A 71,269-nucleotide genomic window follows, 5' to 3' on the forward strand; every position below is an offset into this window, starting at 1 on the left:
TGAGTTGTCAGGGACCAATAGTCCCACCCATGATTAACCAGAGAGGATCACTTTCAAGGGCAGTGATAACAAAAACAGATTCCAATAAATGAACTTCAGCCTAGGAAGGAAAAAGAGACAGGGTTAATTTTACTTCTGTTTATTATTATCATTTTATGATACAGTTCCACAGGCCCTGGGATTTTCCTTACCCCCTCCCCAATTTCCTCTCCCCTCACTGAGTTCCCCTATATTATTACTATAGTATAGTTCTTCATAACAGTCATATGTCCTCACATCTGGATATGATAGTCTCCATTACACAGTTACTATACATCTCATTAAATGAAAAGCCACAATGCAAAATCAACAACAGGAAGAAAAATAGAAATTTATAATGCCATGAAGTTAAACTACATGTTGCTAGATATGATAGTCTCCATTATATAGTTACTATACATCTGCTTAAATGAAAAGCCACAAAAACAAAATCAACAATAGGAAGAAAATAAGAAACTTGCAATGCCATGAAGTTAAATAACATGCTATTGAATGACTAATGCATAGCTGAAGAAATGAAAATCAAGAACCTTCTTGAAGAAAATGATGCTTCTGTATGATCTATCAGCCATTGAAGAATTTAATCAAAAGAAAGTGTTTTGAAGAGATGAAACTAATAAAAAAAATCAAAATCCATGAGATACAGTTTCTGCTGATCTTTGTTGATTAAATATGTCTCCTATAGGCAACAAATAGATGTGTTTTGTTTTTTAGTCCAGTCTACCAATCTATGACACTTCATTGATGAGTTTAAGCCATTTACATTCATGGTTAATATGGATGGGTGGTCATTTGGTTCTGTCATTTTAGCAATGGGTTCGTCATTGATTTCATCTTCTGTTGTTTTCCTGGGATGTTCTTCACATTTGCCTTTGGTTTTGGTGGGCGCTATTCCTTTTCTCTGTCTAGAGAACATCTTTAAGTATCATTTGTAGGATAGGTTTGGAAGAGGCATATTGTTTTAACTTTTCTTTACTGTGGAAGAATTTTATTTCATTTTCAAAGACAAAGGATAGTTTTGCTGGGTATGTTATCCTGGGCCGACAATTTTTTGCTTTTAGAATCTGGAATATGTCACTTTGTTCTCTTCTGACCTGTAGAGTTTCCTGTGAGAGATCTCCTGTGAGTTTAATTGGAATTCTTTTATGTCAGTGATTTTTTCATGTGCACATTTAAGGATCTTTTCCTTATGTTCGATTGAAAAGGGCTTGATTATCATGTGTCTTGGTGAAGATCGCTTTTGTTCAAGACTGTTGGGAGTTCTGTGTCCCTCCTGGATCTTGTTTCCCAATTCTTTCTCCATATTAGAAAAATCCTCCTTTATTAATTCATTAAATACACTTTTAATCCCATGTTCTCTCTCTGTATCTTCTGCAACTCCCATATCTCTTATATTTGGCCTTTTAATAATGCCTTTCAATTCTTGAATACTTTTTTTGGATTGATCCAGCTCTGCTTCCAGCTTTTTGTTTGTTTCCCCCAGTAACAGGAAATAATTTCTAATTGTGAGATTCTTTCTTCTGCCTCCTTCATTCTATTTTGGAGATTCTCCACTGTAGTTTTAATTTGCTCCACTGTATTCTTCATTTCTGGCATATCAGCTTTCATTTGATTCATTTCCAGTGTGACATATTCCCCAAATTCCTTGAATTCCTGCTTTATGTGCTTCTCTTCGTTGATAAGAAGCTTTATAACAAGTGTTTTGAATTCTGTTTCCCCCATTTTCTTGATGTCTTCCACAGTTAACTCTGAGCTTAGCAAACGGTTTTGCTCCCTTTACAGGGGAGTACTCAGTAATATTAATTGTGCCTGTATTCTTTTGCTCTTGATCATTGTACTTCTGATTATCATATTCTTCTCCTTGGGGCAGATTTCTAAGCTGTGTCACCCACATGTCTCCAATGCGAGTTTACTAATTGCAGTTGGTACATGGCTCTTTGCTTGCAGTCAGTTGTGCCACTCTCCCCAGCGAGTTCCAGGTCTGGGTTCTTATGTTGGACGTCCACCATGGTCTCCATAGCCCAAACTCCTGGACCACCAGTCTCCACCTTCTGTGATATTGTGCTGAGGCTGTACCATTGTCTATACAACATTTCTTCCACTTCTGGTTGGAGTAGGTCCCCAGATTAGGGAGACACCAGGTGTCCTATATAGCTATATAGGCTGGTGGTGGTGCTGATCTTTCCAGAACCTGTTGGCCATTAAGTCTAAGGGCCACACAGGCCTATTTTCACCCATACAATCCCATAGTTGGCATTATTTTCCTGTGGGATCAGTGCAATGCAATGAGCTTGGTGAGCTCTCACCAAACTTATTGCATGCACAACTCACTGTTGTCTCCTGCAGTCTTAAATTCTTTGCCACACTGTAAGAAACGGCCCCTGATGTGCCACTACTGGAGTTCTTAATCTGCTGGCTGTCAGGTCTGAGGGCTACCCAGACCTGTCCTGGGTAGAACCTGTAGGATGCCACGTTGTTACAGTTCACTGAGCCAAAATAAATTCACCCCCAGCTCTGTGCATGCACAGTCCTGCCCCAAAGCCCATGCCTCCTTAAACAAAATGGCGCCTAATTCAGCTCTAGGAGGCAGACTGGGTTTTAAAATCTATTCCCACACCGCCCATCTGGGATCTGCTGCTCTGTCTCTGCTCCTGGTCAAATCAAACAGATGAGCAGGATGAGCAATTCTTTGTCTGGGTTCATCTCCAGAACTCTCAGTAGATGTCCCCTCTAACCCTGTTGTTGGTGGAGTTCCAGATGCGGGTGGAGGTCAGATCACCATTTACTGAATGCCGTTGAGGTATCAGTCACTGCAACACCACGCTGTTGGTTTTGCTGTTTTCCTGTGTCTGTCAGTCTCCAGGTACCCCTCTGCTGTTGTTCTGTCCTCTCCTGTTTCCTGGAATGTTCCCTCTCTGCTTCACATTGGTTAATATTTCTTTGTCTGTTTAAATGTGTCCTTATCCTATTCCACCATCTTGATTCTCCCCCTTAGCTTATTTTTTTAAGAGGTATTTGTTTAGTTGAAAGAGTTACAGGGAGAAAGTGAGAGTGATACCTCCCATCCAAAGAATCGCCCTTCAGAGACCACAAAGGATGGGCTCGGGTTGAACAAGGCAAACATAAATCATCTCTAGTTCACCCTTGTGGGTGGCAGTGCCTAAACACTCCAGCTATCTCCCACTGCCATTCTCAGATCATTAGCAGGAGCTGGATAGGAAATGCAGCAAGAGGAGCACAGATCCTATTAAGGATACTGTTTATTTTAAGGCTTTATTTACTTAGAGACAGTGTGAGAAGAAGACATATAACCATCATCCGCTGCTTCATCTCTCCAATGACCACAAGTGCTTGGGTTGGGCCAAGCTCAAGCCAGAAGCTGAGGACACGATCCTGTCCTCTAAATGTGAATGCCGCAGGTTCTGCCACTTAGACCATTTTTCATTGCTTTTCCAGGCCATCAGCAGGAAGCCGGATTGGAAATGGAGCAGCCAGGACTCAAACTAACATTCATATCAGATGCAGGTGCATCAGGCCACACTCCTTTATTCCTTACCCTATGATGATGATGAACCCTGGAGTTCCAACACTAAACTTAACTGCCACAAAAGCAACTGGAAAGACACATGTCACAGAGCCTGTAGAGTGAGAGCATGCACTATTGATTTTTGATCAAATGAAAAAGGTAGCATTTCACAATAGCCGTTGGATGTTAAGAAGACAGATTTAGATTTATATCTTTGTGCTGTCTGCCTTGCATGAACTATGCAGAACTACGGAACTTCCTGACACTGCTCAAGTTTGGTTTTCTCATCTGTGAGATGGGGAATCACATCATCAGAACTTTTAGCAATGTTGTTGGAACTAAGCAAGAAGAGAAAACTGAAGATCAGAGAATGGTTGATGGAGCACACTTACTTAAACTCAATATACATGGGATTTTCAACAAGCTTATGGAGTGTGTGCAATGGCACAGCATACTGAGCTTCAGCTGCGATTCTAGCATCTACAAATGGGTGCCAGTTCATGTCCCACCTGCTCCACTTCTAATTGAGCTCCCTGCTCATCAGCCTAAGAAGGTAGCCGATGTCCCTAGTGCCTGGGGACCAGACATTCATGGGAGGCAACACAGTAGAGTTTGTGAGTCCTGACTTTGATCTGTTATTTATTTAAAAAAGAGAGAGAGAGAGATTCATTTGTAATGTGTTGAAAGGTAGACAGAGAGGAATATTCTCATTTTACTGATTGATGCCTCCAATGGGTGATGCAGCTGGTGTGCGCGAGGATGAAGCAAGGTACCAGGAACTTTAGCCTCACCTCCCATGCGGGTGTCAGGGTTCATGCACTTACATCACCCCCTACTGCATTCTCAGGGAGCTGGGTCAGAAGTGGAGTGATTGTGATCACAGGATGCCGACATTGCAGGTGGCAGCATCATCCACCGCATCACAAAGTCTGCCACATAAACTTTTAATATTCAAATTTCAATCATTTTTGCAGTTTCACTTTGATCTTACATCTGACAATGCTCGTTTTCTTTTGTACATCTATCACTTGTTATGAATGAATAGTAATTAATCTACATTATTTTTCCATAATTGCAAATTCTTTACTGGACTCTTTTTCTGGGCATATTGTTTCATTAGAAGAGGTTTCCTAAGGTGCTTTGCATCTAAAATATCTACTTATATCATCCTTCAGAGACCTTCAGCAAAGAAATATTTCGCTAGACATAATGAGCCTCTTCATTAATTGCACACTTAAGTAGAAATATTTCTTGAAACATCACCATTGAGACATCTTAAGCACAGCTACATTTTCTAAAATATGTGGCATTGGTGGACAGAATGTTTGCCTTTGAGGAATCTCGGCAAATTGAATGCTCTATAGGATTTGGAGTTTAAGTAAAAAATTCCCCACTGAAAACTGACCCACTATCCAAATTATCTGTTTTCATATGAGCAAAAAGCAAGGCAGACTACATTACACAGCATCTGTCTATCCTGTTATGCAGGCGCAAGGTGTGAAATCAGATTATGAAGAGTTACGCTTTCATCTTCCAACTTCCTGCTTCCCCTTCAGCTGAAGTGAGTCGAGCCTCATTTACTTACCTCGATGGTAAACGTGTACATTTGCTCTTGTTTCCAGAATGCTCCCCTGCATTGCACCTGGAAATCCTTCTCTGCTAAGTCCAGGATATGTCCATGGCTCTGCACCTATAGTAATAATCACTTCTGTTGATGGATTCTACGTGTTCTGCTCTTTCTTAATCTACTTCCTCTATTCACTTACATGTATAGATGGAATATTCCAACTTGTTTTTTTTTCCAATTTCCCTTACCACTCAGATCACTTGAAGTAGAACTAACAGATAAAATCATAGTTAAAAATTAAATCATGATATAACTGACTTACAGCCAATATTTGGAGAGAAGCTATTGGTTATCAATGAATGGTAAACTAAATATGGATTACTATTTTATTTACTTTATTTTAAATTCTTTTAAGCTAGACCAATTTACTAAACATCATCCATATCAATCTGTAATTACTTTTTCTTTCAGCATGATTTTATCACCTCAACTTATATACAGCCCGGTTCTCTAATTCCAGCTAACCCCATGTCTGTAGACTCTAGGTCTCCCACACATGTATGATGCTCCTGTTTGTCCTCTTCATCTGGCCGACTTTACTGCTACTGCCATGACCTTTCCACTGGGTCTCCTTAATATCATTCTTAATTTTAATGTCTATATCTTAGTATTTGCATAGGAAAAAACAAGAGCAATGAAACCCAGCACAAAAGAACATAGTGCCATTGTTAAATACTTACTTTTCTACTTTATTGAGCACTCATATAAAATAATATCTTTTATATTTTTATGTTTTGTCTTTCCTCTACTTTACCATGAAAATATTCACACTCAATTTTCTTGTGTGGAAATAGATACATTTTCAGAAGAAAATATAATGCCTAAGTAAGGGGCTTTCTCAGAACTCAGAAACATCTCAACTTTGAAGTTTTGCTTTCTTAAGGCTTGTCTGTCTGGAAAGGTGCATGTTTTGTGTTTCACCATCTTTAGGGTTCCTGATAAAACCATGCCTTAGACATTTGACCGTCAAACTCTGTTCGATTCTTCTTGCTGCCTGTTTAATGGCATCCCTAGAGTCTGTGAAAAGTTTCCAAAAAGGCAAAGGCAGCTTTTCCCAACCACAAAAGATTGAACTGTAGCATCTCCCCAGGCAATGCTTCCTTACCACTCAGAATTGTCCATTCTTTTCAATGGAAGAAAAGAGAATGCTAACAGAATCGTGAGTGATACAGTGTAAGATACCTGCATGCATCAGGAAATGAACCCATTTCCTCTCAGGCAGGATCAGACCCACTCAGAGTGTGCCTGGTGTGCAACATCTTAGCTGACCTTAGCACCACCATGTCCCTTGAGTGGACACTGCATGCAGAAGGCATCGTTCGTATGTTCCTAAGAGAAAACTATGTGAAGGCACTTCTTGTTTTGCTCTATTACTCCTCTTAGTGCTAAGCTTGAGTTTCGTTTCCTTCCCCTTATTGTCCAGTTCATTTATTTGAAAGATAGATTTGATAGGGAGGGAGATGCTGAGTGATGGAGATAGAGAGGGTAGAGATGGAGATGGAAATAGAAGTGGAGAGGATGGAGAAGTTGTGGGAGAAAGAGAAACAGAGAGGGATAAGTGAGAGAGAAAAAGGGAGGGATGGAGAGAAAGAGAAAGAAAAGGAAAGGCCTTCCATTTGCTAGTACACCCCCAATGCCTACAAGAGCGACTCTCCCTAGTCGCCCACATGATTGGGGTGGGGTCTAAGCATGTGGCCTGTCTTCTGTAGGTCTTCCAAGGTGCATTAAAGCAAGCTGCATCAGAAGCAGAGTAGCCAATCTGAACTAGCACTGCATAGTGAATGCTGGCACACACGTGATGGCTTAACCAGCAGCTCCAAAATCCGTGCCTCTGTATCTTCCTTTCCATTCATATGTTTGCTCTTACCTGAGTAGAAAACACAAAAGTATACATTTTTGCTTGCAAATTTGTTGCCAATTAATTCCAGATTGCATTTTGTTTTCAATGAGTGCTATACTGTGACTATGTATTTTTAAAAAAATATTGATTTATTTTTGTCAGAAAGTCAGATATACAGAGAGAAGGAGAGACAGAGAGGAAGGTCTTTCATCTGTTGATTCACTTCCCATGTGACCGCAAAGACCAGAGCCAAGCTGATTCAAAGCCAGAAGCTCAGAGCCTCTTCTGGGTCTCCCACATGGGTGCAGGGTTGCAAGGTTTTGGGCCATCCCTGTCTGCTTTCCCAGGCCACAAGCAGGGAGCTGGGTGGGAAGTGGGGCAGTCAGGATTAGAACCAGTGCTCATGTGGGATCCCAGTGCAGAGAACCTTAGCTGCTAGGGTACTGCCACTGGGCCCAATGAATATGTATCTTAAAATGCATATGTAAGGACTTGGTGCAATCACTCAGTGACTAAATCCTCACCTTGAGTGTGCCAGGGTACCATATGGGTGCCAGTTCATTTCCTAGCTGCTGCACTTCCCATCCAGCTCCCTGTTTGTAGCCTGGGAAAGCAGTAGAGGAAGGACCAAAGCCTTGGGACCATGCACCCATGTGGGAGACCCAGAACAAGTTTCTGACTTTGGATCAGCTTTTTTTGTGGTTATTGCAGTCACTTGGGGAGTGAACTGGTGTGTGGAAAATGTTTCTCTTTATCCCTCCTTCTCTCTGTAAATCTGTGTTTCCAAGAAAAGTAAATAAATCACCTGAAAAAATTGCATGGTTAAGTCTTTGGAGCTATTTCAACGTCATTTATTTCTCTTCTAAGTTTGCTCATAACATTTAAACTTTATTCTTTTTATTGGACTTTAACTTATCTTTAGATATTTGCACACATAATATCAACTATAAATGAGTTTCCATTAGTGAACACAATTATTTATTAAATCAGTTATCCCAAATAGTTAATTTCTTGAGTGGTTTGCTTATGAAAGCCTAGGCAGTTCTGTAACTGTTTGTCATGCCACTGTATGATAGAAAAATTGTAAACAGATAAGTTAAAAAGCCATCTGCTTACTTTCTAGATATCCTGGAATGTTGAAAGCAGCTAGCATTCTAGCTTCTCTGGGATTCTACTCAGCAGATGGTCTTAGAAGACAATAATGAACGATCGATCACTCACGTAGTGAACATCAGTTTAGGAAATGCATCCATGTAGCTTCCACAGTAGTACCTATGGAACGTACTAATAAGCCTGCCATGATTGACAGCATCAAGGAAGTAAAAGAATCTAAGGTGGCTGGCAGTGAGAAGTACGAGGGAGTAGCATGTGAAAAGACTGTTTAGAATGAAACCATTTATGGGTACCTTCCCTTCAAATATGTACATGCTGCAGGAGTATGTGCTGTATGAACTGCAGCCAAACATCTCAATCATCACTTCAGGATGGCAGGTGTTCATCAATCCTTTTATTTGTTTATTTTTTCCAAATACACTGGTTCTTACTGACAGTGGCATGGAGGAAGTGATCATGACATTTGGAATAAAGTTCTGTGTGAGCTCCTCTGCTTGGGCTTCCCTGCCTTGGACTTTATTTGGTTAAGTGTACAATACTCAAACAAGAAATGCTAACTAACATAGGGCCCCTGATTGTTGCTCCCTTGAGAAGGAAACACAACGTCATTTGATTGAATGCAAAACTTATCCAGAGGAAAGACATCAATTTGACTTTAGGCAATATGGACTTACACTTCTAAGAAATGATTCAGCTAGTTTATTCAAAAGATGGAATGACACGTAGATGGAAATGTGTGATCTTTTATTGCATTTCTCAATAGCATTTGGCCAGGACAAAGCTAGGAGGAGGGAAATCAATACAGTATTCTTACGTGGATGGCAAGAACTCTAGTCCTTGCCCTAGAACCAACATCCTTCCAGGTTGTGTGTTAGCATGAATGTAAAGCACAGAGCAGAGCCAGGCCCTTTCCCAGGCATCTTACTCCACACACAGGCAACCTAAGCAGCGTTTAATAGCTGAGCGTTTAATGGCTACTCTGGGCTTCCTGTTTTCTGGCTTCAAACCCCACAGATTGAAGCTTGATCAAATTGACTATGATCAAATACTCTTACTCTGTCTATGTCTGTAACAAAGGCTTCTACAGACCATTGTCAAATGAGTTTGCAACACAATTACAAACTCTTAATAATTCTTCACCTATTCTTACAAGATTCTGAGGGTGACACACACCTTTGTCACATTTTGAATATTCTACCAAAACATGGAAATAATCCATTTATTCAACTCGACTCACATTAGCCCTGAAGGGACACTTGAGTCACAAAGAGAGGTGGAATTCTGCATGAAATGGTCAGAAATTTGCGCAACTGCAATTATCAGTGACTCAGTGACCTGCTGTTAACCCGTACATAATTTTAGCAAACATTTTGCCACTATTTTGCTTTTATATTGTTCTAATGTTTCTTTTTGATTCATAATATTTTAGATGTCTTTTAAATCTTTAAATGTCAACATTAATGAGATTAGTAGAGCTTCTGAACTTGATGTGAAACCTTTGTCTAGTTTGGCTTTTCTTACCCATATTTTGGAGGTCTTACCAGAGAAGTAGTTACCTAATATGTTCTCTCTACGTTTTTTTTCTAGTATTTTCATTGTCTCATATCTTAAATTTAGGTCTTTGACCCATTTTGTGCTTCTTCTGTGCATGGTGAGAGGAGGAAGAAATATAATTTTCTTTTACATATATGCATTCATTTCTGCCTGCAGCATTTATTCATGACATTATTCCTTATCCATTGTCTGATCTAGACATAGATGATAAAAATCAGTTTGTTATATGCATATACTTTGGTTTTCATTCTCTTTATATTTTCCCATTGAGTCATCTGAACATTTTTATGTCAATGCCATGCTGTTTTAACTAATATAGCTTTGTACTATACTTTTAGTTCAGCTATTGTGATGTCTCCAGCTTGGCATATTTTGCTGTAGATCACTTTGGTCATTCTGTATATTTTGTGACTCCAGGTGAAGTTTAGAAGATTTTTTTCTCATTCTGCATATATTGTCATTGATAATTTCGTAATCACTGCACAGAGATTGCTTTGGTCACCATAATCATCCAATCCGTGAGCAAAGGATATTTTCTCATTGTGTGTGTGTTAGTGTGTTTGATGATTCCTTCCATTACTGTGCTATAATGTTCCTTCTAAAATCTTTTCCTTTTTTTTGTTAAAGCATATGCAAATATTTGAATTTTTGTTGCTATTGTATACAGAATTTCCTTTTTATTATTAATTTAGTATGCTTTCTTTTATTCGAACAACAGAGTTACACAGGGAAAGGGAGGCATACAGTGAGATTTTCCATCTGCTGGTTCATTCTCTGAATGGCTTCAACAGCCAGCGTTAATCAAAGTGGAAGCTGGGATCACAGATCTCCATCACAGTCTCTACTGTGGGTGACAGGAGTCCGATCACCTGGGCCACGCTCTCTTCCTTCCCCAGACACACAGAACAGACAGCTGCCGTGGGGGGTGCTGGCATTGCACACAGTAACATAATCACTGGTCTTGATCTCCGTTTTGACAAATTCACTATTAGTCTACAAAAGAAAAGCTGCCTAACTGTACCTTTGTTCCACAACCTGCAACTTTAATGAATTGATGTGTCACTTGCAGCAGCCTCCTATTCGTGTGCTTAGGTTGTTTGGTGTACAGTATGTCACCTGCAAACACAGGTGCTTTGGCTTCCTGCTTTCTAAATTGGGTGCCCACAGTCTGTTTCTCGTCCATTACTATCCTTGCTAAAGCTTCCAATAGTATATTAAATAAGACCAGTGGAAGTGCATTGTGCATTTTTAAGCCTTGGAGATGGATTTTCCTCATTCTACAGGTTTTCTTTACAAATTCTTTGTTTTTCATGATAATCCATAACATACTGATCACATTTCATATTTATTCTCTATTTAAACAAACATGTTTACTTTCACAGCATCTTATGTTATATATATATATATATATATCTTTAGTTTGGTTGTGTGCAGAACTTCATCATATCATCCTGCTTCCGTATGGATTACTTCACCACATGGTCTGAGATTTCTGCGTGTGAGTACATAGCATTAAAGTCATACTTGTCAATATGACTTCCAAGAAACTCCCTGCATGCCACCTTTCCCCTCACCCCCTACATTAAAGCATTTCTGGTGGTTGGATGTGCTGTACCCTTAGAATATAGGCCCTTGGAAATCATTGATCTGAGTCCGGTTTTTTGATTAAAATTTCTGTTTGTGATTAGCAAATTTAAGCGTGTGAAGTTATTTTATCTGCTAGCCATTTTTGCTTTCCAAGGGAGATTTCTTGAAACACCCATTTCCTAACAAAGGGAAAATTTTCATATGGTTTCCCTATAGCAGTGAACTCTCCAATGCAAAATTTACCTCAGTCCTAAATCATTAGATTATATAATAATATGCATATGTATATATATATATATAATGATTTTCAGTTCATTCTGTCTGCTCTATAATCATTCCAGAAGCTGTTTGTGCCAGCTCTAGCCCTTTGACTCAGTTTTGCTAATGTTTTTATTCCCTTTGAATGCAGAAACAAATTAAATTTTTAAAAAAGAATTATGCATTTTTATTGGAAAGGGAAATACACAGAGAGGAGAGACAAAGAGGAAGATCTTCCGTCTGACGATTCACTCCCCAAGTGAGCAGCTGAAACGGCCGAGCTGCGCTGATCTGGAACCAGGAGCCAGGAGCGTCTTCCAGTTTGCCCACACAGGTGCAGCATCCCAAGGCTTTGGGCCGTCCTCGATTGCTTTCCCAGGCCACAAGCAGGGAATTGGATGGGAATTGGGGTTTCCAGGACCAGAACCACACCCATATTGGATCCTGGCGCTTGAAAGGTGAGGACTTTAGCTGCTAGGCTATCACACCGGGCCCAACACAAAATAAATTTTATAAATTTAACTTATTTATGTGTTTGCAGGTTTATGTTTATTTCTTCGTCAGGCTATAAGAACCTCCAAAGCTGGGTCCGGCGGCGTGGCCCAACTGCTAAAGTCCTCACCTTGAACGCCCCGGGATCCCATGTGGGCGCCGGTTCTAATCCCGGCAGCGCCACTTCCCATCCAGCTCCCTGTTTGGGGCCTGGGAAAGCAGTCGAGGACGGCCCAAAGCTTTGGGACCCTGCACCCGCGTGGGAGACCCGGAAGAGGTTCCTGGTTCCCGGCATCGGATCGGCACAGCACCGGCCGTTGCGGCTCACTTGGGGAGTGAATCATCAGACGGAAGATCTTCCTCTCTGTCTCTCCTCCTCTCTGTATATCTGACTTTCTGATAAATAAATAAATATCTTTAAAAAAAAGTCCAGAGCATCCTTCCTTGAAATCACACTAGGGATCTTTCAACTTAGTTCAAGTGCTAGTTGATGTTCACCAACATCGTAGGTGCTTATACTGCTAACACTGACTCGATTCTGTGTGTGCACGCATGTGTGAGATTTTTCTGTGGGGATCAGGAAAGAGCATTTCGTTCTTTCTGGTGACCATTAAAGGCCCGCGGGAGGCGGGGGAGTTCTGTCTCCAAAGACTCAGATTTAAATAAAGTGCAAATACCTATCTTATTTTCCAAGATGGAAGCTTAGGCTTCTCTCAGTCTTTCCGCACGTGTTAGGGATCCGTAATCACACCAGCGTGCTGAGCAATGCCGCGAGAATCGTGTGCGGCTGCGCAGTTCTCTCTCCTCGAGTTTTCAGGAGGAAGGATTGGTTCTGGAAATCCGCTACAGCAGGTGATCCACACACAGTGAGGCTGCCGGCAAGGATCAGGTGGACCTCCCACTGGACAAGAGGGTATTTGACTGAAGCGGCTCTTACCCAAGGTTTCTCAGCAGTATCCAGCAAACATGGTGGGAAAAAATCTGGGAGAAGAGTAACCAGACTGAACTTCAGCAAAGGGGCAGCGATCAGCTCAGGAAGAGGGAGGACCCCTCCTCTGGTGCTCGAGTGAGTGCGGGACGGAGGGTGGTTTGGATAATATTTTACAATCAGAGCAGCAGAGACAAATATGGAAGCAGCTTTGGGAATGTAAAATTCTGTGTGCAAGACCTGAGATTTCACATGGGTGGAAAGTGAAATGCTTCAACCGAGATGAGCAGCATGAGCCAACCATGACTGTATGATTAGCCCTTCGTTCCCTTTATTTCAAAGAGCGGTTAGCATCTTCTGCAGAATCCCGGATCTCCAGAACCCATCACTTTCACTTGACTGCATTTTAGTACCCAGCCCACCTAGCCCCATACATGTCTAGGCTCCAGATTTACAAAAGACATCCTAAATGTCTGGGGGAAAAGAAGTATTCAGTGTTTGTCTCTGGCTTATTTCATTCCATATAATGATTTCTAATACCATGTATCTTTTCAGTGTTAGAATTTCCTTGTTTTTATGGCTGATTAATATTCCATTTTGTGTACCTAACCCTCTTTGTGTATTCATTCATGAATGGGCATCTAGTCTGATTCCATATCTTGGCTACTGTGAATTATGTTGCTATAAACATGAAAATCCAGCTATTTGTTTTATTTGTTATTTTGTTTGCATTGGATTTATACCCACAAATGGAATACCTGGGTCATGGGGTGGACTTACTTTTTAGGACTGCTTTGCTGCCTAGTTAAAAAGGAAATGCCCAGACAGTTGTCAGATTATTGTCAGGCAACTAAATTGCTAATTATTTAGTCTGAATGTATGCAACAGAGAAGCAATAACCAAAACCTATAACCTGGAATTTTAGTATAAAAGTCAGTTACAGTGAGTATTGCTATTTTACATTTAGATGGCTGTATTTGACTTACAAGAGTTTCATAATTGTGTGTGTGTGTGTGTGTGTGTTATATCTGCTCTCTCTTCCCACAGCCACTGGAGTGTGTCAGGGTTCTTGGCCTTACTGTGTAAGTTAAACATCTGAGGCAATACAGGTTGGAAGGGAGTCTCAATTTGTTCCAGAAATTTGGCAGAACAACTCACAGGTACCAAGAGGCCCATTTAAATGTTCATATGAAGTGTTTGTAAAAGAGGGTACTAAAAGAAAAACAAACACTTCTTGTTTCTAGCTCATGAAACTGCATTTGACTTTTAAAATGTTTTTAAATTCTGAAGCTTCCTTTTGCCTTAATCAGGACAGTAAAACACATTGGTCTAAAATAGAGGCCTGTGAGACTATGAGACTTAAGTTCAAATTCTTTCTTTTAAGGTTGATTTATTTTTATTGCAAAGTCAGATATACGGAGAGGAGGAGAGACAGAGAGGAAGGTCTTTCGTCTGTTGATTCACTCCCCAAGCACAGCCGCAATGGTTGGAACTGAGCCTATCCGAAGCCAGAAGCCAGGCATCTCTTCTAGGTCTCCCACGTGGGTGCAGGGTCCCAAGGCTTTGGGCCACCCTCGACTGCTTTCCCAGACCCCAAACAGGGAGCTGGATGGGAAGCGGGGCTGCCAGGATTGGAACTGACTCCCATATTGGATCCTGAAGTGTTCAAGGCGAGAACTTTAGCTGCTAGACCGTCGCGCAGAGCCCATGAGTTCAAATTCTAACGATTCTGTGTATCAGCTTCATGGTTCTCATGCATTTCTCAACCTCACTGAGTCTCAATGTGTAAAACGCTAATAACAATATGCTCTTCTGTGGCTTCCATGAATGTTAATATCCTACAAAGATCTACTAACAGGTACATGGGAAATTACAAGGAAAGAGGAACATCATTTGTCATTTGCATAGCTATCATCATCACTAAGTCCTCATGTAAATTGATGTATGCTACTCTAGGGTACCACAACTAAGGCAGTGCTCCACATATGCGTATCTTCAGAGGGTCTCACCCAGGTATAATGATGGGCCTGCACGGCAGTGCCATGGTTGATACTGTGCTCACACCCTTCCTAAATCTGCAAGCCCCACTCACCTATACAGTGGATTACCTGAGGTTGGGCAGTTGAGGCATTGTAGATTTTGGAGCATCAGAGCCTTGGGTGAATGGCTCTACCCTGGCACCCAGTCCATCTACCCATAGTGACCTGTCATCCAACAGCTGCACTAGTACTTAATCCAATCCAGTTACCCAGAGTGACCTGACACCCAGAAGTGCGTTAATATCCATGGCCTGAGCTTCTAAAGCACCCTGATTCACCAAGGGAAGGAGAAATGTCCATGTGACTACCCTTTTCCGGTGCCCATTCTGGCTGCTGTTGTGCCTACCCCACAGAGCCCGTGCCATCCTCGACGTCAGAGTCACACTGTGTGGCTCTTCATCTCAGATCGTTCCCCTGCACTCGTGGATTTGCATCCTGACTCCCAGGCTTGCCAGCCTTCAGATCACTCCTGTTTCTCCAGCCATCTAAATGCTGGCTCTATCTGCCCCCAGTCTGAGACACACAGCTACCTTTCTGCCACTAGGAACAGAGAAACACATCAGAACTGCACCCCAAACCGCAAGGCCCAGTTGGCTGGGGACATACCTCAGCACAGCAGATCCTACGTTAGCAGGGGCACTATATCCACCCATGTATTAGAAAGTACATTTCTTCCTTAATTCTCAAATTCTACAGCAAGGTGACAAGGCCATCAGTCTCAAAGTCTGGCTTCATAAGCACTCCTGTTGTCCCAGTTCCGCTGTGGGTACTTAGATATGTCAGCTCTGAAAGCAGAAGAGATCCCTTAGTCTAAAATTCCACATCACAAGGCATCAATGGGGACTTGTCAAAGTTCTTGCGCTCCCAGCACCAGCCCCACTAATTCTTGCAACCTAGGCCACAGAGAGACATCCACAGTCATTTCCAGCCTTGATTACACTGGACAAAGACACTCTGTCCCAGAACCAGATAAAGGACTTGAGCCAAAACTCTCAGTCCAACCGGCTGGTGGAAGTCTGAAAAAGCAATAGTATCTATTGATATTAACCCTGAATGTAAATGGGTTGACTCATCAGTCAAGCATCATGCATTAGTAGGCTGGATCAAAACAAAACAAAACAAAACAAACAAATAAACAAAAACCATGTATCTGTTGCCTACAGGAGAGACGCATCTTGTGAACAACTACATGCAGGAACTAAAAGTGAAAGGATGGAAAAAGACAATTTAAGCTAATGGAAAAGAAAGACAAGATAATACAGACTTTGACATTAAAAATCCTAAAAGAGAAGAAGGACTCCACATAATGATCAAAGGATCCATTCAGGCAGAAGAAGTCATCTTACTACTTTCTGGGAATATTTTCTTTTTCATCTCTAAGTTTTGTTTTTTTTCTCTCTTTTCTTTGTGAGTCTGGCTAAAAGTTTGTTGATCTCATTTCTTTAAAAATGGTCTTTCTTGTTACAATTTGCAGTTTCTTAGTTTCAATTCCTTTATCTTTTTTCAATTCTATTTATTTTTTTATCATGATTTTAAATCATTTTTACTTCCTATTTTTTCTTTTTAGTAAGTCCTTGAGATGCATTAGGTTTTAAGCACCTGTTGTTGTAAACATCCCTTTTAAAACTATTTTTTGGCTAATTCTCATGGGTTTTGATAGTTTTGTTTTTATTTGCATCGTTTCCAGAAAGTTTATTTCTTATTAATTTCTTCAGTGATATATAGATCACACCGTAGCATTGTTTGCCTCAAGAAGGCTTTTTATTTTCTTTTTCATTTCTTCAATGACACATTGGTCGTAAGTAACAAAGTCTCTAGCTTCATGTTGTTACAGATTTTTTATTTTTCTTCCTGTTGTTGACTTTGCTTTACGGTTTTTCATTTAAGGGGATGTATAGTAACTGTATAATGGAGACTATCACATACAGATGTGAAGATTCAATGCAATAAGAATTTTTACTTCCAAATGAAAGATGGACTCCATCTTCTCTAACTAAACCAAGATATAGAACAGACTTTCACTTTATTTACTTGGAACACACACAATAAATATTGCTTCCTATATAATAAGTTTCAAATAAATAAAATTTATACAGCTGTTTAAAATAAGGACAGAGGTTTCTTTACTAATTCCTATAGATACCATGGTTGTGGATGGTCCCCTAAATCTCAAATTGTAGAAGAAATAAACATGGAAACATAAACAAAAACAAAAAACCAAAGAAAAGCCTTCTAAGTAGCCCGTGTTAAGGGAAGAAATCAGTGCTTTCAATTCCTGAAAATTCTATTATCGGTTATCAGTGAAAAAACAGAAACGAGGCAGGTGTTAAATGTCATCAAATGAAAATATTCAAGAGAACTTAAGTATATTAATACAAAAATTAATTGGAAAAAGGTGTAAAATGAAATTCCATTTGGACTAAAAGGTTTGCAAAGGAGAGAGAGAGAGAGAGAGAGAGAGAGAGAGAGAGACATTTAGCATACAAATGCTCCAGGACTAAGTGGTACAAAAGTCTAGATTTGGCTGAAATTCCAAGCAGAGACTGAACAGATAAATAAAACCACCAATGTTTCAAAGGATAAATGTATAAAGTGTAATAAGGATTAAATGAATATGTGAAAGAGAAAGCAAGCACCCATGAGCAGACACATACTCACACACTATAAAAGCACTTTAATATTAACAAAATAGGGCTGAGTGTTGTGGCACAGTGAATTAAGCCTCGGCTTGGGATCCCACATCCCATATCAGAGTGTCTGGCTCAAGTGTGATTAATACAAGTGCTTCTGCTGCAGCTTCCTGCTAAGGTGCCTGGGAGGCAGCACACGGTAGCCCAAGTGCTTGGAAACAGGATAAAATTTCTGGCTCATGGAATTGGCCCCGTGTACCACTGCACAATTGATGGTACTTAAGCAGTGAAACAGCAAATGAAAGATTCTCTCTCTCTCTCTCTCTCTCTCCTTATCTTCCTCTCTTTATGTTACTCTAATTTTAAATAAGCAAACTGTGTAAAAACACCCACAAAAATGAAAATAAGCATATAATAGAAAAATAAGCTCTCTGGAAATGAGGAATGGCTGAAGACTGATGTATTCTAAGTGTTCATGTATATTTCATAAAACAAATTTGAACCAGTCAGCGGCAAAGTCTTATAGTTCTTGGTGGAGCTCTAAGTAGTCTGTGTATTTCCTTGACAACTAAGGATATTGAAGGCTTTTTCATATGTTTACGTATTATTTTTGATTCCCTCTATTGTGAAACAATAGCTGCTTGAAACTCATTTTCAAATTGTTTTGTACATCTAGCTTTTTCTGAATTAATAAATAAATACTGTTGTTATATAAATAACTGTTGCACACACAGAACCACAAAAGCTAAGACCTCCAGGAGGCAGGGACATCGCTGTGGCTCAGTTGGTTAAGCCTTGCAGACAATGGTATATCTCATGTCAGAGCTGCTATTGGAGTTTCACTTCAGTCCTTCTGATCCAGGGGAGCAGAAGTTGGGCCACTGCCACGCGCTTGGGAGATTCAGATGGAGCCTGTGGCCCTTGACTTCTGCCTGGCCAAGTCCAACCATGGCAGCCATTTGGGAGGTGAACCAGTAGATGAAAATCAGTCTTGTTCCTTCTCTTTTTATGCAATTCTGCCTTTCAAATAAATAAAATACATCTTTAAAAATGAAGTCTCCATACTGATTTCCATAGAGGCTGTACCAACCTGCAGCCCCACCAGCAGTGGAGTAGGGTTCCCTTTTCCCCGCAACCTCGCCAACAAGTGTTGTTGGTACTTTTATTCATGTGGGCCACTCTTATTGGCGTTAAGTGCTACCTCGTTGATGTTTTAATTTGGATTTCCCTTATTGCCAGGGAACTTGAGCATTTTTTTCATATGTTTATTTGCCATTTGGGATTGTTCTTTTGTGAAATGTCTGCCCATTTCCCATGCCCATTTCTTGAGTGGCTTGTTTGTTTGGGCATTTTGGTTGTTTTGTAGTACTTTGTATATTCTGGAAATTAGCACTCTGTCACCTATGTCGTGTGCGAAGATCTTCTCCCATTCTGTGGGTTGCTTTTTTTTTGTTGATTGTTTCCTTTGCTGTACAGAAGCTTCTTAGTTTGATGAGGTCCCAATTGTTTATTCTAGTTTTGATTGCTAATGCTTTTGGTGTCCTTTTTAGGAAGTCGGGACCTACCCCTAGATCTTGCAGAGTATTTCAACATACCATATGATCCAGCAATAGCACTCCTAGGAATATATCCAAAACACCTGCTTTATGAGAAACCAACATGCACCCCTATGCTCCTAGCAGCACAATCAGTAATTGCAAAAACATGGAAGCAACCAAAATGCCCATCAGCAGACGATTGGATAAGAAAGCTATGGTTCATCTACTCCATGGAATACTACTCAGCTATTAAAAAAAAACAAAATGCAGTTCTTTGTGGCCAAATGGGTCCAACTGGAAACCATAATGCTAAGGGAAATGAGCCAATCCCAAAAGGTTAAATACCACATGTTTGCCTTAATTTAAGTTGATATGATGTTATGTAAAACATGTTATTGTATGTATGTTACGTTCTATGTTGTGTATAAACTAAAATTGAAATGTCAATGAGGTGACCACAGAATGTGGTTAAGAAATCGCATTTGTTTTCAGCATATTGGTTACTCAATACTATGTCAATTAATTCCACAATGAAGTTAATTGCTGCTGATGGTATGTTGGAGCTTTTAATTGATCGGGATGATACTCTGCTGGTTCTGCCCTCAGACCAGAGAGGGTCTCCCCAAGAAGCCGAGGAACTTGACTGGACAATAAGATGCTGGACTCTATGTTTGGTATATGCTTGCATTGGGGAAATCTCAACTGAACTTGAACTGCGGTTATGCAACAAGGTGGAGGAATCCACCATGGTGGGAGGGTTTGGGGAGGGGTGGGGAGAATCCCAGTACCTATGAAACTGTATCACATAATACAATGTAATAAAAAAAAAGAAATCAAACTGAATATTTTATGAGCTCATTAAGTATGAATATGAGAAGAGACAATCGTTTCTAAAAACAGTGTTTCAGAAAACTAAATTAATATTCAGCTCTCTAAAATAAAACTCTTGAAGTTGACATTAAAAAAAAAAAAAAAGAAGTCTCAGGTTACCATGACATCACCTAACCAGCAAGACTAGTCTTCTAGAAACCAGTTATCTGACATCTGAAATTATCAAGTGCCCTAATGAAAACTTCAAAATTGTCTGAGGAAAAAAAAAGGGAATATTTGCAGAGAGCTGTGACAAAGAGATAAAAATATTAGAAAAAATACCGAATAGAAATCCTTTGATTGAAACCACACTGGGATGATTACAAACACAACAGAAGGTACCAATAACAGTTGCTTGGGGAGCGAGCTAGTCGATGGAAGATCTTCCTCTCTCTCTCTTCCTCTCTGTATATCTGACTTTGCAATAAAAATAAGTAAATCTCCTACATGGGAGACCCAGAAGAAGTTCCTACTTTCTGGTCTGGGAAAGCACCTGCTTGGGAAACCTGTGAGATGCTGCTGGCCCATGACTTGTAATTGGCCTAGTTTGGGCTGTTTGTGGCCATTTGGCGAGTGAACCAACGGATGGGAAACCTTTCTGTCCCTCATTCTTTCCACATATCTGATCTGTTTTTTTCACTAAAAGCAAATAAACCTTAAAAAATAAATAAAAATGAAAGGTCATAATGAACTCCAAAGAAATACAAAGAATTAGCATGTTGTTATAAAACATAAAGCAATAAATTTGATGGCATAAGAGTGATTATTCTTGGACACATATATCTAGCAAGACTGAATCATGATAGGACAGAATTCATAAAGGGACCAATAATGGGTGTCGATATTGAATTAATAATATGGTTCCATCAAAGCAAAGCCCAAGGCCACATGGTTTCACTAATGAACATGTCTAAAGAATTTAAACTGTTTTAAAAATATCACAGAACTTGGGCCCGGCGGCGTGGCCTAGCGGCTAAAGTCCTCTCCTTGAACGCCCCGGGATCCCATATGGGCGCCGGTTCTAATCCCAGCAGCTCCACTTCCCATCCAGCTCCCTGCTTGTGGCCTGGGAAAGCAGTCGAGGACGGCCCAAAGCTTTGGGACCCTGCACCCACGTGGGAGACCTGGAAGAGGTTCCTGGTTCCCGGCTTCGGATTGGCGAGTACTGGCCCGTTGCGGCTCACTTGGGGAGTGAAACATCGGATGGAAGATCTTCCTCTCTGTCTCTCCTCTCTGTATATCCGGCTTTCCAATAACAATAAAATCTTTAAAAAAAAAAAATATTACAGAACTAAAGTACCTCAGGGAATAGTTCTTTCAAAGTCATGTGGCCAACATTACCTTGAAATAAAAATAGAGAGGACAAACAAAAATCAGGTTATAGACCAACACCCTTGATCAACACACACACATGCACACACACACACACACACACACACCCCACAAATCCTCAATAAGGAATACAACAGCACCTTCAAGAACTATCCATCACGATTAAACATGATATATCCATTGATGTAAAAATTATTTGGCATCTGTAAATCAATATGAGGCATAGTATCAAAGAAAGAATGTTAAAAATCATATGTATGCTTATTTCAAAGATGTAAAAAGAACATTTAATGTATCCAACATCTCTTCATGTTAAACATTCTAAAAAAAATCAGTTACAGAAGGAATTATTTTCAATGTATTCAATGTTAAACACAAGGAAACCCCCCCCCCAAAAAAAGGAAGAAGTTGGAAAGTTGGAAAAGCATCATCACTAAACCAAGGCACCTGAAGAGGTGCTTTGTTAGAAGTATTTTAACACGCATACCTAACTTTTATACAGGCAAGACTCAGATCCATAAAGACCCAAACTCAAGTAGAGGCCACGATAAAGGAAATACACCCCAAACTGCATTGCCATTCATTCATCTTCACCTGAGGGAACTTGTGTTTGTTATAGCAAAAGAGCAGAGAAAACAATCTCCTTTTGCATACTCCTTCTTTATTGAGCTGAGGTAACAAAACCAATGTACCACACACTTGAGATTACAGTGCTAAGACCCTTTAGCTTAGAAAAGGAAGATGTGGACTTCAAACTTAAGCAGCATCAGCGTTGAAACTACATTTCTCAAATCAAATGAGAACACAAGACATTTCTAGGAACAGGTGAAATGAAGCGAGTGAATGTTTGCTCATAGAAATCATTAACACATTACAGCTATGTGATTGATATAGTACCATGAAGCTTTAGACATTATAGTATTTATCCTTCATCTTCTAATTATTTTGCATGACAGTGTTTCGGTTGAGATTGTTATATTTTTAAAGCTTAATGAATGCCAATTTATTTAGTGACAATTAAAAGTCTGGTGTGTTAACAAGTCCTTTCTAAGCATAAAAATAAAAACATCTGGAATCATTAATGCTATATTTACTTTTATGAAAATACAAAGTTTAAGGAAGCATGTATCCAGGCTACTGGGTAGGATAAAGCGAGAAACAATAGGAGGTGCTTTTATTCTTAGACGTGCTTATAGATGACAGAAGGATGCAAAGATTGTGATGATTTAAAAATTGATTATCTAATATTCATTGGAACATATCGCATGTGATTGTGACTGATTAGCAATTGTATTTAGGTATTTTTTGGTTTCCGTATTAGCGCCAATCAGGGATATATGGTTATAAATCCTAGGTGAGAAAACTTTCTAGTAAATTCTTGGCTAAGACAGCATGGATACACTGAGAAACCTATGTGTCTGCTCTATAGCAAGCTCAAATGCCAACAAAATGAAGCACATGATTTTTTTTGTCGTAATCTAACCCACAATAAAAATAAAGATGTTAAGACTATCATGTAAGGAAAACTGGCATGAAACCCAAAAGAGAAAAATACCAGATGTCTCTAGAAATAAATTCACGCAGAAATGCTGCAAATGTGAATGCTTTTAATTAATGTTGTGTGTATTAAGGGTTAAGCAACATTCTTGCAATTCCAATCACTCAGTAGTAGATACAGGAAGATTTTGCAAGATTCTAATTTTCGGTAACTTATTATGCTTTCACAATGACTCACTTCTATTCATATTTTGAATGCTTATGTTTAAATTTTTGTATGTGAGAGAGACAGGGCGTGTGTGCTGTTTCATCCATGCACTACCAAAACGCCTCCAATGGGCTGGGTCATTTCAGGTTAAGGTTGAAAGATGCAAACTCATGCATGTCTCCCAAGTCAATGGCAGAGAACCGGTCACTTGGGGCTGTCACCACTGTTCCCCTGAGTCTTTGACGTCAAGAAACTGAGGTCTGGGGTCTGAGCTGGGTGTTGATCTCACGTATCCCAGCGTGAGGTGCAGGGATCACAGCTGGTGACACAGCCCCAGGGATGACCACTGCCTATTTATGTGTGTGTTGCATCATTGGGTCTATACTGTGAACTCTGGCCCTTTGAATCTGATCTTCAGAATCTGAGGTTCACACAATCTGAAAGTCTTATTTTACTAATAACACAACTCAAGCCAGTGAAGGTCTTCTACCTAACAGGTTTATGTATTCTAAGTGTGTGTTTTAGAAGGTAAGATCATGTTTTGTGTATTTGTTTGGACTTTCTGGTGAAGGATGTGTTATAAATACTTCACTGTACGATTACGGGGCATTTATTGGCTGATAAGGAATAGGATACATGTGACACAGTTCTCTACTTCCGTGTTCTGAGCTGTGAAAGGCACAGGGAACATATTAATTTCTATTTCTAATGTTTTTAGACTAACATATAACCCTGCTCCGGCCTCTTCAAGCTTCTAAGCATGTTACACAAAGTTACAGAGTCACTTTCTGGAATCTTGGGCTTCAAAATGGCAGTGTTATGTCTAAAGGCCTCCAGGATTTCCGACTGCTGATGAAAATCACCCTCAGATATTAACCTACACATCAGTCCTATTTTTGCATCACATTCAACCCATCGATGTGGGAGACATTTTTGCCAATCCCTAGACATATTTGACTTACAAAGTTGTTTCCCAGCAGACATTGAAAACAAATATGACCCCAATATACCTACAGGTCTGCTCTCATCTCAACCAGAACTCAAGTTCCAGTTCAAGTCAGAAACCTCCCACAAGACTTGTCCTAGTTTTAAATAAACTCTGCCTTACCCTTTATGTCATTTATTCACATAGTGTTATCATAGCAGCTGTTAAATGACTACTGGCTATCGTGTCTAGTGTGTGTCATTTTATCTGTCTATTTTTCTTCCTTGGAAGCTGAGAGTCATGGCTGATGTGTTGATGGAACATTTTAAATGACAGGTAGACCAGGGTGAAAGTATTTGTCTCATCTGAAGCAACTACGAAGCTCAAAATATACTGAGGTGACTTCACAGATCAATATTACTTGACAGTTTGGAAGGAGGGTTATCATACCAAATGAAATGAAAGAAACAAAAAATGTCTACAAGGAAGAAACTGAAGTTGGAAGAAAGCTTAGGAGAGTATAGACAGGCAGTTGTATTGACTTAGAGATGCTAGGACATTGCTGATTTGAATGGTGACATGAAGTTATGTAGATATGGTAGTGGCTGTGGATGAAGGTGGGGCTTAGGACCCTGGCCCTCCTGCCACCTGAGACACCACTTGGGAGTGGCTGGCAGCATTGTGTGATGTCACAGTCACTGAGAGGTTTATCATGCGAGCAGAGGTGGCCAGTGGCCAGTAGTCTGGTGACTAGCGAACTGTGTAGCTGTGCGAAGTGAGAGTAGGAGACCCATTTGGAAAACGAATGGATTCTCAATGGAGGTGAGTGGGGCTTGCTCTCTACATGAGCTGTGACATGGGGACAGTCACTTCCAGGTGGGTGGCCCTGGCCTCCCAGGCCTATTGTCCATGGGTGAGCCACTGAGCCCTGAAGGGTGCCCCTGTGGGCAGGGCGTGTGCACAGCTGCCTCACTCCTACACTGTGCTCTGCTGCATCTGCACAGTGGGTGTGAACGTGTCTCTGTGTGTGTCTGTGCTGAACCAGCTATTCTACTCTGCTCTTATCTGGTCTGGGGCATTGATGGGGTGTTGGCAGTAGGCCAGTCTCTGAGAGCCCCAGAGATGTACATGGGAGGCTCGAGTGGGGCAGAGAGACTCCTGGTTCCAACGCCCTGCTAGGAGAGGCCACACAGGGGCTGTCTTTGTACCACCATCCTTCTGCCCCATGCTCTGGGACTGTCCATCTTGCTCTCAGGCTGCCCTTCTCTCTGATCATGGGGAGAGACCTTGTGGAGCATCAGTTCCTGTCAGCTCACCTGCACTGTGCCGTGTGTTTGTGTGTGTGTGTGTGTGTGTGTTACAGATTCAACGGGACCGCCCTGAGGACACTGATGGCCCAGGAGAGAGCCCAGTTGATGGCCAAGGAGAGAGCTCAGATATTCTCCCTGTATGAACAGGTACAGGGCAGGTACTTGGGAGGAGGTGGGTCACTCCCTCATTGCCCATGCCTGTGATGTCAAGCCCTGGCATCCCTGGGGACACAAAAGAGGGAGGGGACTGCTCAGCTGTCCTGGACTCTGAGCACCCCAGGCTTCTGACCAGGATCCTCTCTTGGCTTCAGGGACCCCGCAAAAGGCTCTTTGTTGATATTGGTGATGAGCACAAAGACAATGACGAGTTCATCTCAGACAGGTTTGGCTTCTTGCGGTGAGTTGTTCACACTCCAGCTCATCTCTGAGCATGGATGGGTGTAAGAAACCCCTGTAGCTGGCACGGTGGTGCAGTTTTATTACTGGTATCCCAAATGGGCATGAATTTGTGTTCTGGCTGTTTCACTTGCAATTCAACTCCCTGTTGATGGCCTGAAAAAGCAGTGAGAGATAATCTGAGTGCTACAGGCCCAGGTGGGAGACCCAGTTGGAGTTTCTGGCTCTTGGATTTGCCCTGGTCCAACCCCTGTTACGGCCATCTGGAGACTGAACCAGTGAATTGAAGATCTCCCTCTCTTCTGTAACTGTCTCTTTCCAATAAATAAATCTTTACAAAGTGGGAAAATAAAACACTATGAGGCAGCATGCCTGTCCCCAGATTCTGACCTTGACCCATGCTACCATCACAGTGTAGCCCTTGGTCAGGATTTGGCCGTAACAGAATGACTCAGTGAACGACTCAGGATACAGACAGGGACAAAGCTGGCCATGGGACAGGTGCTGAGCACTGTCCTCTGAGACTTGTTTCAGTTGAAGACGGAACAAGCTGAAGGTCTGGCATGGCTTCCAGGGTATGTGGCCTGACCATCAGCGTTGAAGAGCTGTGTGCACAGGGTCAGGCACCAGCCTGGCAGGACAGCAGTTGTCCAGCAGACGCCTCAGATGCAGAGACAAGGCTAAATTCCTGCTGAGCCAGGCCTGAGGGACGGCAGGGACATGGTCTCAGGACTATGAACTGCCTGGGGCCTCCAAAACAGAGACCTGGATAGAAGGGTTTGCAGCTGAGGGTCCTGGCCTTTGTCTGTACTAGGAGGTGAGCAGGGCTGGGGCTCAGGAATCAGGCTCTGAGGCTGACTCCCCAGCTGTGCGTGACAGGAGAGAGATCCTGAGATCGATGCGAGTGAGCAGGAGGAGTGGATCCCAGGCATTTCTGAGTAGGACTTAGCTGCCAATCCTAGGACTGGGTTAGGCAGGAGATTTTGACTCCAGGAGCTTCAGAACCCAGGCAATTGTAGACCCTGAGTGGGTGATATGGCCAAGTTCTTGGCCAAAGGAGCAATCTGAGTTGGAAGAAGTCACCTCAGGCAGAATGTGCAAAGGATAGTAAGGGGAGGAGCTGGTTCTTGGGAGAGTAAAGGTGGTTCCAGGTGCCCTGAGTCAGGGGACACACTGATAACTGAGCAGATCTTAGCAGGCCACGCATGCTTGGCCCACTCCAGGTGCCTTCTGGGGATGGCTGATGTGGGCACACAGCTCTCTCCTCCCTGGGCAGCCGGTGCCTGCTCAGGACAGCAGCCTCACTGCATAGGGGTCTGCCGCACCCCACAGTGTAGGCCTGATGCAATGCTGGATCCCACAGACAGTCCTGGCCCTGGAGCCCTGTGCTCATGGTCACCAAGGCCTGTCTGGCATTTGCCAGTGGAATGACCACCTCTTCTCTTCCCTTCTCAGTACCCTGTACAGAGATGATGCAGCTGGTTCTTCTCTGACAGCTTTAGAGGTAGAAATGCCCAGTCTGGGACCTGGCTTCACTGCTCTGCTTCCCACCTTTTCCTTTCCAGGGAGAAGCCACAGCCCCAGGACAGTGCCCTGGGGACTAAGGTAAGAGCCAGTCCTTAGCTGGAGAGCATGTGGGTGCAGGAAATGGGCAGTAGGAGCCTCAAGAAATCTGCGCAGGGCACTGAGCTGCTCCTGAAGGCCGCTCTCAGACACTGGCCACTGGGCTCATCCCCTCCCCTATTCTTTTTCAGCAAAGACGGACAGAGTCCCGGAGACTCAGAAAGTGGGTCAAAATGTTGAATAATTATAGCAAGTATCACGGCAGTAAGAAGGTAATGTGGGGATCACATTGAGCAAGCAGGGCAGGCATGAGCAGTGCCCTTTGCTGGGCTGGGCGCTTGCCCTTCAGACACTCACTCCTGCCCTAAAGAACATGGTTCATTTAAACCCCATGTACACATATGCAAGGGACTATCCTAGGAAACAAGCCAGGGTCACCCCTGTGGAAATCCTCAGATACAGATCTCAGCTGCTTCCTCATGTTCTTCAAGGAGCAGGCAGTGCATCCCACCTTGTGCCTTCAGCTCCATCCCTCCTCTCATCGTGGGTTGTCAGGCAGACCCTCCCTCTGCTGACGCTGCACAAAGCCCATGGCTTCCCCTCCTGAAACTTCCCTCTGCATTCCCTCCCCGAATGTCCATGGCCCCACACCTGAGCTTACTCTCTCCTACAGTTCCAGCAAAGATGCTTCAAGGGAATGCCCAGCGAGGTGCGGGGCAAAGAATGGAAGCTAATGCTGTCTGTGGACATCAAGAAGGCACAGAACCCGGGGACATTTGAGGTATGATTGTGCCCTCAGTCAGCAAGCACCTGCCCTGCTCAGGCCTTAGCAAGAGCCTGGGTGCCCCTGGTTAGGGGACCTGCATACAAGTCCAGGGCCACCTCCACATCTGCCATCGTCTCCCTGGGTCCTGATACACGGACACTCCACTGTTTCTCAGTCCCAGCCAGGCCTGGCCATCAGCTTTTGCCCACAGCTCTGCCCTTCTTGCCATTGAGCACACCTGGGCAGCTTGTCACAGGGCAGGCACTGCGTGGCTGGGCCCATGAGGGAGAGGAGACTGCAGTACAAGACCCTGATTTGTAATAGACTCTGTATTAACTAGCCTGCCCTTGCCTGGGCCTACCTTCTCCTGGCTTTGCATCGCCCAGAAATGCCCACACCCGTCGTGGCTGGTCTACCTGTCACACTTACCTCTCAGCAACTTCTGGGAAATGTGGGAGCTAGAACTTGAGAGGGTTGGTGACCACTACCAACTGTTACCCTCTTGGGCTGCCATCAGGTACCAGGGTGCACTGGTGTTGCCATCACTACCTCCCGTACCATCAACACCAAGTTGTGTTGGTAGCTGCCCAAGAGAAGGGCTTGGAGAAATTCGTTGCACACTGTCAAGTCAAAGCAGCTTTCTCTGTCTGGTTGGGGATAGGCTCTCCTGTGCGGGGCAGCATTGAGGCTGATGAGGGTGTGGCTGGGACACCAGTCGGGGAGAACTTGGGCCTGACTGGGGCGGATTCTTCAGCAATGCTGTGGGCAGGAAGAGGGTTTGACAGAGGGATCTGACAGCACCCCTGGCCCGATGCTGACCATAGTGGTCCCTTCTTCAGGTGCTGAAAGAGTAGGCCCGGCTGCACTGTGATCAAGTCCATGAGATCGACACTGCGGTGCACTGGACATTCAGAAATCACCTGATATTCCAAGAAAGATATGGAATGAAGTGAGACCTCTGGACTGCAGGGGCCCAGGGCCTGGGGAGGAACAAGGGGACTGGGGGAGACTGGGTGCAGTCCTAAAGCACAGGGGCTATGATGGAAAAAAAAAATAGACCCACAGGTCTTATTTATACTATATACAATCTCCAAAGACACCAGGGAGAGAATGAAAGGAAAAGAAATTCAAGGAAAGAGAGTCTGTTGCACTCGTATCTCATCATGGTGTGACTTCCAGAATCTACAAAGAACCCTTAAGCTCAGTTGTTAACAAGAGCAGTGCACAGCCTCCCAGCATCCCGGGGACAGAGTTTCAGGAGGGATACTGCATGAAAGCACAGGCATTTCATCTCATCCCCAAAGGTACACATACTTAGTGCCTGAACCAACATGGGTGCCTGCACTTGCTGCTCTGAAAGGAAGCCTGTGAGGACACCAGCTGCTATGGGCATGGGACACAGGCACAGGGCTGGGTCATTGCTAGGAGGGAGGTGCAGAGGTCCTGGCACTTGGCAGCACTGCCAGGCAGATGCTCACAGAGATCCACACTCAATGCCCACGTGAACATACTACACACACATGCACACTTTCCCAACACTGAGAAACTCACTGCAAAGAAACATCTCCTGCTAGGGTCCACTCTTGTGTTCACAGTCACTAAATATGGAGGGAACCTGTGTGATGGTCATTCAGGGAGAGGCAGGAGGGCCATGACCCTGGGCTGACCTGCAGGGATCTCAGGTGTGTTCTGCAAAGGGAGGAGGCCAGCACTCAATGCCTGTCTGCCCATGCTGTGAGGCAAAGACAAGGCAAGGGTGGCCCAGGCTGGTGGAGGGTGAGAGATACCAGAGGATTCCATGGGCAACTGCTGGGTCCAGGAGCTGCTTCTTACATGGCCACATTGGCTTGTGGGTGCTGACTCTCTGGCATGGAAATCCCTCCAACTGCACCTCAGCAGAGATGCTCAGCTGTGTAAATTGGAAAGCCACCGGAAGGATGCTAAGATTGCACTCACTGCACTCCTTAGATGTGTGTGAGTCCTGCTGGGTAGCCCTCACTCAGTGCAGAACACTCCAGTGCCATGAGCACAACCCTGTTCCTGTGGGAGGGCAGTGGACTGTAGTGACTGTCCGTGGGGCTGGCGGGATCTGGTGGACAGGACCACACTGAGAGCCTCAGTCAAGGAAGCAGCGCCTCTTCTTCTCTCTTCCAGGCAACGGGCCTTATTTGAAGTGCTGGTAGCCTATGCCATGTACAACCCCGTGAGTATTTTGGAATATCCTTCCTGGGCCCTGTTCTCAGGTTATCCATCCAGGCAGTGCCTTGTCACAGACAGCCAAGTTTGGTTTGTTGGGAGCTCTCCCATCCATGCCTGAGAGAGCAGGTGCAGGGGCCATGTTCATGTGCCCTGGACCCCACCTTGAGTTCTGGATGGAGAAGTAGTGCCTTCCTTGTGAACTGCAATCTGTACCCCAGGAGCAGACAGTGTAGGGGATGCTCATCGGAGTACCAGTGTTCCACAAGGATGGGCAAGCTGTGCCACTTTGCTATGCTTGTCACAGTTGAGTCTGGGTGTTCTTGAGACCGTGGTCACCACCAGACACATGGCGGGTGCTATGGAGCTGAATGTCACTCCATGCAGTTCCATGACCCTGCAGTCCCACTCAGAACAGCTGCTGGAATCCTCGAGACTCCAGCACGGTCTGCCTCACCTCTGGGCACCCTGCCTGGTGCCTGTAGGAGTGGTAGCCAGGCATCCATACCTTGTCTGTTCTCTGTTTTGGACAGAGACCCTGGTGCCTCTTCCTCCTGTCTGAAATGGTACCCATCAGGGCACCCAGAGAGCAGAGTTCCAGGGGCTGCCTTGAGGGTGAGGTCTACATTTGCACAGCAGATTGCATTACCCTGAAATCTTGGGGCACACACATGTCCTTGCCTCTAGTCTCCTTCTGGCACAGCCTGAGCTGAGGCCCTGCAGGACTTTCTCCAGAAACGTGGAAATCTGGCACACGCTCCAATTCTTAAAGCCCCAACAACCAGGAGCAAGATAGGGAGGGGCTCCATCCATCTTTCTACTCACTTCAGCAGGTCACCAACCCTCCCAGGGAGGCCATCCAGCCCACCTGAGTTCATGCTGACAGTGTTCTGAACTCTTGCAGGAGGTGGGCTATGGCCAGGGCCTGAGCCACATAGCGGCACTGTTGCTTTTGTGGTTGAGTGAGGAAGATGCATTTTGGGCTTTGGTCCAGCTCATGGAGAATGAGAAATACTTGATGTCTGGTAGGTGGATGGGACGGGTGGGCCCTGTGCAGACCAGTCTACTCACAGTCATAGAGCCATGTGACTGGGTCTGTGTCCCTCTCTGGCTCCTGGGTGTGGAGGGCAGTCTCTCTTTGGAGGGTTCCTTAGAAGTCTGGGCCAGCAGAGGCCTCCCCTACACATTCTGTCCTCCCTGTCACCCAAGACCCTGCAGCTTTGCTCTAGCCTCCAGGTCAATGGGTCCCGTCTGTGTCCAAGTGCCTGATGTCCCCACTGGCCTCTGTGCCTCCCACCCACTGAGCACACTAAGGAACTCCTGGAGGCAGCATCCCCAATAGGCCACTCCTTCCTCCATCGTGTGTATGACCGTGTCACGACACACCCAATCGGTGTGTAGCATTTCTCACAGTTATTTGGGGCAGCCTGGATTGCATCCCACGCAGTCCTGCAAGCACCCACATTCTGAGGTTTCTCTCACTGGCCATCTGTCCAACCCACTTATCTTCTGAGAGTCTCCTTTGGCCCTGCCTGTGGCTCTGCCAGCTTCCTGGCAGGGGGCTGATCCCAGGGCTGGGGCTGACCCTACTCAGGTCTCTACAAGCCAGGATCACCAATGCTGAAGACACTCCAGGAGCACCTGGGACACATCATGCATCGTACACTCCCGACTCTCGCAAAACACCTGGTGAGTGAGCCTCCTTGCTGCCCTGGGGCTCTCATCACACAGATGGGGATCCATACAGTCACCAGTCCTTACTGATTCTGGGAAGTCCTATTCTTCCAAAGGCTTTCCTGGGTTACCCAGCTCTGCAGCAGTGTGGGTGTTAGGTTTGCTTTCCAGAACATGGTGACCGACGTTTGCAAAGATGTAAGGGGGTGCTCCCCAGTAGACTGTACGGCTGTGAAATGCGCATGCACCTGCTACTGGGATTCCAGCACTTAGAGGCTCTGCTAAGGGGGTCATCATGGGAGGTCCACCCTGCTCCCAGTCCTTAGCTCCCTCTGCCTTTTTCTCAGGAGAAGCAGGGAGTGCGGCTCAGTGACACCATTGCCCACTGGTTTACCCAAGGTTTCCTGGATGAAGTAAGTGCGCCCTGGTGGACCCTTGTCCAGGGAACCTTCTGCTCACCCCCCGACACACACACACTGTGTCCCATAGCAGGGCTGGCTTCCCCCCCACACACACAATATACACCCACTGTGTCCACAGCAGGGCTGAAGTGCCCCAGCCCAGCAGATGAAGGAGGGACCCTGCTCTGCATACAGAGAGACCCTGCCCCCAAGCTGAGGTTGAGTGTCAGGCCAACAGGGAGGGACAGGTCCCTTGGGCACACTGCCAGAGAAGACTGACCAAGCCTCAAGTCTGCAGGAGGAGACACAAGAGATGCCTAAGGCCTGAGCAGACCGTGCAGCATGGAGCTAGATTGCTGGGTTTTCACTGCTGGGTTGGGCCTCAGGGTGGACCTGGGCTGCTATGACCTCACTGCTGGCTCGACTCACAGCACGCTGATGTCACACACAGGTCACTGTGGCATGTGCCTTCCCATGTCCTCCAACACACACAGAGCATCACCTTGGTCCCCCTGGTGCTGTCTGCTCCTGCCAGGCCTCACCCCTCCTTTCTCTAGACCTGGGGCCACAGATGTGGCTGACAGACATGCCCACAGCAGCCAGTGAGAGGAGTCCACACATAGGGACTTATGGCTTCATGTGAGACAGCTCCCTGGGGTCTGCACCTGTGGCGGGGCAGGTGCACTGCCCACCCTACAGCCCCCAGGTGCCCTGCTCAGGCCTGGATGGGAACAGTTCTCTCACACCTGCTCTTCCTAGGTGCCGTTCCCGCTGGCCCTGAGGATTTGGGACATTTTTATATTAGAAGGGACACACATACTCACCACCATGGCCTCTGTGGCCTTGAAACTGAACCAAAGTAAGTTCTCAGGGCCTAGAGAGGCCAGGGTGCCAGTGAAGGGAAGCGAGGGTCCCATGCTGATACACAATGAACAGAGGTGGGGATGAGGAGGTTTGACGAGCCCTAGGTCACCGGGGAGGGCACTGAGAAGCCTCCTGGGCTACCCCCATCAGTCCAATACAGTGTACAGGGATGCATGAGCAGGGGTTGTTCCCTGGAAGTGTGGTCCCTAACAAGCCCCTTCCATGCTTGGCTTGCCACTGATGGGGTACCCATGGCAGCAGCCAGCAGCTGTTAGTGAAGGGACAGGGATTGGAGCAGCCATGGCTGCTGGGCCATCTCTGTGGTCCCTCCCAGCCTGACATCCACACTCATGCCTAAGTGCCTGCTGAAGATGCCCCGGAACCAAATCCGGGAGTTCCTGCAGGTTACCCTAAAGCAAGCCTGGAACCTGGACAATGATGTTGTCATCAAGAAGCTACAAGCCTCGAAGCATGACCTGGCCAAGAAACAATGCCTTCTCCTGCCTTCTGAAAGTAAGCTCTGCCTAGGGCTCTGGTCCACTTCTCTTGGCAGGGGGGTGTCAGCAGTGGGAGGGCCCAGCTGTGGGGATTTCTACCTTCTCCTCACACCCCTTGTCTTCCCGTGCTCCTCAGCTCTGCTTCAGAACCTTCTGATCACAAGGCCAGGCTGGACCTCAGGCAGCTTCCAATACGGTCATTTGGGGAGGGTGCAGGAGTGTCGGCTCTCCCATCCCACAAAGTCGCTGCCCTACCTGGAAGGCCCAGTTTCCCTGACTCCACCTATAGGCTTGGGACTGCAGGTTCCTGCGCAGAACCCAGAGTGTAGCTGAATGTGTGGGGGGTGGCCCTGCCTGACGCCAAGGCCTCTGAGGGCACAGCACCACCCATCTGTGTATGTGATGCAGAGAATCCCCACAGCTTGCCCGCGGTTGCTGCCAGAGATGATTGGAGATCCTGGGTCAGGCATGCAGAATAGAGATGGGCTTGTCCCAGTTCTGGGGATTGTAGAATGGACCTAGGGGCAGGCTTGTGCTGGAACTGGTCAGGCTGCCCAATGGGTACCTTCCTTGTGCTCTTGCATAGCAGAGATGGTGAAGGCCAAATCTCCCAGCAGGATGAGTTCATGTGTGTCCTCAGGTGGCAGAGGCTCAAGGGCAGAGGCCCAGGGCTCTGAGCCCGCACTGTGGAGAAAAGCATCTCTTGTCCCCAAGGGCCCTGCCTGGGACTGCATCTTTGCCCCACACGCTCAGCTCTTCCTACCAACACTGGAGGGTTCAGATCCATCCTAGCCATTTAAGGGGGACCCGAATGCTCATAGGTCAGTCATTCCCATGATGCAGTACAGGGAAACCGAGGGGTTAGGTGACAGGGTCACCATGAGTCCTGAGTAGATACCAAGTATCCCCAGAGATGAGACCAAGAGGCAGGACCCTAGGTCCTGTGCATCTCTTGGGACTATCCAGGGAAGCCAGAGGTGTCCCTGACACTGCTCTGGTCCAGGCTACACACAGCCTTCCCTTGGGGTCAGCAACCTAGAGGCTGTCCTCATGTCACTTGTGTGTTGGGGACCCATAGGATTGGGTGTGGACCTTGCACTCTGCAGGCCACATAGTACCCATGGAGAAGCAAACTTGCTGTGTTTTCCTTTCAGCAAAGCCTGGCGAGGCCTGCAGCAGGAACCATGGGCAGATCCACAACCCTGAGAAGCCTGCCTCTAAAGCCCTGCAAGGTAGGGACACAGCTCAGGACCAGGGACCACCATGGCAGCCCCCTGAGTCTTCAGATTCCCTCACCGAGAGCAGCTTTTCTGAACCACCCACCATCTATGTTGATTGGGTAGAAGATACAGAGGAGGAGGAAAACTCTTCCGAGGAAGACATCTTTGAATGCCTCAACCGAGACACACAAGTACAAGCTCAGTTGGCTCCACATGGGCCCAGCATCACCAAGACTCCGTGGAGCGTGTGGCACAAGGGAAGGTTACTCCAGTGGTGGAGTCTTCCCAATCTACAAGCACCAGTGACAGGTGCAGATGGCCCACTGCTGGAGATGGGCAGCCAGGAGGGCCTCTGTGCTCCTCTGCATTCCTCCAAGCCCCTGGCTACAGGACCCACGCAGGCCATCCAGGCCCCAAGTTCAGGCCTGAAGATAGCTTCCCTCCATGACTTCCACCGGAGTACCCTGGATTATGGTGACTCTGATGGGTTGGGGCCTCTCCAAGCCTGACGTCTCTGGTTGGCCACTCCACAGGGCAGCTTCATGTCTGCAAGAGTTTTGAAGAAGCATTGAGAACCCATGGTGTCCACCCCAGAATGGACAATAACCTACTGTGCCTAAGCATGGTGGCCTCCTTGCTGCAGGGGACACCTCTTCGGGGTTCCTGACCCCCTCCCTGCTTCCTCTTGATGGACTTGGGATGTGAGTCTGGGTGTGCTAAGCCTGGCACCACCAGGCTATGTCCCTTTGTGATCTCCTGAAGGAGCTTTTAGGACTTCACCCTCTTCATGATTAACTAAATTGTTTGTTCAGCATGTGCTTGCTCCCATTTTGTGCCCCCAGAACCCAGGTGCAGCAGATTCCCAAGGTTCCTACTGAGCAGCCAGAGGCTCCATGGGCCCCAGCCCCATGCAGATACCTACTGACCCTGGGTGTCTGCACTGTCCTGCTAGGGAAAAGCCACTACAAGCATGGGTACCAAGTACTGGCCATGCTTCCCCCAGACCAGGTCCTGAGACTGTGGTGCCCAGAACTCTGCGGTCATAGGAGGTACTCACCCATGGGAGAGGAGGACTGACTGCCAGGGACCATCGGCACCCAGGTTCCTGAAAGGGCTCTGGTAGCTGGGCCACAACACCTGTTGTTTTGTGTGAGATACAGGGCTGGGGACGGACCTGACCAGGAAGCTACATCCACCAGTATGTGTATAGGCTGATGCAGGTGACTAAACAGAACCGCATACTAGCTGCTATACAGAAAAGTCAAGTTTGAGGTCACCCCAGGTAAGATTTCTTTGCGGACTCCTCAACTAGAATCGTGGACTTAGGCCCTGGCCACAGGGAAAACACAGGCTGTGTGGTGTGATCTTTGAGCGCATGTATGGGAACTGGCCCTCAGGTGCTGATGCCTGTGTGATCAACAGCATGGCCAGGTGCACATGAGGGACAAATCAGCTAGTTCATCTAGGAAAACAGGGCATGTCAACCGCCTCCTCAGAGGATGGAAAGCAAAACAGGTTAGACAACTCTTCCTGGCTAAGCTTTGCGGTATGTCCCTGGGCTTGTGGATGCACTAAGGTGGGTGCTGTCAACCAATAGACCTTGGAAAGATTTTCTCAATCCTAATACAGCAAACCAACAACTTCTCAGCAGTATCACAACCACACAAGTAACACCCTCAGAACACTCTTCTCCACGTCAGGGTTTCTAATGCATCATCAAATGATGGTCTCCAACCCCAGTCTTGATGTAGTTTAACAAGGAGGATACTAGAGAGGAAAAATAAGACTGAAGCACATGTCCCATCCATGTTCTCTGGCACCTGGCATCCTGCACCCTAATCAGAGGCCCACATGGGCATGCACCGCTCTCGCTGGTGTAGGCAATATTTTAAATAATATTTAAAAGTTAATAAATCTTTCAAGCAAACAAACAAACAAAAAGAATTCCAGATGAAAGAAAGTATAGGCTGCATTGCAGTCTGCGCATGTGCACTGTCAGTTGCTGGGGAAGGGAACTGCAGACAGGACGGGCAGGGAGAGAGCACCCTGATGCCAACCCCTCTTAGCCTGGCACAGGGAACTCAGCAGAACGTATGTAAACGGCAGAGCAAAAGTGAGGTTGTAACCCTGCGGGGTTGACCCTGTAGGTGAAGACCTGAGAGAGGCAAATTCTGCATCCTTTTCCACATGCTGAGTCTGGGCACTTCTGACTGTTAGCGCAGATCAGCCAGCAAGCACTGCTTTGTTTTGGGGGGTTTGTTTTGTTTTTAAGATTTATTTTATTTGAAAGATATGTTTTACAAAGAAAGGGAGGAGAGAAAAAAGATCTTCCATCCAATGATTCAATTTCCAAATGGCAGATTGGCCAATGCTGAGTTGATCAAGGCTGGGCATCTCTAGGAGCTTCTGGGTCTTCAGGTTTTTTGACAAAAAACAAACAAACAAACAAAAAAAACCATGCAGAGGCATAGACCTAAAGAACAGAGTCAGGGGTTAGACTAGTGATTCAGGTGATGGGTAAGGGGACCATGTCCCATAGCAGAGGTGTAGGATGGGAAATTAGCCTAGTGGTTCAGGTGTTGGGTAAGGTGACAGTGTCCTATAACAGAGGTGTAGGGCAGGAAGTTAACCAATTGGTTCAGTTGTTGGGTAAGGTGACAGTGTCCTACAACAGAGACTTAGGGCAGGAGGTTAGCCTAGTAGTTTGGTCGTTGGGTAAGACTCCCATGTCCTATAGCAGAGCTGTAGGTTGGGAGACTTGGAATGAGTTCCAGGTTCCTGGCTCTGTTGACCCACATCCAACTGTTGCAAGAAATGGTTGAGTAAAATAATGGACATGGACCCAGCACAATGCTCAACTGAGTAATCCTCTGCTTGCAAATGTGGGCATCCCTCATGGCCACTGGTTCATGGCCCAGCTGCTCCACTTTCCATGCAACTCTCTGCTTATTTCCTGGCAAAGAATTAGCAATAGCCCCAATCCTTGAGACCCTGCACCCACATGGGAGACTGAGTAGAAGATTATGGATCCACGCTTTGGATTAGCTCAGTTTTGAGAGTCATAGACACTTAGTGAGTGAACCAATGAATGGAAGATTCTTCTCTGTCTCTACTTCTGCTAGAAAATCTGTCCTTTAATTAAAAAGCAATACTTTTAAGATTTTTTTGGAATATATTTTATTATTTTTTTATGATGCAGCTCCATAGGCTCAAGCTTCCTTCCCGCCCCAGTTTGCCTCCTCCCACTGACCTGCTCTATATTATTTTAATTGCATAATCCTTCAGAAACAGCCACAAGCTCATCATTCTGCTGTTTTATTGTATCCCATCATTATAAGCACTGGTAGAAAATCCAGCATCCTATTGTTGAGATATATTTAATAGTTTCATTGGAATCCACCTTTTATTCAGGAGTAGAGATGCATACTAAAATTATCTTCAGGTCTTGATATGATAATCTCTGTTATACAGTTCCTCTAGGTGAATATCTGCACAGGCATGTTTGACTATATATCTATTGATCTTTGATTTTGCATGGAGATTGCTGTATATCAGAGAGAACATATATGTGTCCTTATGGAAATGGCTTATTTCTTTATTATTAATATATTTTTTTGGAAATGGCTTATTTCCCTGAGCAGAATGGTCTCTAGTCAGGACTATTTTATTGCAAGTGATAGAATTTCATTGCTTTTAGTGGCTGAGTAGTATTCCATGGAGTAGATAGATGTACCACAGTTTTCTTATCCATTCCTCTTCTGATGGACATCTGGGTTGTTTCCATGTCTTCGCTATCGTAGAGTGTGCTGCAGTAAGTATAAGAGTACAGTTCACTTTTCATATGCATATTTCATTTCCTTTAGATTTATTCTCAGAAGTAGGAATGATTGGATCATATGGAAGATTGATTTTTCGGTTATCTTAGCACTTCCATACTAACTACTGTAGTGGCAGTACTAACCAACATTGAGGGAGGGTATCCTTTTCCCCACATCTGCAGGTGTTATTAGTAGAGTTATGAGTGTAGGCCAATCCCATGGCAGTTAGGTGGACCGTCAATTTAGTTTTTTTTTTTAGATTTATTCATTTTTGTTGGAAAGTTGGATATACAGAGAGGAGGAGAGACAGAGAGGAAGATCCTCCATCCGATGATTCACTCCCCAAGTGAGCCGCAATGGCCGGTGCTGTGCCGATCCGAAGCCAGGAACCAGGAATCTCTTCCAGGTGTCCCACGTGGGTGCAGGGTCCCAAAGCTTTGGGCCATCCTCGACTGCTTTGCCAGGCCACAAGCAGGGAGCTGGATGGGAAGTGGAGTTGCTGGGGGTAGAACCGGTGCCCATATGGGATCCCGGCGCATTCAAGGTGAGGACTTTAGCCGCTAGGCCACGCCGCCGGGCCCCGTCAGTTTAGTTTTTGAATTTCCCTGATAGCTAGGCAGTCTGAGCATCTTTTCATATATCTATTATTAGCCCTTTAAATTTGTTCTTTTGGAAAATATTTATGCTTCCTTGACCCATTTCTTCAGAGGGTTGTTTGTTTGACTGTTGAGTTTCTGAAGTTATTTTTGTAAATCCTGGATATGAATCTCCGACCAGTGGTGTAGTGCAAAGCTTCTCTCCCATTCAGCTGGTTGTTTCTTCACTTTGCGGATCAGTTCCTTTGCTGCGCAGAAGCCTCTCAGTTTGATGTATTCCCTTTTGGTTATTTTGGCTTTGCTTGCCTGTGCTTTTGGTGACCTTTGTAAGAAATTTTCCCAGCCCCTATATCTTGGAGAGTGCTTCCTGTTTTGGTCTAATAGTTTGATGGTGTCTGAATGCATATTTAGGTCCATTTAGATCTGAGTTTTGCATAAGGTGACCGGATCAGCACTGTAAGGTAACAGGCAAAGCCACTATCTGCAATGCTCGTATCCCATGTGGTAACCAACTTGTGTCTTGGCTGTTCTGTAATTGACGCAGTCCCTTGCTAATGGCCTGCCAAATGCAGTGGAAGATGACCCTGGTTTTTGGGACCATCCCACCTACATGGGGAGACCCAGCAGCAGCTCTTGGCTCCTGTCTTAGGACCCCCAATGCTGGCTGACAGTTCGGAGAGGTGAATGAGTTCATGCAAAATCTCTAACTCTTTGTAATTCTGACTTTGAAATAAAGAATGAATACCTTCCACTACCAACTAAGAAAGTGCCACATAAAAGGTTTTATCTAGTACTCTCTGTGCAAGTATTAGAAAAGATGGACAAGTTTGTTATAGTCCTTCAGAACTCTCCTTTCCCAAACAAGCTTGCAATTAGAGATTCTTGTTGTCTTGTAAGGAAATTTCTACCACAACATTGTCCACAAAATTTAACACAAAATTGAACCCAAAATCTGTGATTGAACCCATAGCGTGATTGTAGGCTACAATTGGTGTGATTACTCTAAGACACATGGTTAGATTTACTCTCAGAATTCAACTCATGGCGTTCTCATTGCTAATTAACATGTGAGCAGGTTGAAGCTCCAGTCAGAAGCCCAAACAACTGTATTAATCAGCACCATTTCTTTTAAATCACTGTTAAGTGTCTCTGTTAAATAACATTGCCTCTCTGAGCTCATGATGATCTCGGATGATTAAAAATCATTTGGCTAATATCTGCAATACAGTAAGCACTGGCTTCTGCAGAAGAAATGAGACAAAATTTCCAACTCTCACATTAAATAGAATAAGTTAAAGGACATTAAGTTAGTGCTTCCCCAGGGGTACAATAGATGCATTCTATTGTCATTCTCTTTCCAGATTTTATCCCAGCAGACAGATGCTGACAAGTTGTATGTGAACAAGCACTGGAAAGGTTTCTGGAGTAGGGTTGTAAAAAACTTCAACTAAAATGTTTACTCCTTTTTCTCCAATGCATTTCATTAACAATTCACACGCTTGTTGAACTGTGGTATTTTGACTTCATATTTTGTGTTTGCTTGCTTTTCTACTTTTCTTAGGTTCCAAAACAATGATTTTCCTTTACCACATAGATAGTCTCTTTGTTGAAGTTTTTAACGAGTCTTTTTTACAAATGGCTTGGTAATAAATTTGCTGAACTGTGACTGTACAGGATGACACCAACATCAGCCCTGAAGATTGAGGAGACCCCTACCATTTTAGACCTGCCACTGCTTTAAATGCTTATTTCCCTTAGGCTTTGCCTTCCCAAGTTCCAGTCTGGATTTTTTTAGGCTTTCAGTTCCCTTATGTTTTGGTTTCAGTTTCTGACTCTTAAGTCCACACTCAATTTTGTTCCCTGACAGCCCTATCCATGAATCTCTTGTGGCCCCATGTACCTGGTCCCCTCCTACCATGGCGCCTACCAGTCCCCTCAGCCCTGTACTCCCAATACCTGCGCATATGCTACAAAAGCACACTTTCTTCCTTTCTCTGTCTGGGTCCTCTGCTGTCCCAGCCCTCTTCTCTCTGCTTTCTTGGCTATCCCAAGCCTTGGCTATGGGTTCTCCCATTCTCTGCTCCTGCTTCTCCATATGGCTACCTTCCTCTGTGAAAATAAAGGTATCTGGGTCCTTAGTTCTCCCCCCCGTCCGCCCCATCCTCAGCTCTCCCTATTCCCAGTTCTTGGCTCTGGGCTCTCTGCTTGCCCTCTGGCCCCCCTCAGAGCCCCACCATTCTGTTACTATGACAGGAAGCTTCTGTCATCTCTCTTTCTTGTCTCCCTTCCCACAGCCATCTTCCTCTGCCCTACTTTCTCTCATTTCCCTGAAGCTACCTCCCCTGCTGGCATGAAGCCCTTCCCTGGAGCCACCTCTCCCACTGAAATAAAGACCTCCTGTGTGGTTCATTGTGTCTGGCATCTAGGGATGGCAGGGAAAATTCCTAACAGTGACCAGAAGCCAATGCCAAGAATTATTAAAGAAATTGACTGGGCCCGGCGGGTGGCCTAGCAGCTAAAGTCCTCACCCTGAACGCACTGGGATCCCATATGGACACCGGTTCTAATTCCGGCAGCTCTACTTCCCATCCAGCTCCCTGCTTTTGGCTTGGGAAAGCAGTTGAGGATGGCCCAAAGCTTTGGGACCCTGCACCCACATGGGAGACCTGGAGGAGGTTCCTGGCTCCTGACTTCAGATCAGCGCAGCATCAGTCGTTTCGGTCACCTGGGGAGTAAATCTTCTCGTGAAATATCCTCTTCTCTGTCTCTCCTCCTCTCTGTCCAGTCTTGTACACTTGTCTGACTCTGAAGGCTGGTGTTGCTGGGGGCCCTCTTGTCATGAAACAGAGAAGTCAATAAAGGATGACTTTGACTTAGATCTCTTCCTTTCCACCTTCCTCAAACATTCTCACAGGCTGTAGATTTGGAAAGGAGTGTGTGTGTGTGTGTGTGTGTGTGTGTGTGTGTGTCTGAGAGAGAGAGAGAGAGAGAGAGAGAGAGAGAGAGAGACTGAGACTTCCTTGCTGGGCCTCATTTACATGGGTGAAAACTGGAAGCTACACAACCATTTTCAAAAATTGAATCTAGAGGAGGCTAGAGGCAGGAGGCAGGAGGCTAAGAGGAAGCATGGGCGAGCCTGCGAGATTGAGGCTGCGGGTCCAGGAGCGAGCGCACCAGGGAGCTGGAGGCTGAGTGACTGAAGTCGGAATGAGCCAAAGTCTGAGTCCTGGAGGAGGAGAGAGCCACCAGCCCATCGCTGTCCGTGCACCTGGCACTGCCAGAGTCACCAGCGCAACACAGCCATGGGGCCCAGCAGCAAGAAGGTGACAGGCCAGTCTCATGGTGGCCGTGGGAGGGGCAGTGCTCGACTCCGTGCAGTTTGGCTACAGCACTGGAGTCATCAACGCCCCCAGAAGGTGATTGAGGAGTTCTACAACCAGACATGGATCCACCGCTATGGGGAGCACATCTTGCCCACCAGGCTCACCACGTTCTGGTCCCTCTCAGTAGCCATCTTCTACGTTGGCGGGATGATTGGCTCCTTCTCTGTGGGCCTCTTCGTTAACCCCTTTGGCCGGTGGAACTCCACGCTGATGAAGAACCTGCTGGCCTTTGTATCCGCCGTGCTCAGGGGCTTCACAAAGCTGACCAAGTCCTTCGATATGCTTATTCTGGGTTGCTTCATCATTGGCGTGTACTGTGGCATGACCACTGGCTTTGTGCCCATGTATGTGGGGGAGATGTCACCCATCACCCTGCGTGGAGCCCTGGTTACCCTGCACCAACTGGGCATTGTCATCAGCATGCCCATCGCCCAGGTGTTTGGCCTTGACTCCATCATGGGCAACGAGGATCTGTGGCCCCTGCTGCTGAGCGTCATCTTCGTCCCAGCACTGCCTTCACTATTGTGTCTCTGTTTGTGGAGGAGCGAGCTGGCTGGCGGACCCTGCACCTCATTGGCCTGGCGGGCATGATGGGCTGTGCCGTGTTCATGACCATTGCACTGGCCCTGCTGCAGCAGCTTCCCTGGATGTCCTATCTGAGCAATCGTGGCCATCTTCGGCTTTGTAGCCTTCTTTGAAGTGGGCCCTGGCCCCATCCCATGGTTGATCGTGGCTGAACTCTTCAGCCAGGGTCCTCGCCCAGCTGCTGTTGCTGTCGCTGGCTTCTCCAACTGGACATCAAATTTCATTGTGGGTATGTGCTTCCAGTAAGTGGAGCAACTATGTGGTCCCTATGTGTTCATCATTTTCACCGTGCTCCTGATTCTGTTCTTCTTCTTTACCTACTTCAAAGTCCCCGAGACTAAAGGCCGGACCTTCCACGAGATTGCTTCCGGCTTCCGACGGGGGGGGGGGGGGGGGGGGGCGGGGAGCTAGCCAGAGCGACAAGACACCTGAGGAGCTCTTCCACCCTCTGGGGGCTGATTCCCAGGTGTGAGGCGCCCCACGCCCCAGCCCGGCCTGTTCACTACAACCCCCAGGTCTCCCTGGAGCACAGGCAGCCGGGTGAGACTTCCAGATGGACAGGTCTCAACCAAGCGAGGCCGGGCCTTCTTTCCTTAGCAGCAATGTCCGCAAGCACATTCAGGACTTTCCATGGCACCAGGATTTTAACAAAACCAAGACTGTTGCTCCAATCTATTCCAATGGGCTAGGTTTTATAAGTTTTTTATTACTGATTTTGCTATTATTTTTTAATCAGCCAGAGTCTCCTGTCCCTACACCGCAGGCTGAATGGCTCAGTGCCTGAGTGTGGGGACCAAGCCCTGTCCAGACACTTGCCTTCTCCACCAAGCTAATCTGTAGGGCCGGACTTCTGACCCAGGACACACTAATAGAACTCCGAACTTCAAGGCTTCAACCCCAGAAGGTGGCTGTGGCCACCTACTTCTGCAAGCCTGGCTCTCCCTGCCCTGGGGGGCGGGGTTCAGGCTCCCATAGGATTCACCCACCTCCCTCCCCTTCTCTCTTCCTACTCAAACCACTCAGATTAATCTTTCCTTGCCTGAGACCAGTTGGGAGCACTGGGGAGCAGGGAGGAGAAGGGGATGAGCCAGGCTGGATTGCCAGGTTCTAGCCTCCGTTGCACTGAGGGCCAGATGATCACCTTGAGGGGAGAGCCCCGCAAGGCAGAAACTCACCAGGCAAGAAGACATGGACACTCCTGCCCTGCTGTGTATAGATGTAAGATATTTATATATTTTTTGGTTGTCAATATTAAATGCAGACACTAAGTTATAGTTATATCTGGACAAACCAACTTGTAAATACACCAACACACTCCCTCTGTAACTTACCTAAACAGATATAAATGGCTGGTTTTTAGAAAAAAAATTGAGTCTAAATTGTCTAAAAAAATCAGATGGTATGTGATACTATTCCGAAGAGCAATGCTCTATGTAGCAGAAAATTCTGAGTTCAAGGTACAGCTAAACAGTTCTGCTAGAGGAAAGACCTAAATCAATTCAAATGTATTTATAGGATGGTGATATAACAGATTATGATTCTGTGTTTGATACATATTTGCCCATTTCATTTTTCGTTTATCTCCACTCTGTCCTCTGTTATTCAAATCCACGGCCATCTGTGCCCAACTGCTCAGGAGTATGAAGCATAGCCATTGAAATTATCTCTGGCCTCATAATGATCCAACTGAAAGGTCCATTACGTGTTGGCATTGCTAGAACATACAAGCTAAACAAAAACCGCCCAATGGCTTCCTCATTGGTATTCATACATGCCAAGGCTTTTATAATTTTTACCTTTTAAAAATATTAGCATTTCTATAGGAAATGGAATTAAACTGATAGCATTTCTTGGAATGTACTTACAGTTAACAGATGTGTTTGAAAAAAATGTAGTTTTCGAGGAGGAAGAGAAGGATATTTGCACAACAAATATTTAGAATTATATGTAATATTTCACATGCAGGTTTGCATATGAATCTATCCATGGTCTTCACAGAGTCCAAAGAGACTATATATTTTAAAAAAGCTAATTATGGATTTCACTTTTTTCACCAAAATAAATTTATCTTTTGTTTTCTTTTCCCTGAGTTTCTTGAAGTACGTTCTTATGCATAAGTGTGTGATGTATTCAATTGTCTATAAACAATGCCCACTGTATGGGAGATGTGACGTATGACTATGTACATGTCCCCCTCTCCATCACCAACCTACTTCTCATTTATGCACAACTGTAATAAGTGCACAGAGCCACATACCAAGTGACAAGCAAACAGAAGGTGGGTTTCACTCCAGTCGTATTTGGTTCCAAAACCCAAAATACATTGATCCCAAGTTTTCTCAGAAGAACTACTCATAGCTTTAGCATTGATAAAGAGATTTTTCTCATCTTGTAAGAGGGAGAAGGAAAGAGATTAGACCATTTATAACACTCTGATGTGAATGTCCCAAGTTTTAATGAAAGAATATCAGAGCAGACTAGAGAAAAATATTAATTAATTAATTAAGTTGTTAAATGCTTCTTTTAATCTCAGGGCTCAGGCTTTCTTTGAAAAGCTCATATTGCATGTTGAGCTATGTAAAATTAACTGTTCATTTTCATTCAATGTTTGCTTAAAATGCAGGTTCATACATCCAAATTTTGCCTCCATTAGAATCAGTGTAGCTGTTTTTGAGCCACAAGGTATTTTTAAATTCACATCTGGTTTACACAGATAGCCTACATTAATTTTTAAAGAATTATCTATCTTTTTGGAGAGGCATATATGCAAAGTGGAGGAGAGACACAGAGGAAGACCTTCTGTCCAATCATTCATTCCCCAAGTGGCTTCAATAGCCAGAGTTGAGCTGATCTGAAGCCAAGAGCCAGGAGACTCTTCCTGGTCTCCAACTTCGGTGCAGGGTCCCAAGGCCTTAGGCCATCATTGACTGCTTTCCCAGGCCACAAGCCGGGAGCTGGATGGGAATCAGAGCAGCCAGGATGCTGACATGTGCCCATATGGAATCGAAGTGTATGCAAGGCGAGGACTTCAGCCATTAGGCTACTGTGCAGGGCCTGAGAGCCTACATATTTTTAAAAATATATTTATTTCAAGGACAAAGTAACAGAGAAAGAAAGAGAGACAGACAGAAAAAAAATGTCTTTGTCCCCTCATCCCTGGGTTTACTCACCAAATGGTCTCAGTGGTTGAAGTTGAGCCAAGCTGAAGCCAGGTGCCTGGAATTATTTAAAGTTCCTCCTGCCCCTGGGCAGGGGGTCACACAGTAGGAGGAGAGAGATCTCTTTCTCATTCACTCACTTTCTCTCACCTTCTCTCTTTTTGTAACTCTGCCTTTACAAAAAAATAAAAATAATTTGTTACTTAAAAATTTACACTTAGTGCGTGACGTGGTAGTCTAGTGGCTTAAGTCATCTTGCACTCTCCAGCATCCCATATGACCACCAGTTCTAATCCCAGAGGTCCTGCTTCCCATCCAGCTCCCTGCTTGTGGTCTGGGAAAGTAATGCAGGACAGCCCAAAGCCTTGGGAGCCTGCACCCATGTGGGAGACCCACAAGAGACTCTGGGCTCCAGGTTCCTGGCCTCACATTGCAGCTGCTCCAGCCATTGAAGCTACTTGGGTAGTGAATCAACGAATGGAAGATCTTTCTCTCTGTCTCTCCTCCTCTCTGTATATCCATCTTTGCAAGAAAAAGAAATACAATCATTAAATAAAACAAAATTTACAGGAGGAGAGACAGAGAGGTAGATCTTCCGTCCAATGTTTCACTCCCCAAGTGAGCTGCAACGGCTGGTGCTGCGCTGATCCGAAGCTGGGAACCAGGAACCTCTTCCAGGTCTCCCACATGGGTGCAGGGTCCCAAAGCTTTGGGCTGTCCTTGACTGCTTTCTCAGGTCACAAGCAGGGAGCTGGATAAGAAGTGGAGCTGCTAGAATTGGAACTGGTGGCCATATGGGATCCTGGTGCGTTCAAGGCGAGGACTTTAGCCTTTAGGCCAAGCCGCCGGGCCCTGTGACTGTTGTTACATGGATGCCAACATCATTCTTTTTAAGAAGTTTCTTTAAAAGATTTATTCATTTATTTATCTATTCATATATTTATTTATTGAAAAGGAAGAATTATAGGGAGAAAGAGAGACACACATCCACACATCCACAGGCTCACTTTTTTTGTTTTTTGTTTTTTTTTTTTGCTTTCCCTGGCCACAAAGAGGGAGCTGGATGGGAAGTAGAGCAGCCGGGACTTGAACACTAGGGAAGCTGGTGCTTGAAGATAGAGGATCAGTCTGCATTACCAGGGTGTGGACCCTTTAAGTAGTTCCTTAAGCATTCTGGAGTATATTGGAAAAGTTTTCAAGATGTGTCTCTCTTCAATATCAGTGTTATTTTGAAGCTAGACAGATTATTTTTTTTTTTTGGACAGAATATTGCTTCAAAAATTTGGAAATGGAGACGGCTGTGAGTGTTGGTAGTTGGTATTAGCCGTAATATTTCGAGCCTCCCTCAAACATTGTGTGGCTACTTTTGAAGTTGCTGCCAAGAAGTGCAATGTACTTTGTATTTTTAGGTGAAATGTTGTGGGAGAAAGTCAGCTTCATGTTATTCTTTATGCTCTAGGAAAAGGAGCCATTTCAGAACGCCTGTAAGAGGAAGCATCGGGGGTTGCTATGGGACTATGCCCTGCTTTTGTATGGGATTTGCGGGGTGCTGATATGAGTATTTTTGTAATGGCGTGGTAGGCAAAGGACTATTGACAAAAAGACTGAGCCTTCCCATCGCAATACACTGAGCTAAGTCCTCCGGCTAGACTGTGTGTCCAGTCTGACTCAGAGGCAGCAAGGACAACCACAAAGTCTGGAAAGACGAGGGATGTATTTGCTTCATCAATTTCCAGAATATGAAGGTGGACATTTCATTTCGCTTCTGCTGTGGTGGAGGGGTGGAGGGTGGGCCTCCGTCTCCTGGACGCAGACAGCCCTGAGGACCCTGCCCCGAGCACTTCGGCTCCTGTGAGTTCCTCAGATCCTTTCCGGGTACAGGAAGTACAGGGGAGGGCCTGGCTGGCCCAGGACCAATAGGAGCGGGGGAGGGCGGGTCTGGTTGGCCCAGGACCAATAGGAACGGGGAAGGGAGAAGCTGGACCAGGACCAATAAGAGCGGTGCAAGGGCGGGACTAGCTGGCCAGAACCAATAGGTGCTACGCGAGGGCGGAACTGGCTGGCCCAGGGCAATAGGGGCAGTGCGAGGGCGGGCCTGGCTGGTCAAAACCAATAGGAGCGGCGGGAGGGCGGGCCTGGCTGGCCCAGGACGAATAGGAGCGGTAGGAGGGCGGGGCGTGCCCGGCGGGGTGTGGCCCCGCGCTCAGTCAGGTGTTGGGCCGGCCGGCGGAATGGACGTGCTGGCGCGCGCTCCAGTAGCCACCGGACGGAAGGGCGGATCCGGCCGCCTCCGACTCGGCCTTGTGCGCCAGCGGGCTGCAGGAGCCGGCGGACGGGCGGACAGACGCGGAGCCCGCGCTCGTGGTCCCGGCCTCAGCAGTCCCGGGAGCGCTGGAGGGGCGGCCTTGGTGAGTTCTTCTGGCGGCGGTCCCGGGTGGTGCTCGGGGAGCCCCCTGGGCGCCCGCGGTGGAGGGAGGTGGGCTTCTGGAAGCGGCTGTGAGGACGGTGGTCCTGCAGGGTTGTGGCTTCGGGGCATTGGGGGCCGGGAGTGTGGGCTTGTGGGCGGGCGGGCTAAAGCAGCTCCGGAGGAAGGTGTGGGAAGTGGCTGAGAGGGGCCGTTGGTGCGCTTGCTTGTCCGGCGGGTGCTGGGGTCTGGGGAGCGCGCCGCGCTGGGGGCACCTGACTGGTCTTCAACTGCACTGTGGGCACCCGCCAGGTCCTCAGCTGACGGCTTTCAGGACTTTTCAGGTAGTGGTGAGATGAGCACTGCCTCCCAGTGGGAGTCATGGGTTGCTCACTGGACCAGTTGCTTTCACTCTGCAGGTGGACTTGGCTGCACAAGGGAGAAACCAAATAGGGCCAGCAGCCAGGTTAGGGAGTCACTTCCCTGGGTTATCCTCAAACAATATTCATTTGTTAAGAGTTGTTATTGGACACAGTTGCAAGGTGGAGCCTGTGGCTGCTAGATATTGCAAGAGCAGCAAGCAGGCTTTTCTAAATAGTTGAAATCAGCTTTAGGATCTGTGGTGTAAGTTTTGCAGGAAATCTTTAGGGATTTCTTTTTGAGGTCTAACTGTTCCTGTCCTGATAATGATGTAAATTCTCTATCCTCCTCACACAAGAATGATGTATCTCATAAAAGCGAAGTGGTTGTAAAAACCCACATTCGTTTCATCTACGAATTCTTTTTAAAATTCTTTTTCTGAGATGGCGTTATTGTAACTGTAGGGGTTCATTTCTCCCCTTTCTCCTCCTCTTTCTCCTCCTTCCCACTTTCCCCTCCTGCCATTCCTGCCTGCATTATCACAATAGTATGGTTCCTAATTCTAAACTGCTTGGTGGACTCTGTATAAACTGTAGGGGGAAAACAGGAGGAACGTGTTTAAAAATGTTTAACTTCATTTCTCCTTGGCCCACCTATTTCTAGGAAATTTCTCCCTGGCCAGGGCTGTTTCTAGGAAAAGCGTCTTTCCCAGCATGTAAAGAAAGGGAATGATTCTGTGTAAGAACCAACTGCTGAGCACAAGAACACAGCCTGTTTGTCCTGCGTGATAACCCGGTGTAGTCTACTGTTAGTATTTTTGTGGGAGTCCATGGATCTGTGCGGGACACCTGTATGGGGCCCAGCAGGCAAACAGTATATAGTTTAAGGACAATGATTGGTAACGGGTGTTTTTAAAAGCTCCAGCTGTCAACAGCTTTCCAGGCAGTGGAAAATGGACTAGGCTGTAGGCAGTTCAGTTGTTCTTGATGAGCAGCTCCTGTTTTCATAACTGGTGTCTAATTGAGAATACTAACCCCGTATTCTCAGCTGCTCTTGTTCTGGGAGCTGCCTGAGTTTCAAGGAACTTTGGTTACTTTGCACTGCTCGTATGAGCTTGGCCCCTGGAAATGTGTTTCCTGGGTGGGCAGTGTCAGTGCTGGAGGGCTGTGTGAGGTGGACAAGTGTAGGAAACCTGCCAGTGGTCCTCAGTGGAGGATGCATTCGTCTGCTTTTTATTATTGTTATTAGTGTGCAAAGTAGAAAATTCCATATAGTGACTGAACTGTGTTGTTCATGTTCATGTCATGTGACCATGGAAAAGAGCTGCATGGTTTCATTTTGTGTTTAAGTTTCCTTTTGAGAGATAGTTCTGATTAGTAACTGATCAGGATTATACATTATTTTCATTCAATTTGAATAATTATTTTCATGGGAAGTGAGCAGAAGAGGGACATTTCAAATGCATGTTTTCCTAATTATGAGGAATTTTATGATGAGAAGGTGACAGCTTGCTTTCTTAGTAGTTTGATTATTGTACTTTGGCTGTCAAGTTGTGGTTGTCCATTTTTCTTTCTATCAACCATGTTTAAAGCAGAATTTGTAGGATTAATCCCATGACATTTCAAATCAATCGTGTGTAATGCCTCCTTTTTTGAGTGTTGAATCAGGTAACAGTGTAGGACCTAATTATTAAGGCAAAACTTGACAAATTTCTGCAGAATTCTAATTCTTTGGATGTTGGAACTTTTTTTTTTTGTTATTGAAAATAAGGGTGCCTTTGTTCTGTAAATCAAAGGGGTATAATGCATGGAAAACCAAGTCTTTGCACTTAAAAACTGTATCATGGACTGTGAAATCATTCTGATTGAATCATGGTGTGCTGAACTCAAAACGATTGTACATCTATATTGATTTTCAGTGAGTTGTGACGGTTGTCCATCCTTTTTTGTTTGACCCAGAGAATGGGCAGCGTGCTGACCCTACAGCTATGCAAGCTGCTACTCACCATGAACGTCTTGACATTTGGAAGTTGCCTTGGAAGCAAAATGTGGATGTAGAGGCAGAGGTAGGTAAACTGTTACGCCCTGAGAACTTACATGTGAGATGAACTTTCATTCTTGGTGTTTATCTAGTGCTCTTGTGATTGAAAATACACTTTGATAGATGACAGCTGCTTTGTGTGTGACCCCTGGGTAGTGTAGGCATAGGCCTTGGAGAAGATGCGAGTTGAGTTTCCTGCTCCTGTGGTAGAGGCACCTTGCTGTTGGAAACCCTGTGGGCTCCACTCAGGAATGTCCCGAGTGTAGTTGAGCAGTGGGGAGTGTGGAGCTCCTGGCCAGGTGTTTCATGACAACTGTGCTTTTCTTCATTTTTGTTTTTGAGTTAGCATTCATGTCATCTTCTCTTTTTCACTTCATGTGGGTCTTTGAAGAATTACAGTGCGTTTTTGATTGTATTTGTATATAGTATGGATTTCAACATTTTCAGAAGTGAAATATATCTTGCAGTGTTATGAAACGTACATCAATATCTCATCTTATTCTAGTATATAGAAGGTAGCACATTGTTTAGAAAAGTGATTGTAGACTAGACAGAATGTGTGCTGATTGTGGATTGAGATAAAGAAAGAACACGTTCTTCCCAGTGACTGAAGAAGGACTTGTTCGTGAGGGTTAACTTATTTGTGGAATAGTCTGTTATTTGTAAATATTTTGAAGATTCGTATTGAAAAGAAAAGCCTTTTCTTAACATTTTTACTTTTTACCTTGTTATTCTGAGTTGTTGTGTAGCCACTAAACAGCCTGTGTTGGAGCGATAAATAAGTCATCTTTGTTGAATTCATTTGCCCAGAAAGAAGTTGAATTTTAAGCTAATACATTCTACATCTATTACTTACATGATATGTTATTACTGTGGTTTTCTGTGAATGGTGTGATATGGTTGAATTTTGGTTTATAGCAGTGATGTTTTAACATCTTTGTTTATTTGAAAGGCAGAGCGAGTGAGAGGGCCAGGCAGGGACAGACTTGTGTATTGGTGTCTGCACTGATCCTGCAGGACTGGGTCAAGCCACAGGCAGTACCTGGAACTCCCCTGGAGTCTCTCCCATGGGTTGTAGGGATGCAAGTACCTCAAGCGCCACCTGCTGCCTTCCAGGTGCATCTGCAGGCATCTGTGCTGGAGGCAGAGTGGGTGGAAGTCCCAGCAGGCACCTGGTCTGGGCGCAGGTATCACAGGCATCACAGGCTGCAGATTTAGTCTGCACAAGTAGACTGAGCATGTGGTAAGAGTGCTTTTTTTTTTATTATTATTATTCTTTCTTTCTCTTTCTCTAAGTCTCTCTCTCTCTCTTTTTAAATAAAAGAGTTATTTTGGGTTCTGGGCACTAGCCTAGTGACTAGAGTCCTCACTTTGCATGGACCAGGATCCCCATCTGTGTGCCAGTGTATATCTCAGGTGCTCCACTTCCTGTCTGACTCCCTGCTTGTGGCCTAGGGAAGTGGTGGAGCCTTTGCCCAGGTGAGAGACCTGGAGGAGTTCTTGGTTTTTGGCTTTGGATCAGCTCAGCTCCTGCTGTTGTGGCCACCTGGGGAGTGAACCAGTGAACAGAGGTTCTTTCTGTCTCTCTTCTCTGTCAAATGTGACTTTCTAATGATGCTGGACTCTCCGATATTGTCCCCACCTCCAGTGTCAGGAAACACCTCAGTACCAGCATGTTGAACTTAGGACTGTTCACAATGGACCAACAATTGTAAAACTAGAGGGGAAATCAATGTGAGGGGAGGGAACGTGGGGAGAGAGATAGGAATTTGCAGAGCCTGTGAAACTATATCCTACAACAATAATGCAAAATGATAAGAAAGGCCTTATTTCAGAAGATATTATCTATTACAGAGGAAAAGATAGAGAGAAGAGGAAAAGAGATATGGATCTTCTGTCCACTGGTTCAGTCCCTCAGTGGCTGCACCTGCTGGGGCTGGGTCAGGCTGTAGCCAGGAACAGGGTCGCCCACATGGATGCAGGGGTCCAAATGCTTGGGCCACCTTCTTCTGCTTTCCCAGGCACACTAGTAGGCAGACTAATGCGAAGTGGGGCAGCTGTGACATGAACCCTCCGGGGTGCTTTCCTCCTAGGTGGCAGCTTAACGTGCTGTAGCATGATGCCAGCCCCCGTGTAGTCATTGCTGCATCCTTCTTGGTTGTGAATGTAAGAGTCCAATGTGCATTGTAAGGTGTTCTGTTTTGATAGAAAGAAGGACAAGTTTTAGTGTTCTGTAAATGGGAGACAAGCACTTTATTTGGTTAGTATTTGTTTGATTTGAGGGAATGAAGTAAAATTCCCTGAGTTGAATCTCCGTTTTTATCTAGTTAATCCTGAAACTGCATCATGGACTGAAACATTCAGAGACTTTTATTTAATAGGGAGGTTAACTGCTTTCTAATCCACTCGTAAAAGTAATATGACAAAGACACTGAAAAACTACGTGTTTTCCACCACATTTATTGAAAAAGCCTTCAGTTTTGGTTGTGAACTTAGCGACTCAGTCTGGTCCTGTGGGATTAAGTGTGTGTGTGTGTGTGTGTGTGTGTGTGTGGAGAGAGATTTCATCAATGTGAGAGGCTCTGCAGGAGGGTGGTACAACTGTCAAGTTGAGATTACACTGCATACTGTTTGCAAAAGTGTATTTTGTTTTTTAGCTTTTCCATTGAGCTCAAAGATAACTTATTAGCTACCTCTGGGTTGAGTGAAGTTGAATATGCCAGATGTTGTGTAAACTGTACCTGTTAAGTAGAGAGCTGTGAAGTGTGTAAATAGATAGTTGAAACACTTTATGGAGAAATTAATTTAAAGAGAAGTTTCTTTCTGTCCAAACATGGAAATCCACACATAGATTTTTTTGTAATATTCTTTTGCTGTAAACCTGTTGACGAATCATTATACTTGGAAAGTTTCCACTGAGCTCATTTAAAATTCCATTCTGTATTTTCTTTCTTTGAGTGGTTTTTACATTTTTTTCTTTACTGAAATGCAGAGTGCCAGACACAGAGTGAGTCATTATTAAGTCTTTTTAGTGAATGTTGATGTCCTAATTTTTTCCAAAACAAATTTTTTCTAAGCTACAGTTTGCTGTATTACTACTAAATACCTCATGATATATTGATTAGGATGTGGGACTGATCTCTAAAATCTTATTAGCATTGTGCTGGATCAAATTAGGGTTGAGTTGGAACTTTCTATTCAATTCTGCTTTTAAATTTTTCCTTGTGTCTTTTTTCACAACAGAACTTATTTTCTCACAGCTCTAGAAGCTGGAAATCCACAGTCAAGGTGCTGGAGAAATTTTTGTGATCTCTAAAGCTTAGAGTTACTGACACAGGAAAGGGAGAAGACGTATTGTTGCTTGCTAGTAGAAATTGTTCAGGCCTGGCACAGTAGCCTAGTGGCTAAATTCCTCACCTTGCACACATCGGGATCCCATATGGGTGCCAATTTGTGTTCCAGTGGCCCTGCTTCCCATGCAGCTCCCTAGTTGTGGCCTGTGAAAACAGTGGAGGATGGCCCAGAGTTTGGGACCTGCACCTGTGTAGGAGACCCAGAAGAAGCTCCTGGCTGCTGGCTTCGGATCGGCTCAGCTCCGGCCATTGCAGCCACTCGGGGAGGGATCCAGTGGATGGAAGATGTTCCTCTCTGTCTCTCCTCTCTGTATATCTGTTTTTCCAATAAACATAACCTTAAAAAAGAAAATAAAATTACTCCTCTAAACTTTCTGCTTTTTGGTAGCTGGATGGATGAATTAAGGAATCTAGGGTTTTAGAAAATAGCCCTTGCTAGCAGAGGGATATATGGGTGACATGTTAGAGCAAAGGTGAGAGGTGTCAGTTACCTTAGATATGTGATGATGCCTGTAAGGTGCCTGTGCAGGTACCAGTACCTTCCACCTCTGCCTCCACATCGTCCCCTCGGGATGGCCTCGTCTCAAGCCTGGAACACCCACGCCTGCCACCACGTACGTGCCTACATGTGGTGAGCGGCTCCCGGGCGGCTGCCAGACTTGCCAGAACCCAGTTGACTACCCTCTTTTGGGGTGAGTCCAGGGGCTCTGTGTAGTGGGTCTGGACCTTCCCAGCTCGCCATGAGGTTGGAGCTAGGGGAGGAGCCAGGAGGGGCGGGACTGGGGCCCCAGGGATTCAACCTCCAGGCAGCCGCCTGGCTGCCCGGCGGCCTTGGGATGGCCTCGTCTCAAGCCTGGAACACCCACGCCTGCCACCACGTACGTACGGACATGTGGTGAGCGGCACCTTGGTTCTTTAATCTTTATTTTGTATGCTTTCAATTGATTTTAAAGATTTACTTATTCTATTGAAAGGCAGCTTTCTGGAGAGAAGGAGAGACAGAGAGAAAGATCTTGTGTGTACTGATTCACTCCCCAAGTGGCCGCAGTGGCTGCATCTGAGCCATTTGATGGCAGGAGCCAAGAGTTTCATTTGGGTTTCCCACAGAAGTGCAGAGTCCCAAGGCTTTGGGCCATCCACTACTGCTTTCTCAAGCCACAAGCAGGGTACTGACAGGGAAGCAGGGCAGCCAGGATACATACCGGAGTCCATTTGGGCTCCCGGTGGAGGCAAGGCAAGGCAAGGCAAGGCAAGGATTAAGTCACTAGGCTATCTTGCTAGGCCCTTGAATTGTGTTTTTGTTTTAGCTTAGGGATATTTTCTTACGTGGCTGTGTTTTCTCAGCATAGTCCATTGATCCTAGGTAAATAGTGGAGGGAGGTAGAATGAAAGTTCCATGGAATAAAACAAACCACTGCATTGGTTTGCCTAAGGTCATATATCTGATACATACCAAGAATAAGGAAGTAGTCTGTGGGCTTTTTACACTCTCTACTACTTTATTTTACTGTTAAAAGGTGGGGTGTGTGTGTGTGTGTGTGTGTGTGTGTGTGTGTGTGTGTTTGGAAATTCAGTTATGCAGATTTACAGAGAGAAGGAGAGAGAGAGAGAGAGGAAGATCTGCTGTTTCACACCCCAAGTGATCACAATGACCAGAGCTGACCTGATGCAAAGCCAGGAGCCTGGAGCTTCTTCTGAGTCTCCCACGTGGGTACAGGGTCCCAAGGCTTTGGGCCATTCTCTACTGCTTTGCCAGGTAACAAGTAGGGAGCTAGACTGTAAGTTGAACAGCCAGGACACAAACCAGTTGCCCTATGGGATCCTGGCAGAGGCAAGGCAAGTAGTTGCTAAGCTGTCATTTGACACCAAGTTGCTTAAGTTCTGAAGACATTTTCTGGTGTTCTGTCTCCAGTGTGGTGGGGTGAGCCTTTGAAGAAGCCATTCTGTGCATTTCTGCCTGGAGGAGCCTGACTGTGGCTTCTCTGGCTACCAGTGGTGTTTTTAGCTTTTCTATCACTTCTTGGAGGCATTTGGAAGGTTGGCTTAAGGTAACATGGTCTGTCAACTGTGGAGACTCTTATAGGCATGCTTTCCTACTGGAGGCCTCTACTAACACTTGGAGGTGTCTTAGCAGATCATCTTTGTTTGAAGAAAATTGCCCAAGGGTTCGCCGGACCTGAGTGAATTCCTCTTCGAAATTTGTGATTGCAGGTTAGCATTGTTGACATTTTGTGCCATGTCAGTCATCTGACACTGACATCCTATATGAGCAGCAATTCCAAGTCCTGGTTGTTGTGTTTCCCATGCAGCTCTCTGCTAATGTGCCTGGAAGAACAACAGAGGATGGATGGTCCAAGTGCTCAGGCTCCTGCGCCCACATGGGTGAGCCACAGGAAGCTCCTGGCGTCAGTCTGAGCCAACTCTGACCTTTGTGGCCTTTTGAGAAGGGAACCAGCACAAGGTGACTTGAGTACTTGGGTGCCTAGCACCCAAGTGGAAGATCTGGATGGAGCTCCTGGCTCCTGGCCTGGCCTGGCTCAGCTCTGGCAGTTGAAGGCCCTGGGAGAGTGAACCAGCAGTTGGGGAATCTCTGCTCTTCAGAAATAGTAGTAGTAGTAATAATAGCAATTAAAGTCTGCATGTGTTCAGGAATCATGTAATAAAACGTGTGATTTAGCTCGATTTTGTTCCTGTTTGTATTAGCTGCATAAGAAAGTCTTAAACAGAGGATCATAAGACAGGAAAGCCTGGCTGAAGCTCCTGAGAAGGGTGCTGGAGCTTTTGGGCCCACTGTCCAAGCAGACAATATTAGGGGGAAAATCGAGGTCGCTTCATGGAGCACAAGGTTGAGCTGGAAATACTGTCCAAGCAGCCTCTGTCTTCTGGGAATTATGAATCTCTTTCTCCACTTTGACAGAAGAGGATGGCCCAAAGTTTGGGACCCTGCACATTCATGGGAGACTGGGAAGAAGCTCCTGGCTGCTGGCTCCGGATCAGCTTGGTTCCTGCTGTTGTGGCCACTTGGGGAGTAAGCCCGTGAATGAAAGATCTTTCTGTCTCTTCTCTTTGTAAATCTCCCTTTCCAATAAAAATAGTTCTTAAAAAAAAAAAAAAAAACACGCACTGGCTTACAAAATGAGACAGAATGAAGGAGGGGACCATTATTATTGGTTCTGGAGGTCCTGTCATCATTAAATATTTCTCAAAATAGAACCTGACATGGCTGAGGACTAGACAGTGTTAAGTTTGTTGTTGTAGGACTGTAATGGCCAACATAGGAACTGCTTGTGCTACTTGGCCCAGCAGGGGCGTGTCTGGTGCTTGTACCTGCCTTGGGTGCTTGGTTCACTTGCCTGGGTGGCACTGTGCTGTGGGCACCTGCCTGGTCCTCCGCTGCTGGCGATCTGTTCTTTGTGTGCGCCTGTTGTAACTTTTCAGTTTTTGGCGAGATGACGACTGCAGTACAATGGGAGTAACGGGTTTCTCATGAGACCGTGTGTTTTCACTGTGCCTGATGTGGTAGGCTCTACAAGCGTGAAAGAATAGCAGAGGGGATTCAGAAGGTGTGTAATCACACACCTTAGTGACATTAGTGAGTCACTTACCCTGTGTGCTGACACATGGTTGTCCTGACAGTATTCATTTGGTCAGAGAGACAGTTGAAAAGTCGAACCTGTGGCTGCTAGATACTGCAAGTGCAGCGAGTTTTTCTAAATAGTTCTAAATCAGCTTTAGAATTGGCGGTGTGTTTTCTCTAAAATCCTTCGGGATTTTGTTCTGATATGCCGAATAGAGGATGCATTGTGATTGCTGAATTTGGAACATCTTGTGTTCATTGAACATGGTGGAAAGTGAGTGCCTCATTGCTTTTGTGTTGAGGGCTACCTCTTCCTGTCTTGATAATGATTTAAATTTGATATCTCCTAGAAGAGATGATCTCTGTCATAATAGCAGAGTGGCTACAAAATGCATGTTCCTTTCATCCACGAATTCTTTAATTTTTTTATGAGATGCATTTTTGGTAACTATAGAGGATTCAGAGCAGCCAGGGCTATTTCTAGGTGATTTGATTTCCGTAGCATGAAAAGAAAGGGAAGTGATTCTGTGTAAGATCCCACTGCTGAGCGCCAGCATTCAGCCAGTTTGTCCTGAGTGATACCACGGTGTAGTCTACGGTTGATATGTTTGAGGGAGGCTGTGAATTTGTGCTGGACACCTGCACAGGGCCCACCAAACAGTATAGCATTTAATGACAATGATTAGTAATGGGTCTTATTACCAGGTCCAGCTCTCAACAACTTGTCAGGCAGTGACAAATGGACTAGGCTGTAGGCAGTTGAGTTCTCAACGACCAGCTCCTGTTTTGGTAAATGCTGTCTATTTGAGTCGTTGGTTAGTATTCTCAGCTGTCTGAGTTTCAGGTGACTTTGCTTGACTTTGCACTGTCAACACTCAGTGTTATTGATGTAAGCAGTGTTCCCTCCCACACTATTAAATTACAGATTCTCTTTTGTGTGTCTTTATTTTACCTAGAGACATGGTCACATATTTGATCTTAGCACTTCAAATGTAGATCTTTTGGGAGCAAATTCTTACCTTTAACCGGTTTTGGAAGTTGAGGTTTTCATGCCAGGTATTCACAGAGGAAAGTTGTGGGAACCAGCTTAGCTAATACCATAAAGGGAGGGAATCAGGTGGATAGTGTGAGCATTGTGAAACTTCCCGACGTCCTGGGAGTTCTTTGAGTAGGGCTCTGAGGTGTTTGCACTTGCTAGAAAGAGGACAGGCTTTAGCGGCGTAGGTATGGACATTTATCAGCAGTTCGTTGGTGAAGTTTCAGAAGAGATTGTTAAGCATCTTGTACAGTGTGTATTTATGATCATGATATTTTGAGTCGTTTGTATTCTCTTGATCCCTGGAAATGTTGTGTTTCCTGGGTGGGCTGTCAGTGCAGGAGGGCTGTGTGAGGTGAGCAAGTGTCTGAAGGCGTCCCGTGGTCCTAGGAAGAGGATGCACTTGTTTATCTGTTTTCTACATGATTAGTATTAATCTGCATATATATTAATCCATATAGTGAATTGACTGTGTTGTTCATTTTGCTGTCATGTGACCATGGAAAAAAGCTGCCTGGTTTTATTTTATGGTCAAGTTTCCCTTTGAAGAGAAAGTTCTCTGATTAGTAACTGATCAGGATTTTAATTCGATTTGAGCAGTGATTTTCATGGGAAATAACCAAAAGGGAAATTTAAAATGTGTATTGTCTAAACTTTGAGAGATTTTATCATTAAAATGTAACAACTTGCTTTTGTTTTAGTATTTCGTTTCCTCAAGTTTGATTATCAAGTTGTGGACTTGTCCATTTTTCTGCCTATTATGTTTTGAAACAGTTGAATTTTTAGAATCAATCCGGTGGAATTTCAAATCGTGTGTGATGCCTCCTTGAGTATTGAGTCAGGTAACCTGACAGCAGTTAATTCTATCAAGCAGAGCCATGAGGCTTATTTCCTTGTAGCAGCTTTAATGGATGTTGGAAGGTGAAGGGATGTGTTCTCAGTGAGCAGGTCCTGTTGGTGTGTGTGGCATCCCAGTCAGAGTGAATAGGTAGTGAAGGTGAGTGGCAGAAGACATGGGCAATAGCGATTCAACATTTTACAGCAGCTTCACTGGTGGACAGACCGTGGTGTGATCATTTTAGCCACATTCTCAGGCTCACTCAGAGGAGAGCAGTGGTCTTTACCAGGGCACCAGGACTTGCTGAGGAAGTTAGCAGAAAGTTTCACTCAGTTCAAAAGAAAGCAATTGTAAAAGCGCTCTAGAACTGAAAATGACAGTGCTGAGTGTTTTCTGAAGGAGATTGGATAAGTGGCTGTGTTGTCTTCTAAAGACTTATGTTACTGTTTGGAAAGATAGACAGTTTGTGAGGAGCAACTCGAATGTTGGCCCCAAAGATGGACAAGACCCTGCCATTTTGGACCCGGTGCCATTTTGAATACCTGCTTGCCTTGGGTCTCTTCCTTCCTCCCCTGGTTCACGTCTGCACACTTCACACTTTTTAAATTCAAATTTGGTTGTCTGCTGCTCATTCCACTGTGAACTCTTAACCTTCTTTGCACCAATCCACTGTAACGTCATGGCACTGTGCCTGATGGCCCTCTCCACCAATCCCTTGTGTCCCCTCCCCATAGTCTTCACCTACCGTAGCATCTCCCATACCCTGTGGCCCTGTGACAGTCCTATCCACCCATCCCTTGTGTCCCACCCTTGCCCTATCTGCCAATCCCTCATGGCCCCGTGCTCCTAATACCCACTCTCTAATCCTGTGCTCCTTGCTTCTGCCTCTGCTGGTGTCCTTGTGGCCATCTTGCCTGCTGGAATAAAACCTCCTGCAGAGCTTGCTGTGTCTGGTGTTTTAACTTGTGGTGGCAAACTAAAAAGGGCTTATGCCAAAACAGCTAAGGACGAAAAGAACTAACCGAGTTAGAGAGGGAGAGAAGGAGATCGGGAAAGTTCTTCTGTCTGCTGTTTTACTCTGTACCTGACCACAATATCCGTGGTTGGGCCAGGTCAAAGCCAGGAACCAGGAGCTGCTTCTCAGTCTGCCCTGTGGGTGCAGGGGTGCAAGTGCTTAAGCTGTTCTCCCTGAGGAGTGATCCGGGAGCTGGAGGGGAATTGGAGGAGCCAGGACTTGAATGGCACCCATGTGGGATGGCAGCACTGAGGTCTTAGCCTAAGATGCTGTGCCGCTGCAGGTGAGAGAGAGATCACACTGACCCAAGTGTAGGATGTGGGGAGGAATCTTTATTTCCCAAGCTTGGTGACAGCAGCTCCGTCTGCACTGCACCCCAGGAGCTACTGTGCTGAGCCCAGAATGTCAGGGGTTTTAAAGCTGTCATCCTCCAATCAGATTGAGAGCCATGCAGTACAAACAGTGCTTCATGCAGGCAGGCAGGGAGTTCCCAGAGGCCAAAGTCACCTAACCTAAGGTGGCACAGCAGGAGGCAGGAGGGGCCAGGAGCATGGAGTGTGTGGAGTAATTTCCTGACTGTCAGTTGTTGTGAATGGTGTGGAAGGAGGGGTGGGGTGCACTTTTCGCACCTGCAGTTAACTTGACTGGCAGGAGGGGATGCAGGAAGGGTAGGGTGCAGAAACTCCATTTATGCTTCCTATCAAGTGTCAACCAGAGAGGCAGGTTCATGGCTGGGAGGGGGCGTGCCTGCCCAGGACCAATAGGAGCGGCGCGAGGGTGGGGCGTTCCCGGCGGGGTGTGGCCCTCCACACAGTCAGGTGTGGGGTGGGCCAGGGTCTGGATGTGCTGGCATGTGTGCTCCTGCTGCCAGTCGGGGAATGGATCCGGCCGCCTCCCACCAGGCCCTTAGCCTGCTGGCTGCAGGAGCCGGCGGACAGGAGGGCAGACAGATGCGCAGTCCCGGAAGCGCTGGAGGGGCGGCCTTGGTGAGTTCTTCTGGCTGTGTTCCTGGGTGGTGCTCGGGGAGCCCCCTGGGCGCCCGCGGTGGAGGGAGGTGGGCTTCTGGAAGCGGCTGTGAGGAAGGTGGTCCTCCAGGGTCGTGGCTTTGGGGCATTGCGGGCCGGGGGTGTGGGTGGGAAGTGGCCGAGTGGGGCCTTTGTGAGCTTGCATGCCGCTTCGCGTGCTGGGATATGGGTGGGCATGCTGTGCTTGTTGGCACCTGCCTGGTGGTCAGCAGCAGGCATCTGCCCTATCCTCAGCCAGGATACCTGCCTGGTGCACAGCTGAAGGCTCTCAGGACTTTTCAGGTAGTGGTGAGATGAGCGCTGCCTCCCAGTGGGAGTCATGGGTTGCTCACTGGACCAGTTGGTTTCACTCTGCAGGTGGGCTTGGCTGCACAAGGGAGAAACCAAATAGCCAGAGGGATTTAGAAGGTCTGTAAGGGCCAGCAGCCAGGTTAGGGAGTCACTTCCCTGGGTTATCCTCAGACAGTATTCATTTGTGAAGAGTTGTTGATTAGTTAGTATTCATTTGTTAAGAGTTGTTATTGGACACAGTTGCAAGGTGGACTGCTAGATATTTCAAGTGTGGCAAGCAAGCTTTTCTAATAGTTGAAAACCAGCTTTAGGATCAGTGGTGTGTTTTGCAGGAAATCTTTAGGGATTTCTTTTTGAGGTCTAACTGTTCCTGTCCTGATAATGATGTAAATTCTCTATCCTCCTCACACAAGAATGATGTATCTCATAAAAGCGAAGTGGTTGTAAACCCCACATTCGTTTCATCTACAAATTCTTTTTAACATTTTTTTTTCTGAGATATGTTATTGTAACTGTAGGGGTTCATTTCTCCCCTTTCTCCTCCTCTTTCTCCTCCTTCCCACTTTCCCCTCCTGCCATTCCTGCCTGCATTATCACAATAGTATAGTTCCTAATTCTAAACTGCTTGGTGGACTCTGTATAAACTGTAGTGGGAAAACAGGAGGAAGCTCAGCAACGTTTTTGAAAATGTTTAACTTCATTTCTCCCTGGCCCACCTATTTCTAGGAAATTTCTCCCTGGCCAGGGCTGTTTCTAGGAAAAGCGTCTTTCCCCAGCATGGAAAGAAAGGGAATGATTCTGTGTAAGAACCAACTGCTGAGCGCAAGAATACAGCCCGTTTGTCCTGCATGATAACACGGTGTAGTCTACTTTTAATATTTTTGTGGGAGACCATGGATCTGTGCAGGACACCTGCACGGGGTCCAGGAGGCAAACATTATGTAGTTTAAGGACAATGATTGGTCACGGGTCTTTTTAGCAGCTCCAGCTGTCAACAGCCTGTCAGGCAGTGGAAAATGGACTAGGCTGTAGGCAGTTCAGTTGTTCTTGATGAGCAGCTCCTGTTTTCATAACTGGTGTCTAATTGAGGGGGTTAGTATTCTCAGCTGCTCTTGTTCTGGGAGCTGCCTGAGTTTCAAGGAACTTTGGTTACTTTGCACTGCTCGTATGAGCTTGGCCCCTGGAAATGTGTTTCCTGGGTGGGCAGTGTCAGTGCTGGAGGGCTGTGTGAGGTGAGCAAGTGTAGGAAACCTGCCAGTGGTCCTCAGTGGAGGATGCATTCGTCTGCTTTTTATTTTGTTTTTAGTCTGCAAAGTAGAAAATTCCATATAGTGACTGAACTGTGTTGTTCATGTTCATGTCATGTGACCATGGAAAAGAGCTGCATGGTTTCATTTTGTGTTTAAGTTTCCTTTTGAAGAGAAAGTTCTGATTAGTAAATGATCAGGATTATAGATTATTTTCATTCAATTTGAATAATTATTATCATGGGCAGTGAGCAGAAGAGGGACATTTAAAATGCATGTTCTCCTAATTATGAGGAATTTTATGATGAGAAGGTGACAGCTTGCATTTTCTGCAGTTTGATAATTGCACTTTGGCTGTCAAGTTGTAGTTGTCCATTTTTCCTTCTATCAACCGTGTTTTGAAGCAGTAGAATTTGTAGAACTGATCCAGTGGAATTTCAAATCAATCATGTGTAATGCCTCGTTTTTTGAGTGTTGAATCAGATAACAGTGTAGACCTAATTATTAAGGCAAAACTTGACAAATTTCTGCACAATTCTAATTCTTTGGATATTGGAAGTTTTTTTGTTTTTCAAAATAAAGGTGCCGTTGTTCTGTAAATCAAAGGGGTATAATGCATGGAAAACCAAGTCTTTGCAATTAAAAACTGTATCATGGACTGTGAAATCATTCTGATTGAATCATGATGTGCTGAACTCAAAGCTATTGTACATCTATACTGATTCTCAGTGAGTTGTGACGGTTGCCATCCTTTCTTTTTGACTCAGAGAATGGGCAGTGTGCTGATCCTACAGCTATGCAAGCTGCTACTCACCATGAACGTCTTGACATTTGGAAGTTGCCTTGGAAGCAAAATGTGGATGTAGAGGCAGAGGTAGGTAAACTGTTACGCCCTGAGAACTTACAATGTGAGATGAACTTTCATTCTTGGTGTTTATCTAGTGCTCTTGTGATTGAAAATACACTTTGCCAGATGACAGCTGCTTTGTGTGTGACCCCTGGGTAGTGTAGGCATAGGCCTTGGAGAAGATGCGAGTTGAGTTTCCTGCTCCTGTGGTAGAGGCACCTTGCTGTTGGAAACCCTGTGGGCTCCACTCAAGAATGTCCCAAGGGTTTTTGAGCAGTGGGGAGTGTGGAGCTCCTGGCCAGGTGTTTCATGACAACTGTGCTTTTCTTCATTTTTGTTTTTGAGTTAGCATTCATGTCATCTTCTCTTTTTCACTTCATGTGGGTCTTTGAAGAATTGCAGTGCATTTATAATTGTATTTGTATATAGTATGGATTTCAACATTTTCAGAAGTGAAATATATCTTGCAGTGTTATGAAACGTACATCAGTATCTCATCTTATTCTAGTACCGTAAAAGGTGGCAGATTGTTTAGAAAAGTGATTGTAGACTAGACAGAATGTGTGCTGATTGTGGATTGAGATAAAGAACACGTTCTTCTCAGTGAGCTGAAGAAGGACTTGTTCGTGAGGGTTAACTTTGTGGAACCGTCTGTTACTTGTCAATATTTTGAAGATTCGTATTGAAAAGAAAAGCCTTGTCTTAACATTTTTACTTTTTACCTTGTTATTCTGAGTTGTTGTGTAGCCACTAAACAGCCTGTGTTGGAGGGATAAATAAGTCATCTTTGTTGAACCCATTTGCCCAGAAGTTGAATTTTAAGCTAATACATTCTATATCTGTTAATTAAATGGTATGTTATTACTGTGGTTTTCTGTGAATGGTGTGATATGGTTGAATTTTGGTTTATAGCAGTAATGTTTTAACATCTTTGTTTATTTGAAAGGCAGAGCGAGTGAGAGGGCCAGGCAGGGACAGACTTGTGTATTGGTGTCTGCACTGATCCTGCAGGACTGGGTCAAGCCACAGGCAGGAACCTGGAACTCCACTGGAGTCTCTCCCATGGGTTGTAGGGATGCAAGCCCCTCAAGCGCCACCTGCTGCCTTCCAGGTGCATCTGCAGGCATCTGTGCTGGAGGCAGAGTGGGTGGAAGTCCCAGCAGGCACCTGGTCTGGGCGCAGGTATCACAGGCTGCAGATTTAATCTGCACGATTTAACAATTTTTTTTTAAATTTTGTTCTTTTTCTCTCTTTTTAAATAAAAGAGTTATTTTGGGTTCTGGGCACTAGCCTAGTGACTAGAGTCCTCACTTTGCATGGACCAGGATCCCCATCTGTGTGCCAGTGTATATCTCAGGTGCTCCACTTCCTGTCTGACTCCCTGCTTGTGGCCTGGGAAAGTGGTGGAGCTTTTGCCCAAGTGAGAGACCTGGAGGAGCTCCTGGTTTCTGGCTTTGGATCAGCTCAGCTCCTGCTGTTGTGGCTACCTGGGGAGTGAACCAGTGAACAGAGGGTCTTTCTGTCTCTCTTCTCTGTCAAATGTGACTTTCTAATGATGCTGGATTCTCCGATATTGTCCCCACCTCCAGTTTCGGGAAACACCTCAGTACCAGCATGTTGAACTTAGGACTGTTCACAATGGACCAACAATTGTAAAACTAGAGAGTAAACAGAGTGAGAAAGAGAGGAATCACAGAGCCTGTGGAACTATATCCTACAACAATAAGCAAAATGATAAGAAAAGCCTTAGTGTAGAAGATATTATCTATTACAGAGGAAAAGATTGAGAGAAGAGGAAAAAGAGATATGGATCTTCTGTCCACTGGTTCAGTCCCTCAGTGGCTGCACCTGCTGGGGCTGGGTCAGGCTGTAGCCAGGAGCAGGGTCGCCCACATGGATGCAGGGGTCCAAATGCTTGGGCCACCTTCTTCTGCTTTCCCAGGCACACTAGTAGGCAGACTAATGCGAAGTGGGGCAGCTGTGACATGAACCCTCTGGGATGCTTTCCTCCTAGGTGGCAGCTTAACGTGCTGTAGCATGATGCCAGCCCCCGTGTAGTCATTGCTGCATCCTTCTTGGTTGTGAATGTAAGAGTCCAATGTGCATTGTAAGGTGTTCTGTTTTGATAGATAGAAGGACAAGTTTTAGGTTGTGTAAATGGGAGACAAGCACTTTATTTGGTTAGTATTTGTTTGATTTGAGGGAATGAAGTAAAATTCCCTGAGTTGAATCTCCGTTTTTTATCTAGTTAATCCTGAAACTGCATCATGGACTGAAACATTCAAATACTTTTATTTAATAGGGAGGTTAACTGCTTTCTAATCCACTCGTAAAAGTAATATGACAAAGACACTGAAAAACTACGTGTTTTCCACCACACTTATTGAAAAAGCCTTCAGTTTTGGTTGTGAACTTAGCGACTCAGTCTGGTCCTGTGGGATTAAGTGTGTGTGTGTGTGTGTTTGCGTGTAGATGTCATCAATGTTAGAGGCTGTGCAGGAAGGTGGTACAACTCTTGAGTTGGGATCGAACTGGATACTGCTTTGCAAAAGTGTATTTTGTTTTTTAGCTTTTCCATTGAGCTCAAAGATAACTTATTAGCTACCTCTGGGTGGAGTGAAGCTGAATATGCCATGTGTTGTGTAAACTGTACCTGTTAAGTAGAGAGCTGTGAAGTGTGTAAATAGATAGTTGAAACACTTTATGGAGAAATTAATTTAAAGAGAAGTTTCTGTCCAAACATGGAAATCCACACATAGATTTTTTTGTAATATTCTTTTGCTGTAAACCTGTTGACGAATCGTTATACTTGGAAAGTTTTCCCACTGAGCTCATTTAAAATTCTATTCAGTATTTTCTTTCTTTGTGTGATTTTTACATTTTTTTTCTTTATTGAAATGCAGAGTGCAAGACACAAAGAAAAAAATATGACGAGATCAAGAGGTGTTTTTCATGTGCTTGTTCACTCCCCAAACACCTGGCAGAGCCAGCACTGCCTGAGGCCAAAGCCTGGAGCCTGAAAGGCCTGTGGGTGTTGTGTGTGGGTGGCAGGGACTCCAATCCCTGCACCATCATCTGCTGCTTGCCAGGTACAGAAGGGTGAAGCTGGACTGGAAGTAGAAGCAGGTCTCAACCCCAGGCAGGTCTACGGGGTAAGTAAGTCCCATGCGTAGCTCAAGCTGCTGTGCTACAATGCTCGCCTCTGTTTTCTGTTTTCAAACCAAAATGGGCAGATGAAATTTTTTTTCCAAAGATATATTTATTTTTTATTGCAAAGACCGATATACAGAGAGGAGGCAAGACAGAGAGGAAGATCAGTGGTCCGAACATTCACTCCCCAAGTGAGCGCAACAGTGCATTTAAGGACTAGAGCTGCTAGGACACTGCACTGAGCCCACAGATGGGATTTGTGAAGAAAAAAAAAAAAAAAACAAAGCAAACCAAAAAACAGTAGAATAGGAAAAGAGCGATTTGTACATCAGGTTAAATTTGTAAAAGTGATAATTTTGTAACTCGAGAGCCAGTGTTGTGGGAAGTCGGGTAAAGGCTGCTGCCCGCACAGCCAGCATTCCACATGGGCTCTGATGGGAATCCCAACTGCTCCACGTGTAATGCAGTCCTCTGCTGATGTGTTTGAGAGTCAGTGGGTGGTGTCCTGAGTGCTGAGTCCTCTGCACCCCTGTGGTGCAGCTGGATGAAGCTTCTGGTTTGGGTGAGGCCCTGTCTGGCTGATTGGGATTATGTTGGGAATGAACCAAGGGAGGGAAGACCTCTGCCTCTTTTCCCTCTCCCCCTCTCGGTGGCTCTGACTTTCAAAAAAATACAAATCAACCCATAAAAATACATAAAATGAACTCATGTCATCAGACTACAGTAAAATTTCATCAATCCCTTTTTTAAAAACAATTTATTTCTTTTGATTGGTAAGGCAGATGTACAGAGAGGAGAGACAGAGAGGAAGATCTTTGATCTAATGATTCACTCCCCAAGTGACCACAATGGCCGGTGCTGCGCTGATCCGAAGCCAGGAGCCAGGAACTTCTTTCTTGGTCTCCCATGTGAGTGCAGGGTCCCAAGGCTTTGGACTGCCGTCCTCGCCTGCTTTTTCAGGCCACAAGCAGGGAGCTGGATGGGAAATGGGGCTGCCGGAGTTAGAACCAACTCCCATATGGGATCCCAGCGTGTTTAAGGTGAGGACTAGCTGCCTGGCCACCGTGCTGGGGCCTGATCTGTCCCTTTTTATAGTGTATTTAATATTGGCCAAAGGGGGATGTTTGAAGAAGTCTGGAGACTTCAAGATTTTGAAGAGAAATATGAAGAGAACTTAAATTTGTAGGTTCACACATCAAATGTCTGCTGTGGTTGTGGCTGTGGCTGAAGCCTCGAACTGGGAATGCCATGGAGGGTTCCAGCCCTTGAGCCTCCCCCTGCTGCCTCCCAGGGACTGCATTAGCACGAAGCTGGAATCTAGGAGCTAGAGCCAGAACTGCAATCCAAGAACCATGCTGTGGGATGCAGGCATCTTAACTGCTGGACCAAAGGCCCCACCCGTTTACATCTTTTTAATTTTGCGCTTGAGTGATGAATGCTGTGGACATGTATTGGATGGAAACCCCTGTCCAGGCCCGGGAAACAAGCTGGCGCTTCTACGGGACGTCGGCATTTGGAACGCAGGATGAGCTTGAGCCATGGCACCGGCCAATAGATTGACTTTCACATGCTCATGATTGACGTGAGTCATTTATCTGTTCTGTTGTTGTGGCATCTGTACCTTTTCTATTCCTTGCATTGTATTTTGGTTAAATTGTCAGAAAACATCGACTTATTTAAGGTTAATGAAAACCACTTGAAACAGAATTAATACTTGTTTTTGTCGCAGAACCCAAGCTTTAAGGAATGATATGACTGTCTAAAAATGATGGTGGAGGAAAAGTTTAATGTGTGTAGCCTTTAGTTTCTTCATTTCTGAGAACAAGGGACTGGAAAGTGAAGGAAGGCAAATACTTAAGATACCATTTAGTGTTCAGCATCCTGGGTGTTTATGATATTATTCCCTGTGTTTAGTCTTTATAAACCCTTTCTTTCCACCTGGCAGAGAGAAAGTAGTTTTTGAGTGACTAGATGTCAGTTCTGTCTGATTCTGCTTATTTCTTTGATGAAAATGAAATTCCAGAAGCACTTTTTTTTAATTTTAATTTTTTTATTAATTATTTTGCATTATGTGACAGTTTCATAGGCTTTGGCACCAGAAGCGCTTTTATAACTGTAAAACTGAGTGGGAATGGGCAGGTGGTCTTAAAGATTGGCCAATTGTAAGAGGAATCTTTTTTATTAAATGTAAAACAGACCTCGGCGTAGCAAGCAGCAGAACGGCTGTTAGGTACCTGTGATTCCTGGGAATTGATGAGAACTAGGTTGCAATTAGAGCCTTCCCTACCGCACGCTTTAAAGAGCAACAACACAACCAAAAGTGGTAGTGTTGATAATATGAAAGTTCCTTAAAAGATGGATGAGTATTATGAATATTTATGAGACCCAAGGAAGAGTTTTTCCAGTTGATCTTTATTACTAGGTAGACTCAAATCTGAATCCCCAGATTTGAATAGGGGACATAATTGTAGTGTTGCAGTCTTGCCTTACTAATACATGCTTTCATGTTCTCAGATTGAATATTATTGCTGATTTCTCTTTTTTTCCCTTCCTTTTCTCCACTAAGTGCTTCTGTCCTGACCTCTCAAAGTTTTCTAGAATTCTGAAAGCATGATCCTTCCTGCTGCCAGCACTGTGGTGTTTTCAGCTCTTGTCTTTGCTCACGGCTTTCCCTCTGATTGGCTTCAGATATTTCCTCCAGTCTTCTCTGGGAGATTTCCCCTTAGCTCTCCTTTGTAGTTGTTCAACAGAGGCAGGTTTTCCTGTGAGTGCACTAGAGGATTCAGGCAGAGCAGTGATGAGCATGGCTCAGGGATACTGACTGAGTGTATGCTCTGTGGTTCTGGGACTGTTGACCATAATGTTGGTGGTTCCATCAACTAAGACTGGGAATTCCTGGGATGAGATCAGGTTTTGAAGAACTGAGAGCCAGAAGAGGGCAGAAGAAAAAGATAGTGAAGCTCAGTGTTATTTACAGTCCCTTTCTAAATGATTTGAGAAAACCTGGAGGAGGTCATGTGCAACCTGGTCTCTTCAAATTCTCACTTGGTATCAGCAACTGAGAAGGGCTGTGTGCCTATTGTGTTTGGGTTATTTAAGGTGGATTCAGAAGAACACAAAAACTTAGTAACTTAAGTCTTAGTGCACCTGTCCTTCTTTTTTTTTTAAGATTTATTTATTTTTATTGCAAAGTCAGATATACAGAGCGGATGAGAGTCAGAGAGGAAGATCTTCCATCTGGTGATTCACTCCCCAAGTAAGCACAACGGCTGGTACTGCACCGATCCAAAGCTGGGAACCAGGAACCTCTTCCAGGTCTCCCACAAGGGTGCAGTGTCCCAAGGTTTTGGGCTGTCCTCGACTGCATTCCCAGGCAACTAGCAGGGAGCTGGATTGGAAGTGGAGCTTCTGGGATTGGAACCGGTGCCCATATGGGATCCCGGGGTGTTCAAGGTGAAGACTTTAGCCACTAGGCCACGCTACCGGGCCCACACCTATACTTCTTTAATCTAGAATAGACACCTGGAAATAAATTTGTTGTAATATCTTATGTGTCTGTGTATGGTCTGTAATCGTCAAATGTATCTCCTTTTTTTAATAGTTTGGGTATTTCTGGATGCAACGTGGAGTTTCAGAACCCTTGCAAATAGGAATCC

General features: G+C 45.2%; 2 protein-coding genes and 1 pseudogene across 2 annotated transcripts; all 3 read left to right on the top strand.

Moving 5' to 3' along the window:
* The first annotated feature begins 24,720 nt into the window (after window positions 1-24,720).
* On the top strand, window positions 24,721-33,327 carry LOC131480911 (TBC1 domain family member 26-like). The gene is made up of 12 exons (XM_058667380.1): window positions 24,721-24,825; window positions 25,367-25,460; window positions 25,625-25,710; window positions 27,275-27,314; window positions 27,464-27,544; window positions 27,946-28,053; window positions 28,878-28,987; window positions 30,193-30,241; window positions 31,139-31,259; window positions 31,829-31,923; window positions 32,256-32,321; window positions 33,069-33,327. The coding sequence occupies exons 1-7, from the start codon at window positions 24,809-24,811 to the stop codon at window positions 28,890-28,892; spliced, it is 441 nt and encodes a 146-aa protein (XP_058523363.1). The 5' UTR covers window positions 24,721-24,808; the 3' UTR covers window positions 28,893-28,987; window positions 30,193-30,241; window positions 31,139-31,259; window positions 31,829-31,923; window positions 32,256-32,321; window positions 33,069-33,327.
* Window positions 33,328-33,477: 150 nt separating this feature from the next.
* Window positions 33,478-35,433, top strand: LOC131480912 (uncharacterized). Its single transcript, XM_058667381.1, has 2 exons — window positions 33,478-33,686; window positions 34,825-35,433. The coding sequence occupies exons 1-2, from the start codon at window positions 33,524-33,526 to the stop codon at window positions 35,397-35,399; spliced, it is 738 nt and encodes a 245-aa protein (XP_058523364.1). The 5' UTR covers window positions 33,478-33,523; the 3' UTR covers window positions 35,400-35,433.
* A 7,173-nt stretch (window positions 35,434-42,606) lies between these two features.
* LOC101527923 (solute carrier family 2, facilitated glucose transporter member 1-like) lies at window positions 42,607-46,969 on the top strand (annotated as a pseudogene).
* The last annotated feature ends 24,300 nt before the right edge of the window (window positions 46,970-71,269 follow it).

This window comes from Ochotona princeps, chromosome 8 (assembly GCF_030435755.1).
Source record: "Ochotona princeps isolate mOchPri1 chromosome 8, mOchPri1.hap1, whole genome shotgun sequence".
NCBI lineage: Eukaryota > Metazoa > Chordata > Mammalia > Lagomorpha > Ochotonidae > Ochotona > Ochotona princeps.

Bases quoted from the DNA above. Each gene is read 5' to 3' on its own strand.
- LOC131480912 (XM_058667381.1), top strand. From the start codon at position 33,524: ATGCCTAAGTGCCTGCTGAAGATGCCCCGGAACCAAATCCGGGAGTTC. The intron at 33,687-34,824 runs GTAAGCTCTGCC...TTTTCCTTTCAG, and splicing joins CCTTCTCCTGCCTTCTGAAA to CAAAGCCTGGCGAGGCCTGC.
- LOC131480911 (XM_058667380.1), top strand. The intron at 25,461-25,624 runs GTACAGGGCAGG...TCTTGGCTTCAG, and splicing joins TATTCTCCCTGTATGAACAG to GGACCCCGCAAAAGGCTCTT. The intron at 27,545-27,945 runs GTAATGTGGGGA...TCTCTCCTACAG, and splicing joins AGTATCACGGCAGTAAGAAG to TTCCAGCAAAGATGCTTCAA.